Source organism: Mesocricetus auratus, unplaced genomic scaffold, assembly GCF_017639785.1.
Source record: "Mesocricetus auratus isolate SY011 unplaced genomic scaffold, BCM_Maur_2.0 Super-Scaffold_100018, whole genome shotgun sequence".
In the NCBI taxonomy this organism is placed as follows: Eukaryota; Metazoa; Chordata; class Mammalia; order Rodentia; family Cricetidae; genus Mesocricetus; species Mesocricetus auratus.
In genome coordinates, this window is record NW_024429199.1 from 9,020,724 (window position 1) to 9,092,812 (window position 72,089).

Here is a 72,089-nt window from a genome sequence, read left to right on the forward strand (position 1 = left end):
AAGAAAGCATCTTCAACAAATGGTGCTGGCATAATTGGAGACTGGCATGTAGAAAAATGCGGATCGATCCATGTTTATCGCCATGCACAAAACTTAAGTCCAAATGGATCAAAGACCTCAACATAAATCCAGCCACACTGAACCTCTTAGAAGAGAAAGTGGGTGGTACCCTTGAACGAATTGGTACAGGAGACAGCTTCCTGAACATAACACCAGTAGCACAGACAGTGAGATCAACAATTAATAAATGGGACCTACTGAAACTGAGAAGCTTCTGTAAGGCAAAGGACACAGTCAGCAAGACAAAAAGGCAGCCCACAGAATGGGAAAAAATATTCACTAATCCCACATCTGACAGAGGGTTGATCTCCAAAATTTACAAAGAACTCAAGAAGCAAGTTTCCAAAACAGCAAAGGACCCAATTAAGAAGTGGGCTGCAGAACTAAATAGAGAGTTTTCAATAGAGGAGTCTAAAATGGCTGAGAGGCACTTGAGAAAGTGCTCAACATCCTTAGCCATCCGGGAAATGCAAATCAAAGCAACTCTGAGATACCATCTCACTCCTGTCAGAATGGCTAAAATCAAAAACACCAATGACAATTTATGCTGGAGAGGATGTGGTGAAAGGGGGACACTCCTCCATTGCTGGTGGGAGTGCCAACTGGTTCAGCCACTTTGGAAAGCAGTATGGAGATTCCTCAGAAAAATGGGAATAAACCTACCACAAGACCCAGCAACTGCACTCTTAGGCATATATCCAAAAGATGCCCATTCATATAACAAAGATGTCTGTTCCACTATGTTCATAGCAGCTTTATTTGTAATAGCCAGAACTTGGAAGCAACCTAGATGTCCCTCACCCGAAGAATGGATAGAGAAAATGTGGTACATCTACACAATGGAGTACTATTCAGCAGAAAAAAATAATGGAATCATGAGATTCGCAGGCAAATGGATGACACTAGAAGAAACCATCCTGAGTGAGGTAACCCAGTCACAAAAGAGAAACATGGCATGTACTCTCTCATATATGGATTTTAGACATAGATCTGGGGAGTGCCAGCCTACAATCCTATTGCCAGAGAGTCTGGGAAACAGAAACTTCATTTACTGGCTGGTTAAGTACTGAGCTGAACTCAAGAAAGCCAGTATCAGAGAGGGAGGACTGATGATCAAAGGGATTAAGACTGGGCTGGTTGAACCCCCAGAAACAGCTGACCAGACAAAGGTTAACTCTTGAATCCCAGGCATCAGCCTGGGAATCCAGCATGGGACTGATCAAGACCCCCTGAATCTGGGTGTCAGTGAGGAGGCCTAGGTAATCTATTGAGCCTTGGACAGCAGATCAGTACCCATCCCAAGTATACACACGGTCTCTGGACTCCCATAGAACAATGTGAGGTGCACTCTCACCCTGAACTCTTGGGGAAGGGTCTAGGCCCTGCCCTATATGAAATGACAGACTATGGACACCCCCATGGAGGGCCTCACCCTCCCTGGGGGAATGAGGGGATAACGGGGGGGGATGGGGGAGGGCACGGGAGGAGGGGAGGGAAAGGGAGAGGGACCTCGTACTGACTTGTGAAGCAACCTTGTTTCTTATCTAAATTTAAAATGGAAAATAAAAAATATTAATAAAAAAATGTATTAAAAAAAAGACAGAAGAAAAATCTAGGGACTGTCATCTGTTTATACTTTTCTAAAAGTCTGATTTCCCTCATACTTATCATCTTCCTTACTGTTGCCTTTCCTAGTATGCATACACATAGAAGTTTAAATTTCTTTGTTGACATTAACATTTCAGTTCTCCACTTGAGAACAAGAAATTTCCTAGCAGCAATCTTCAAACACCTTGGAAAGAAAATGGGTCCCCACTTCATCGACTCCATCTGATCTAACTTGATGCATCTGAACTGACAAGTGCCATTTGGAAAGCGGTTTGGGACTACACAACTCCAGACTAATTAACTGATATGATGTACTTTCTACAATCTGGCCAGAGCCTCAGACAAAAGCTTCAATCAACATTAGAACCTCAGTCAAAAAAAAAAAAAAGAAAAAAAAGAACTTCAGTCAAGAACTTCAATCAATCATCTCCCGCCAAAAGAGACTGAATGCAAATGAGACTTTCGTTACACTAACATTTTCTTCCTACAGGTTCCCATGAGGTTGTCATCATCCTATTTTAGCAGGAATTAATTTTGAGAATACTATGCCCTGTAAAGTGAAGGCTTTTCCTTGCCAGCCACTTTGGTTTTTCCCCACCAGTTGCCTGGGCTCTGCCATGCTGTAGTCCCCAAATAACACACAAGATGCTGTATTAATTATGAAGCTGTTGGCCTTGCTTGTTTCTTATTGGCTAGCTCTGACTTAAGTATTTACTCTATAATTGTTAATCTAAGTATTTCTCTTACCGGAGAAAAGGGTCTGGACTTCTTACCCCTATGGCAGCTACATGGTGACTCCCTGTGTTTCTCCTTCCCAGAGTCCTCCTGGACTCCTAGTCCTACCTATCTTGCTTCCCCATTGGCCAACAGTGCTTTATTGACATATACACAGGTCTTCCCCATCAATGCCCCCTTCCCCTACTGTTGATATTGCAGGATAGTTTACACCTGATAAGTTAGTTTTCAATTATTTAGGGTTGGGATTGGAAGGAGGTGTTCAGACTCGGGCATCTCCTTCAGATAACTTTAGGCTTTAGATGGGATAGATATATTTAGGATATAAGTAGTTTATAATTTGTTTATCATCTTCTAGGTTTATATGCTGTATATATGTTTGCATTTTGTATCAAGTCTAAGTCCTTTCTTTAGACTAAAAGGAGAATTGTAGGGAGAGACTGCATACCTGTAGTGCTGACTATGTCCCTTGGGGTGCAGTCACAGCTATGTGGGAGATTCAGGGGTAAGAGATGGTAGAGGAGGGGGTGCTCTCTCTGTTGAGCCAGCTGAGGTCCAGAGACCACAGAGCCCTGACCCAGTTCTCAGCTTTCATGTAAGTTACTTCTATCTGACTACCTCCCTCCCATCATTAGTGTGACTCGCTTTCCCGTTACAATTTACTTCTATCTTTATAACTTGTACTTATATATCTTGAATCATCTGCGTTCATTTAGTGAAAAGTTACACCTGAAATCTGTTTATCCTTATTATGAAGCCTATGAACAAAGCAAACCTATCTGGATTTTTAGCAAGAAACTTAATTAATGAACTAATGAACTACTGCAGTGATCATAGCCTTGGGGGGCTAGGGCAAGAGCTGTTAAACTGGTGAGACTATCAGTAGCCTAGTCATCAAACACCATTAGATCTGAGAAGGACAAATTTCACCTGAGTAAGCAGAAGTGCAGACCAAGCAGCTTCCAAATCTATCAAAATTGACAGGGACTCACTGGCTACCCAGACACCTACCCCGGGTTCCTCCACAATCACTGAGGACAGAGGTCCCAAGGCAGAATCAGTCTTCAGTTGCCAGGCTCAGAAGATATGACAGAGTTTCCTGTGGGGTAGGAAACTGGGGGGACTGGCCTACCTGTCTTAGCAAAGTGGAGTAATCAATTATCTAGGGTCCCACTTGTCCACAGTCTGGATGGGGTCTTGGCAGAAGCTGAGGTGAAGGGCAGTTTTTTCCTGCTCCCTGGGTGGATTTGCTACATTTAAGGGAAGCTCCTGGTGGGAGTTCCTCTGTGCCCATCCATCCTCCTTGGAGAAGATGGGGTGCTGCCACACCACTATCACAAAAAGCTTTTTTATCAAACATTTTAAATGCCATATTCTCAGATCTCTGAAGCATTTGAGGGTCATCACCTGTTGAGTATATCTAAAGTAGGCAAATGTTTGTTTCTAGCTCCTTGGTTTAGGCTTAATTCTGGAAATATATCTGAGAAACTAAATCTGAACATACCCAAGAAGTTGATCCTTTATGAGGTGACTGGTGATTGAGATTAGGGTTTTATATCACTATCCTTGTTAAACCATTTTTGCTTATTCCAATAAAAACATATTACAGGTATGCCACACAATCCTACAGGGCAAGCAGTTATAGAAAGAACAATTAGAACTCTGAAGGATAATGCTAAATAAACAGAAATGCTAGATACCCCCAAAATATATTGCATAATGCTTTATTGACTTTGAATTTTCTGAATGCTACTGAGGAAAGAATAGCACCTGCAGAGAGACCTTGGATAACAGAAAAAACCTATGGAATTAAATCAGCCAGTGTTCTTTAAAGATGTGCTGATCTCCCACATGTACCCCCTGAAAAATAAATGTAAAAATCTAGGAGGAAGCTTGCTGGTGAGGGAGCCAACCCTCAGCAGGTCAGAAACAGGAAAGGAGGTGTGGCGTCTACCAAACTGTACACACACAGGAGACTTCTCTGACAGTCAAAGCTTACTTCTTCCTTTTTTCCCTCTCTGCTGCTTGTTCCTACTCCCTTCCTTTTCTGTCCGGTCCCTCTACCCTGTTTTTTCCTTCCACATCTTCCCTGGTGTTTTCCTTGTGCCCGTCTTGTCCCTTTTATACCTCCTAATGCAAAGCTTTCTATGCAAAAAGACAAATTAAAGCCATCAAGCCATGAGGTCCATGGATATTTTCACTTGCGTATCCATGTTGGATTATTTTTAGGAAGGTCTGACTTGCAACACTGGACACATGTGTTTGTTTCACTGATCTTTACAGGTGTTTTCAGATTTTTCTTCCTAGTTTTATTCATCAAGAAAATTATTGTCATTTGTACTGATATTAATTTATTTATTTATTTTCACTTACACTGAATATTCAATGATGTTATAAGATAATTTACCTATGATTTGAAGTAATATATTTTACTTACTTGAACAATGTTCCCAATAACAGACACTGTGCATTTTTTTTATATTTCAGAGATGCAGAGCAAACCCCAAGCCCTTTACAGGCAAATCAAATGTTATGCCACTGAGCATAACACACAGTTCTTCTGACTTCCTGAGAGTTCAGAAGCAAAAGAGATCCTGTAGACACTACACTGTGGATTTAAAACCTGGATCTGTTCCCAGTTGAGTTATATGGTATATGGAGTACACTCTGTTGGGAGGCCAGAAAGCAACAGGAAGTCACAGTCCAGTTGGCCAGGAAACGGGAAGGGAAAGCCCAGAGCTCCACAGTACTCCCTGCAGCTGAGAACAGCTGCTCAATGTTCATTGTCTGCTAGGATACTTTACATTTTCTGAGTTTATTAGACCTCAGCCCTATCACAGGTGGAGGAGTCCATACTAGCTTTCAGTTCTACTCTCATTTCTTGCCCCCTTTCCTACACAATATAATCTCCAAAAGCAGAGAAAGATGTCGCAAGTCCTGCTTTGTTACCCATAGCCTTCTTCATTTAAGACAGGCTCTCACATGTAACCTGAAGCTCATTGGTTTGTGTCTTTCAGCTGGACTGGTAGCCAGCAAGTCGCAGTAACTCTCCTGTCTCTGTTCCCCATAGCTCAGTCACGCCTGTTTTTGTTTTTTACATAATGCTGAGGCTGCCAAACTTAAACCCTTATGCTTGTGCAGTAAGTTCCATTACCCACTGAGTCCTCCCCTAACCCTGTTATACATTCCTTGGTAGACTGAGGGGAAAATGGCCTGTGTATATAAAAGCATTATAACAAAAAGTGCTACAATCAATATGGACTAGCAGGAGAATAAAAAGAGGAACAGGTAGAAATGAAAGCCAGTCTAGACTGTCCTTAATGTATGAGATGACTGAGTCACAGTGGCCTGTAGTTACTCTTAAATGTCCTAGGCTGACAGTACATCTGACACACCCACTTTCCTGGACAGCAGAACTCAGTGATACGGTGCACTGTGAAGTTCTAGGGTTTGCTATGATTGTGTTTTATTGTGGATACTGGGAGCCCAAAGAGTTGTATGTTGGGACTTAGAAATACAGCTCAGTTGGACAGCATGTTCCATATATGCATGAGCCTGGGTTTGGTTCACTATCTCTACAACAGGCATCATGGTGCAGAGAGTAGGAGATCACAGAACACCCAGCCTTAAATGGAGAATATATACTGCCTATCCTCCTCCAAATGCTCAGGGATCATTGTAGAAGAGGGGGCAGGAAGTGTGTCAGAGCCAAAGGCAGTGGATGACAACAAGAAATGGTGTCCTCTGGAAATAGCTGTGTATATGAACTCACATTGGTTGTGACACCATGCACAAGACCTGTGCAAGCCTAAAGCAGATTGGATCCCAACATGGAGGCAGTGGATAGGAAGCCCCATCTTTCACCATGGAGCAATTTGCATCTGTGAGCTGCTAGGAGAGGAAGGGTCAGCTTTCTCTAAAAGTGTAGGCACTGGTACATCAATTATACTCCAGGGGAAGACCACACATCCAAGAAAATTTGGGCAAGTATACATTGGCCTTGATTGGTAAAAGAAATAAAAAGAAAAAAAGATACAGAGTTGGGTAGAAGGGGAGTGGATGAAGATAGTCAAAATACATTATATGAAATTCTACATAATGAAAGTTAAATAAAATTGGAAAAAGGAATAAACTGCATTTGAGCCATGGTAAAATAGGGACCATTTTGCATATTGGTAAATACGGTTTTTTTTCAAATTCCAGGGCTACTATTCATAAACTTGTTGCATAGTCAGTGTGGGTGCAAGTAGAGTGATTCACATATCATGAATAAAACTAATTCCTGACAAATGACATATCCAAAATTGAATAAAATGGGTTACAGAAGTCATCAGTACTGTTGCATAATATTCCTGTAATAGACCTTTCTAAGCAAGACAATCAAATTGGATATCTTAGATTAAAACATGGATATGATGACCTAATTTTTGTGAAATATTTTAAGTTATATCTAAGGTTATGGCCAAAATAGAAAGTTTAGTGTATATCTTAACACCCTATTCAGGTTTATTTTTGCATTGTTACTTATTCAGGATTTTAGTTCTTTATTCGATTGTTCATTTTTCTTACTAATTTAAAGAAGTCATATACAATAAATCAGAATCATTGACAGGTATGCTTTTATTGGATTGTATAAAACTGCTTTTGTTTTTTGAGACAGGGTCTCACTATGTAGACTTAATTGACTGAGAACTTGTTATGTAGGTCAGGCTGGCCTAGAACCTATAAAGGTTCACCTGCCTCTGCCTCTTAAGTGATGGCCTTAAAGATATACACTGCCATGCTTAGTATGCTAAACTCTCTTATCTTTACTTTTAAACTTCAGTAAAAGTCATTTGAGTGGAAAAATTGTGTTCACATCAACAGCTGTTTGTATTTCATTCTAATTGCATCCCCCCCACCGTGAGTGTGTGTGTGTGTGTGTGTGTGTGTGGGTGGGTGGGTGGGTGGGTGTGGGTGTGTGGGGGGTGTGTGTGTGTGGGTGTGTGTGTCTGTTTCTTTCTGTATATATAAGATCCAAATATCTCGTAGGACCACTCAGCTCAGTGACCATTAGTGTCACACAGTCAGAAATGCTTAGCTAGGCTGTTCCTTTGAGTAACTCATCAACTACACTGATTTCCACATTCGGTACTGTGTACTGCCCTAACGAAATGGAACGTTTTGCAAACATTGCTTTAGTTTGCAACACTGAGCACTCAGGAACAGTTTTGCTGTTTAGAAGATTAAATTGCCCTCAGATTGTTTCCTCATCAGGAAAAATCTGCAGATTAAACAGATTAAGAATCTTCTGGGGTCAAACTCTGTGTTTTGTGGGGACCTGAGAATCATCATTACCTAAGAGCAGCTTATGTGGGAAACAGAAGACAGAAGAATGGAGCCAGAGATGACAGAAGGCGGTAGGACAGAACGGGGACAAAAGCCTGTTATCGTAGAGAACAAGAGTCAGGTTATATCTACTAATAAGAAAACAAACAAGATTGGAAAAACAATCCAAAGACAGGGCACTTTGAGCATTTGAAAGTGAATTCTTTACTCCGTTATAAAAACCACTGAGCCCCCTGTTGTTACAAACTGCTTTTGTAATGGAAGAGACAGACTCTCAATGTACATCAGGACAGGGGAGTGGGATAGTGAAGACACAACCTTGAGGAATGGAACCAGTCCCAGAACCCCAAACAGGCTTAAACTGGTTCCTTTTACATGATCATCAAAACCATTTTAGCTGCTGATTTCGAATACATTATGTTTGCTTAGTAATTTCAGTGACTGAGTCAATACGAACTTTGTTTTCCTACAGTTCTTTGTTGTTCCCATAATAAGATGGTAGGGTTTTTTTGTTTTGTTTTTTTTTTTACAAAAGTCAACATTTACCCAGCTTAACTGCCAGTGCCTTCCCTAACTCACTACTCACCTGCCAAAACAAACTCTGCTGGGCTATTTCTACCTCAGCAACCCTTCAGTTCCTGCCATTCTTAACATTTTAGCTGGCTTTTTATTTCCTCAGATGTTCTGCAACCGTGAGTACTTAAAGGTAAATATTGGGCATCTTGCAAGTCTCATTTTCTCCTCTGCATGGCTCATTTATTCTTTTCTTTTGAATTTCCTGTCTTTCTCCTTTCTTTGGACTTAAAAAATAATAAGGAAATACAGACCAACTCACAGCAGTAGTAAAAAGGCAGGCTACTCCAATGACCAAACATGACAGAAAATAAAGAATGACCACTTCTTTGTTTTTAGAGGCAGTCTAACACAGTGCTCATCAACCAGACCTTAGGAAATCCCGATGTAGAGAGTGGGTGGGTAACTTGGTGGGAAATATTTGGTGTCAATGTTGACATATTGCTTCACCATCTTGAAACCATTATTGATTAACAGTCCCCAATATTCTGCCCCCATTACTCACCAGTCAGGCTGCCTGGACTTCACCTCACAGAAAGATTATCACTAGCGTCTTAAGACCCAAATTCTACATTTCATTGTACTCAGTTGACAACTTCCAAAGGTTTCACACAGGTCACTCCAGGTAAAAGATTTTCTAATTCCTCTTCTCATTAATCTAAACCCTGACTTGTACTGACCAGGTGACTTAGATGGTTAAAAGAAATTAAATGCTGGCAAGCAATTCAGACAGAGCCGTCTTTTCAGACATTTATTCTTTTAATGTACATAAAATGTCTTTTGGAATACACCATTGAAACATGCAGTTCTAATGTTATTGGAACCTATGAAATCCTCTTACCTACTTAAGCACGAAGTAGAGCTTTATCTGACAGATCCTCTACAAACACTTGTCTGCACTGAATTTTGCAAGCTCTCTCCTCTCTCTCTCTGAATGAAAGTAAATTTATTGAGTTAGCATAGCTATTCTTATTTTAACTATTGCTTTCTTGAGATTAATTTCAGATAAAAACAAATACTTAAGTAAAAAAATCTAATATTGAAAACATTTTGTTATCTGAGAGTATGTTAATTGAAATTATGCTAGCAGCTATTAATAGGTGAATTTTGTCTATTTTAGTCTACCAAATAATATGTTTACATATTTTAAGTTAATCTTTTATATTCATTGTATTTCTTCCAAGTGTATACCTACTCATAGGCCTGATGGCAATACATACTTCACATAACTGAGATGTTAGTGTTGTGCCCAACTGACTGTTGTTTTTAAGCATCAGTATAACTGCTATCCGTTAGGTCAATTTTGTGTTAAAGGCACATCTTCATTGCACCAGGTTTCATCAAGACAGTATCATTCAGACATTAATTTATCATGCACTTTGAACATATCTACCTCCATGCCCTCTTTATTTCCCTTTCTCTACCCCTATAGACAATCCCCTTCCCTCCCCAGACCCTCATTTATATGTGGGTTTTATGTATCAGAAAATCTAGGATCCAGAAATGAGATAAAACATGAATATTACTATATTACTATTTCATTTCATTAGTCTATTTCTAGATTGGGCTTTTGCTTTTCTGTATTTGTGGGGGTTTTAGTTCTTTATAAATTCTAGATATCAGTGTTCTGTCACAGGTATAGTTGGCAACCACTGTCATTCTCTAAACTGTATGATCATTGAATTAATTGATTCCTTTGGTGTGTGGAAACTTTTTAACTTCCATCTGTTACTTCTTTATAACACCTGAATGTCCAGCACTACCTGTCTAGGCCCATATTATATCAACATGTGTGCCATGTTGTCTAGACATAAACACCCCGATGAGCCTCTGGTTCCTCCAGATCTCTCACATGGGCACAACTCCCAGGCCTGGCACTCTATAGCCCACCACAAGCTACAGCTCAGGCCAGATATCCATATCACAGAACATTACTGCTGTACTCTGACTCAAAATTTCCCCCCTAGCTAGAAATATCCTATACACTAGATGAAAATTACAGTTTCATGCACTTCCTCTAAACTCCTAGAATAAGCTGTTCAGGGAAGGATGTTTGCCTTTGGAATGGCCTAACTTCCAACTCAACAAGATTCTTACTAGAATGGCTTTTTGTCAGTCCTCTGTACCATTTCTTAGCACGATCCCACTCCCTGCCATAACCATGCCTGCCCTATGGGGTTTTTCCCCTCTGTCTTTCTCTGTCTGTCTGTCTCCTGTCTGTGTCTCACTCTGACTCTCTTTGTCTCTGTCTTTGTGTGTATGTCCCCTCTACCTTTCCTGTAGGAGAAAGCTCACATTCCCAAGATACTGTCCACGCTCCCTTTGGGAATGTGAGCTTTCCCCTATACTCTCCTTAAAATGTACTGCTGTTAAAAGCACAGTACCAATATTCCGAGGCTTTCTCTGTTTTGAACTGTGGGTCCAGCCCGCAGCAGTAACACTCATACTGGAAGGAGGGAATCCTTCATCGAAGCCAAACCCCCTGGAACAGACTCTCGAGTCTCCTTCTGCTCTGGTTACTGAAATGTCTGCTTATTCCTTCTCTACTGAAACCAATGTTTTTCTTTTTTTAATTTTATATTTAAATTTAAATTGGAAACAAGGCTGCTTCATATGTCAATCCCAGCTCCTTCTCTCTCTCCTTCCCCTTCTCCCACAAACCCACCACCCCCTCCCCCAATCCCCAATCCTACCCCCAGGGAGGGTGAGGCCCATAGATTGCCTAGGCCTCTTCACTGACACCCACATTCAGGGGGTCTGAATCAGTCCCATGCTGGATTCCCAGCCATCAGACCATAGTTCAAGAGCTCCCCCTTGTTCAGGTCAGCTGTTTCTGTGGGTTAAAGAAGCCCAGTCTTGACCTCTTAGCTCATCAGTCCTCCCTCTCTCACTGGGTTCCTTGTGTTCACCTCAGTGTGTAGCTGTGGTTGTCTGCCTCTGCTTCCATCAGTCATTGGTTGAAGATTCTGTTTCCCAGACTCTCTGGCAGTGGAATTTTAGACTGGCACTCCCCTGATCCATTTCTAAAATCCATATATGAGTGAGTACATACCACATTTGCCTTTTTGTGACTGGGTTACCTCACTCAGGATGGTTTCTTCTAGTGCTGTCCATTTGCCTGCAAATTTCAAGATTCCATTGTTTTTTTCCACTGAGTAGTACTCCATTGTGTAAATGTACCACTTTTCAGTTGAGGGGCATCTAGGTTGCTTCCAGGTTCTGGCTATTACAAATAATGCTGCTATGAATATAGCAGATGTCCTTGATGTATGATTTTGCATCTTTTGGGTATATGCCTAAGAATGGAATTGCTGGATCTTGTGGTAGATTGAATCCCATTTTCCTGAGGAATCTCCATACTGATTTCCAAAGTGGCTGTATGAGTTGGCACTCCCACCAGCAGTAGAGGAGTGTTCCCCTTTCTCCACATACTCTCCAGCATAAACTGTCATTGGTGTTTTTGATTTTAGCCATTCTGACAGGAGTAAGATGATATCTCAGAGCTGTTTTGATTTTCATTTCCCAGATGGCTAGGGATATTAAGCATTTTCTTAAGTGCCTCTCAGCCACTTTAGACTCCTCTATTGAGACTTCTCTATTTAGTTCTGTAGCCCAATTTTTAATTGGATCCTTTGGTGTTTTGGAGATTTGCTTCTTGAGTTCTTTGTAAATTTTGGAGATCAGCCCTCAGTCAGATGTGGGGTTAGGGAATATCTTTTCCCACAGAGACAGCAGGTTACCCATATTCTAGGAAAAGAAGGCTAGAGGCATAGTCCTTAAGGAATCTCTTATTTTTATAACAAAAAATATAATGTACAAAGAACCTCTTCAGTTACAAATAAAGGCTGTGCCCAAATTGTGTGTTGTCAAATTTCTGTAAGTTGACCAGTTGGACAACACTGAATAACTTTGTTGTATTCTCTATGCCCTAGTTCCTCATCTTTTTGCTTAGAATTTTTGTTTTTACGAGACAGAGTTTCTCTGTATTGCTTTGGAGGCTGTCCTGGAACACGTTCTTTAGACCAGGATGGCCTTGAACTAACAGAGATCTGCCTGCTTCTGCCTCCCAAATGCTGGGATTAAAGGCTTGCGTCACCAACGCACAGCCTTTTTGCTTAGAATTAAGACCACTTTTCCCTTTTATAATTATAGAGAAATATTTCTAACTTCCTGATATGTTTTTCTTCATATTTTATATAATGATAATAAAAATATAGTAACATAAAATTATTGTAAATTGAAATACCCTAGCCTATGAATATGTTTATTATAACTAATATGTTAGAGGCATTTCTGTGGTGCTTGGCACATGCAGACCACTCAATAAGCTTTACTCACTGTTGGAAAATACTATGATTGTGAAGAAAATTTATGATTTTTACTCCTAGGTGAATCGTTATGGACAATAAACCTGCATTTTTACTTAACTTCAAAGGCTATAATTTTGAAAGATCTTTAGTTAAAATGGACATAGTGGAAAATATGGACAATCATGAAATTAGAGATGATGATGTCTTCCTAGTCACATATCCCAAATCTGGTGAGTGGCATGAGTAAGCCATGCAGCGTTCGTGTTGTTTTGGTTTGATAATAAGTGCATAAACGATCTCCTTTCCACACACCATCAACTCAACTGTATTAGTTTCTTTTCTCACTGCTGCAACAGAATAACTCATCATGTTGGAGAAGTCACAATAGCTTAAGGCAACTTGTCAACTTACATCTGCAGTCAGGAAGCCCAACTCCATAAACCTAATCTAGATAACCCCTCATATACACACCCAATTTGTCTCCATAAATATCATAAATCCCACCAGACAACCAATATCAGCTAACACAGCGACCTACAGCTTAGAACAATGTATGGCCAAAAGGGATTACATGAAACTGAAGCCTCTATGCATAAGAGCCTTTGCTATGCATGTATTGTAATTTATTGTGGAAAAAAATGGTGGGGGCAGGCATGGATCAAATATAGAGTTAACAGCATCTAGTTGATAAACGATGAGGCGTTGCCTTAGGCTGTTGAACAGGTCTGAGGTAATCAAAAACCTTTTCTGCAAAAGGTACATGCTTTATTATGTAGAGGCTTTATCTCAGACAATGATTACATTTCCAATACATTTAATTTTGTTGACAAGATTTCCAAGACAACTATAATCTACTTAAAATTCTCAAAAACAGAAAAAAATTCCTTGAGCTGTGAAGTTTCTGTATAGGTAGAAGCCCCCCTGATCTCACTCCTCCCCTTACAGACCCCCTCAGGGGAATGTCCGGTCAGTTCCTCCCCTGAGATGCTCAAGACCACGCCCACAAGCTATTTAAGACTCAGTCCCCATGCAGTTACTCCCATCCCCTTTCTTCTCCCTCCTGGTTTCTCCTCTTGCCCTGGGACCACCCGGGAATGTGTTGCTCAGTTTAAAACCTGGACTTTAATTCGGTCTGATTTGACTTATTGCATTGGTGGAGAGACTTAATATCGGGGTACAGAAACTTATTAGTTTCCCAAAAGGATTACTCCTGAGGCGAGCAAGCACAAGTGCTCCTGTTTCACTGCGAAGTCCTAATGGATATGAAGACAGACTGAAGTTCCCTTTGGAAAGGTAACTTCTACCTCAGCAGGAGAAACTTGGAAGTCTCGGTTTAAGTTTTTGCAGTGGTTAACACGGACTAAATAGTAACAGCATAGGTTTCACATGCATCCCCCACCCCGGCCCCCACTTAGTTTTGCTGTCTCTGCAGCATAACACCAAAATTTTATGTCCATCTTTGACAATTTAAGCAAATAAAGACACTTTGCAAAAATACTTCTTTGTTCATATCAAATCCTACTTTGCTTTCCGTTTTTTCGATGTAGTACAGAACTTGACGGACTCCGTGAGGCCTTCACTCTGTTTCACTGTACATATTGACTAGATAACTCAGCCACTAAACAGCCTCTGGGTGCTTCTGAAGGTCCCTGGAAAATCTGAAACGGGCACAAGTGTTTATATTGTGCCACACAGGATACCAAAACTATTCATTGTTGTAAGTTCCGAGGCTGGGATGTCTTGTCATGATCAGTTCTTTCAAAAAATTAGGCTCTGCTTCACACGATGCCTGTCACTCCTCACTAGGAATAGTGATTGAGTAATCAAAACTACACTGCCACCAATGAATTATCTAGAATAGCCATTAATAAATAAGGCTAAACCTCAGCACTATGGCATTTGGTATTTGATCACTTCTAGGTCCATTCTTAAAGGGAATAGAATTGTGCATTGGAATCGTGCATGTATTTCCCAATACTTCCCCTATATAACCTAGTCTAATAGTCCAGAGACCAAATGTCAGTAACACTGAAATATTTGGTTATAATCAAACACTTAGAATATGCCAGAGAAGTCTTTGAGAATGCAAAGCAAGGTAACAGTGGAAACTGCAAGTATTTAATTCTATTAGTTTTTCTACAGTTCTAAAAGGCAATCAAATAATGAAGTAATTTCAGAAATGAGTCAGAATTGCCCATAAACAGCAATAAAGTAGCATTCAATAACCTGCTACATATCTTATGAAAATTAAGAAATAAGGTAGTGCCAGGCGTTGGTGGTGCACACCTTTAGTCCCAGCACTCGGGAGGCAGAGGCAGGCAGATTTCTGTGAGTTTGAGCAAGTTCCAGGACAGCCTCCAAAACAATACAGAGAATCCCTGTCTCAAAAAACAAAAACAAAACAAACAAAAAGAAAGAAAGAAAGAAAGAAAGAAAGAAAGAAAGAAAGAAAGAAAGAAAGAAAGGAAGGAAGAAAGAAAGAAAGAAGGTAGAAAGCTCCAAACAGGAAAAATTAAAAAAAAACCTTGTAGCAAGACAGAGTGCTGCTGTCTCTGGCGTGATCTGACCACACTGTATGTACCTATATGTAGTGATACTGCACTTTACCTGTTAGTATCTGCAAACGTTGTATGTCAATAGCAGTTAAATGTTACCGAAAGGACCCCATAGGAAGCATAGAATACACAGACACTACAAGAATAACCTGGATCATCACTACCAAATCACCACATCTGTTTAAGTGAAAAAGGAACAAAGAGTTGCTAATTTCAGCATTACCAACTTGAGCGACAAATACAGACAACAGGGAATGAAAAGTGGGCACATCCAAGCCTGCTTGGAGTGTTAAAGGAAAAGGAGCTCCGAAACATTTTTAAGATGGATGGCATTGCTGTTGGTATTCAATATTAAATCCTACTTCAGGATTGAAAACAGGATTGTTATCTATTTTTACAGGTACTGTCTGGACTCAGCAGATCCTCAGCTTGATTTATTTTGACGGCCACCGAAATGGCACTGAAAATATATCAACAATAGACAGAGCGCCATTCTTTGAGTACAACAATCACAATTTGGACTTTGACAAAATGCCATCACCTCGCATCTTTGCTTCCCACCTCCCATATTATTTAACACCAAAAGGACTCAAGAAGAAAAAAGCCAAAGTATGTCGTAGAGCTTAGTGACTTATTGTGTCCATGAGATGCCTTCCCTAAGTACTGAATAATTAATTATTTCAATGTTTTGCTAATACAATGCAGCTGCTAAGAACACTCGAGTATGTCTCCTGAGCACTCTCCCACCAACTTCCCTAGAATCCACACCCATAAATAGAACTGCAGAGCCACAGTTCACAGGGCACTCCACTCACAGAGGTGGGGCAGTATTTCTGAGGAAAGAGGATTTATCATTTCTTGCTGAGATGCGCAGTAGATGACTTCTTAGTTTTTGTCTAGTAACTTGACATGTCAGGCTTTTAGATGTTTATCAGCATGGCAGCTGCCAAAAGGTGTCTCACATTTATCTTAATTTGCATACTCTTCTCATAATGACAGTTAATTTTCTTTGATGTTCCTTGGTCATAATTATTTTTGATTCTGTTGCAAAGCTCTACAGTTAGCCCAACATTTTATTACATTCTTCATTTCAATTTGCTTTATATCACTTTTAGATATGAATCTATTCTCGATTATCCACATTGCTTTCCAATGTATGTTTTGATTAGTAAAATTCTTAATTTTAGTTTTATCAAACTGGTTGATTTTTCTTTTAAATAAATTTGCATTTTAGACATTTTTCCTTGCTTTAAGCCTAGAGATATGTTCTTTGGGTTTTGGTTTTATTTCTTATTCTTTTCCTTCCTCCCTTCTTTTATTTCCTTTTTTTTCTTGTGAAAGTCTTGCATGTAGCCAAATCTGGCATGAGTTCCTCCTGACCTAAACTCCCAGGTGCCAATACTGTGGGCATACACCCACAGATTATTATTGCTGTGTGAATTTTTATATGATTTTTTCCTCTTAAATCATGTTTATGTTACTTTTCTGAAAGATATGAAAGAAAAACTCATTTTTCTTTGAAGATTTTAGGTGGATTACTAGTTATATCAATATAACTGTTAGTTTTCTGTTGTTACACTTACCTTCTCTGCTACTTAGTTATACATCTAATATCACTTAATACCCATCAATTGACCCTTGTAGCTACTAATGTTTTTTTCCTTTTAAATATTTAATTAAAAATTTTATACATATATTTTGATCACATAAGGGAATCAGTATTAATGAGTAATTACAAACAATACTGCTTTTTGAGAATTGAGCTACATTCTTATACTTGTATGAAATCCCATAGTAAAAGGTTATTTATTACAGTACTTTCGATAATACCAAAAAAAAGCAATAATTGCTCAAAGACTAGAAGAAATAATTATACTTATTGTCTGTAACATGAAAAATAAAAGACTGATATTGGGGTTCAAGCTTCAAGCTGAAGATCAGAAAAGCAAAGCAGCCAAGCCAGTAGATCTTACTTCTACCAAACTGAAATGGCAATCCTGGCCCCCACACATTCTCAAAGGCAAAAGGCGATCCTGTCTCCTCCTCCTTATATTCCTTTCACCGCCCAGTCATATCATTCCTGTCTCTACCTCCTAGTGCTGGAATTAAAGGCTGTGATCCCAGATACTGAGGTCACCTTTGTGTGGCTGTTTCTTTTGGGACTGGATCAATTTCATGTAGTCAGTGTGGCCTTGAACTAACAGAGATCCGTCTACCTCTTAATCCTGAGTCCTGTGATTGAAGGTGTGTGCCTGGCTTCCATGGCTAACTAGTATGGCTGTTTTGCTATTTTGATCTCTAGTGACTTTAATAAATCATAAACAATATATCACCATAATTGTCATAATCAAATATTATAATATTGTTTTTTAAAACTTGTAAGTATAACAAAGATTTATTTAAAGAAATAATTTAATGATTTTGTCTGCAGATCCTTTATATCTATAGAAACCCTAAAGATGTGTTGACTTCTTATTTTCATTTTACAAATTTGATGACTTATCTTCAAGCTGCAGATAATATAGAAGTTTTTATGCAGAGCTTTCTAGATGGGCAAGGTAAGTGCTAATGCATCTACCCAGACAGAAACGATTACACAAAAGCTGCCAGCTAGCCAAATTCTCAGACTTAGAGAGCACAATTTAAAAAAGAGGAGCAGGGCAGTGAAATGCTCTGTTCTTCTGAACAAGAAAAACAATACCAGACAAACAAAAAAACAAAACCCAAACAACTCATCTCTAGTGACAATCGTATGTCAACTCTATGTGCCATCACCTGGCTTTTCTATCTTTGTGCCCCATTTGAGGATCGTCAGGGTTGCAAAGGCATGTCACGTAGGACTATTTTGTTTTATAGACACCTTATCAATTCCTTTCAACTAGTGACAAAGTTAGAGTAATCCATTCTGACAGAGCAAATGCTGAGGGTAAGTGTGTGTTTTGAATGGGCCTGTATAAGGTCTTATACTGCAACTGTGGAACTGTTCATTCCACTGCTTACAGGAATTAATACAAGAGGCTCACAGCATGTAGAGTCGGAATCTCGCTTATTTGTAAGATGATATTCAGATTCTGTGCACTATAGACAGTGAACACTGTTGCCCAGACATTTGAGAAAACAAGAGAGGAAATAGAAACATGTGCCCTCTGTGGTTGCGTAGGAAAATGAAGCAGTGTGCCTTCAAGTCACCTTCAGCCTTGGTCCCTCAGTTTCTGTGTTACTTCCTTCCTATTCCTGTTGTAACTTTATAGAGATGGGTTTCTATGAATGGCAGGTACTTGTTCCCCCAAACCTACTAAAAATTTTAAATAGTGATACAGATATCCATGGCTGGGACTCTGTTTTATTTCTGAAAATTCCAAGCCAGAAAAAGAATAGAGTTTGCCGTTCGCTACATGCACACACAGCGTGGCATTCTTACCCCTCACCTCTTCTCAGTGGTAGGAAGCCGTTGGTTTGACCACATAAAAGGCTGGTATGAACACAGACATGACTTCAACATTATGTTCCTGAGCTACGAAGATATGAAGAAGGTAAGATGAGAAACCTGTATTTGTAAATGATTTCTTTTGCACTGTTCTGCTCTTGGTTGGAAGCACATTCTCCCAGTTATCCTCATACTATAGTTCTTCCTTGGGCTTTTTGTTGGAAGTGATTCCTAATGTCTGGCCTCTGCCGCATTCGCTGGACTTCCCCAGTACTCTCTCCTCCCTGGACAGTCATCTTTCGTTATACCTTCTTATGCAGCCACCAGTGTCAAAGGCAACCTCGAAAATTCACAGCAGCAACGACTTTCACAATTAAGAACTTTATTGTCGCACATTCACTGTGTCCATTAATAGACTTGGCGTGAACTTCCTGCTTTCCTCTTGTCACTCTTCTTGCACTGTACTCCCTTCCTTCCCGCTAAGACCCTCCCCAGTCACTGGTAAACACAATTCTGTTTTAGGGTCGACTTTTACGTTTCCACGTATGAGAGAACACAACACATTCGTCTCATTGTCCAGATTAGTTCACTTAACCTGATGTACTTTGCATCATACATTTTACTGTAGGTGAAAGAATTTCATTTCATTTTTAAGTCTGAGTAATAAAACTGTTTATGTGTTATATATGACGCATCTCACAAATTCTTTTCTCTCTGATCTGTTGATGGACACTGGGGCTGAGTCCATTATTGCAGTTTAAAATGTACAGCAAGAACACTGCAAAGCTCACATGCACACAGACACACACACACACAGAACACTGCAAAGCTCACATGCACACAGACACACACACCGATTTTTTAAATTTTAGAGATTTTAGACTAGTAAGTGTAGTTAATAAAGAAATGCCAAATATGATGTCAGTATTCATACAAAGGTTTCTGGTATAATTGAAGATAACGGCTTTTCTGGGCAGGAGAAGTAACATGGGATTCACAAGCTAACGTATGAATTAACAAAAAGAAAATGGGTAAAAGCAAAACACAAGATAGAATTTTATCTGAATCAATACAGTATTTAGAACCAAATCAGAAAAGGACTTGAACATTAAATTAATATGTGACACAGGGGCATACCGTGCATGTCTGTGGATCATGCTAATGATGGATCGCATGTCTGTGGATCATGCTAATGATGGATCGCTATCTCTGTAACCCTAAAGTAGTGAAGAGACGTTAAGAGTTATAAAATACCACAGCAATGGGACAGAATTAACATCTTTGGAATGAGTTTAAAAGAGAAAATGTTACGTGTAAGTAGATCCACTAAAGATGAGTATTTATTTACCCATGGAATACACTCACACATCATACCATAATTATAGATGAAATTAAGCTTATTTTAAAGAGAAAGTTCCCAACATTCTCTAACAATATATTTCTACCAAAATTAAGACAATCCTACATGCTTGTGTTTACACTTTGAGCTGTAACTCATACCTCCATTATAAGTCAGTGATTTCCCAACCCATGACTTTTTCAGGACCTTAGAAGCTCGGTGCTTAAAATCTGCAGTTTTCTGGAGAAAGAGCTGAGTGAAGACAATGTGGATGCTGTGGTGAGACAATCTACATTTCAGAACATGAAACGTGACCCACGAGCAAATTATGAAGATGTAAAAGTTGAAATTGGGACAAGAAATGATGAGGGAGGATTCCTCCGAAAAGGTGATGTTTAGTGGTCTGTAGTAGATGTGTGTGTGTGTGTATATATATATATATGTATATATATATATATATGTATATATATATATATATTATATGAGAGAGTGTTCCTTGGAGTGCCTACAAGAAATAATCTGTGTTTCCAATGTATATCTCCAGGTGATAATGACATTTGGGAGCACCAGCCATTTTAACTGACAGAGAACCTGAAGGTTTTCTAGTAGTGTTTTAGTGCAAAATCTGGCAATTTCACTTACTAAGTAAATATGACTTTCCTTCCGTTAAGGCCACACGACTCAGCCTTTTAAAGTATGGCAATAGATATGTTAGAAGTGGAAATTCTTGGTCATGTTGTGCTATTGTTTTCTTTTGTTGGGTGTGTTTGTGAGAGAGAGAGGGGTGGGGGGAAGGGAGGGAGACAGAAACAGAGACAGAGACAGAGAATTCATGTGTTTCACAGTGTAGCCCAAGCAACCAAGGTTGATTAAATTCATAATCTTCCTGTCTCTGACACACACTCCTCCCTGGGTGCTAGGATTACAGATGTGAAACACCATGTTCTGCCTAGACAAGAACAGTTTTATTTGCTATTTTTTCTATGATATTGTACAAGTAAACTTACTGTATGTTTATATTAAAGATTGAAAATAAAGTTTAAAATGCTGTTTCTTTGTGTGTGAGATTTTTTTCATCATAAAAATTAGAGTTAAAGGCTGGAGTTCAGCTGTTAAAGGCTAAGCTCACAACCAAAAAATAAAAATATTAGAGTGATGTCTTACTGCTTTATCTTGTATAAATCCAATTAAGAAACAGCCAATAAACTTGTTATGATCTCATATTATGCCAGGAGATGTGGTGAAGAATGAACATTTCCCTCTTGATACTCTTTTAACTTATCATTATTATGATCATTAGCTTATATTTTAATATCTCTGGATTTTTATATTTTTCAAACTCTTTTGTCTCTTCTGCTACTTAACATCAATCTTCACATCTCATTCCTCAATGTCCTACCCATGGTAACTTGCCATCTGTTTTAAATGCAAACAATGATATTGTTGTCTAGGGCAACTGAGCATCCCAACTGGCTATTTTCATTTTAACTGTGATCATTTCAAATTCTTATCCAGTAAAATCATAACATTTTCTGTTCCAATACTCTGTATCACCTTGACTTGACTTGCTGAAAACCTCTAAGTCTAATTTTTTTCTGTTTAAAAATGAAAGCGTGTGTGTGCATGCATGTGTGCATGTGCACACACACACACACATACACACACACACACTCAGAAGGTTGTGTTTGAAATATATTGTGTTTGAAGTATAAGTGTTTCTTAGCCTAATGATTGGTACAGAGTAAAATGCACTTTTAAAATTCTAATTTATTTTTTAACTTTTAAAGGGTTTTTCTTTGTAAAAATCTATTGTAATCTAGTGATACCTATTTACTACGCTGCTACTCTGAAGCCCCTTCTACTGAACTTTCTTCTGAGATAAGAGGAGAGGGTAGCCTGCAGAGAGTCCTGCAGAGAACTCAATGGTAGAGAGTAGAGTGGGTGGGGTGGACTTCGCCTTGGTAGCTCTACTTGCCTAAGTGCTATCCCTGTGCTTCTCTCATCAGGTACCATAGGAGACTGGAAACATCACTTGACTGTGGAGCAGAATGAAAGATTTGACATGATATTCGAGAGGAACATGAAGAACTTTCCCTTAAAGTTCATCTGGGATATAAATGAGGAGTAGAATTTTAATTACTGTGCAAATTAATAATATAAAAATGTACTAACCAGAGGAGGCCATACTTTAATATTAATATCAATTTATTCCTCTCACTTAATTATTAATTATAAAGGAAAATTCATGAACAAAGCAATTAACCTATGCTTAGATTGCTTGCCATAACATTAATTTTAAAGGTAGCTACTAGCATTATTAGTCTTCACAAAAATGATGTAACAGAAAGCATAAAAGATGGCTTATAGATGTCTTCAGAGACTAGTCTACAGTTCACATTTTCTTTACCTCCAATTAATGTAGGATCGAATAAACATTAAAAATCCATTTATTCTTATAGTTAACCTTTAATCATTGCCTTCAAAATCAATGGAACTGTTAAAATGTGCTGTGTGGAATAGAGATGTCATAATCAAACATATATGCCTTTTAAAAATAATGTAACAGATCTCAGTGTGCAGTAAAGACATACAAATCAAAGACTAAACATGCTGGTTTAAGTGTGGATGCTTGGGATCTGGGCCCCCACCCGGGGTCATGTGGGGCTTCAAGGGACATGCTGCTGTTGGGTCCATGCTGATGTAAATGACAAGCACTGCCTACCAGGACCGTGGTGACATCTGAGCCCTGGCTGCTGCCAAGGACCATACCTGGGTCTATGGTCCAATGACAGTTGGAGTCTGTGTTGATGGGTGGGAGGCAAGGAGCAAAGGGGGTATCATTCCAGTGGCCACACAACCTTGTGACAGACTGTGGGGCTAGCTCTCCCACGCTTCAGGTCTGCTCACCCGCACCCCCACCAGCAGGGACAGCTCTGCTGTGCTGCCCGGAGGAGGTACAGGGTTGCTCTCCACATTGGTGTAGCCAGTGAGGGGCAAGAAAAACTCTGTGCAGCCCTATCTATCCTCACTGCTTTTGGTGGGAAAATGAGCCATGGACATCAGCACAGATGGCAGCTGTGGCAGGGCCATGAACCCAGACATGGCCCCTGGCAGCAGTCTAGGCCCAGAGGACACCATGGCCCTGGGGGACAGCACAGGCTACTCAGATCTACATGGCTCCAGCAAAGACTCAACCCTTGGACATTAATCTGGCTCTACGTGGCATCCCAGGCCCCTGATGTCTATGTGACCCTTAGTGGCTTTACAAGCTACTCACGTAGCAGAGCAGGCCCAGCACCTCATCTGGGCAGATCACTAGAGCTCACTCTGTTGACAGGGGTAGGTGAGCCTGGCCTGTGAGCAGGATACATGTACCCCTCACTCCCATGCCATGGGATGGCAAGGGTAAAGGAAATCTGCCCTTATCCCCCATCCCTGGCCACCCGCAACAGGCAGGAGATCCAACCTCCAGGGCGTGAGAATCAATCGAATAGCTGACCCTACCCTCACCAGGCAGAAGGGAGGGGATGGGGAGGTGGATGAGTGCAAGGTGTGAAGTCCTCAGAGAAGCAATAAAAAGTTAAACACACACACACATATACACACACACACATACACACACACACACACACACACACACACACACACACACTGGTTTAATAACAAGGTATTACAGCGAACATATTACTCAGCCTCTGGCTATTAGTAGAGGGACCTTATATATGTAAGTCATTCCTAGCTTTAATAGTATTTAGCTGCATGACACTGAAGTCAAATAGAGCCAATATTCTATTTCTGAGCTATGTGACAGGAAAGATGATGTGCATTATGAAATCTATGCAAACGAATATAAGCTCTTAATTTCTATATCAAGTGCAAATGGTTACAAAATGCAAACAATTACAAAGAAAATTCTCCCCAGTAGTTTTGTATTAGTAAACTTAAGAGAAAAAGTGGGTTTGTATGAAGCAAACAATTCTAGACTCTCTAAGGATATACTGGGAAACCTGGAGTTTATATTTACTTCAAATAATGAGGTAATATGAAGCATAAAGGAATACTGTTGGAAAATAGAACTCGATGTTTGGATTTAAAAATTCTTTTCCAGATGAGGTTAGGCTGATCTAAGTGTGACAAATGAATTGCATGCATACACTGCTAAGACATCATATTTTGGGGAAAAGCAGGCCTAGGGGGACAGAAAAGGGTGCACCGGCTAATAAGGAATCATGAAGAAGCTGTTGCTTGGATTCACGAAATCAAGGAGTTGGGAGAGAACTCAGATGCCCTCACTTAAACAGAAGCCTCACTGTTCTACCCTGATTCTGCTTGCTGCCCCTCTGAAGGGAGCAGACTCTCTTCAGTTCATCTCCCACCTCTCAGCTTTCCAGAAAACTGTCTAGAAAACAAGCCAAAGCGTGGGTCTGGATTGTCTTGAATCTCAGAAAGGTACATACAGAGCCCTGGGTGCATTTCACTCACTATTCATGACCTGCTGTAGCTGCTACTACCGGCATTGCGCAGAGTGCGTTAGTCCCCTGTACAGGACCATGACCAAGGTCTCACCCTGAAGAAGGGGTTGCACCAGGATGGATTCCCAACCTCTCAACTTCTCCTGCTCATCCACTGGACGCTTTGGCTGGTCAAATCAAATACATGTGTTGTTTGTTAGACAAATAGAAGAGGCCAGAGAGAAGGTGGAACTCTGGGGAAGTGCCCGAGCAAAGTGTAGCTGATGTAAGCTCATCGATTCAATCTAATAATTTCAATTATAACAGAATGAGGATGTTTATTAGAGCTGGCCTAAATCCCAACAAAAACACAGTTCAAACCATACCGCCCATCAACATCATCTTAGTTTTGGAGATTTAAAAACCCATTCGATGAGACAAAAAGCGACAGCTTCTCAGAAGCAGTTAGTCTGGTGGAGGCAGACGGGACACAGACACAGAGGAAACTGCCGCGCGTGCCTCTACGGGCAACCGTCAGGTCTTCCTGGATACCCCTGCACTGTGCGTGGCAGCCAGGTGAAGTTCATCCACTCTAGCGGTGCTAGTACCCACTTGTACCAACATAGCACTGGGATCCCCGGGAGCTAAGTAAGCGTTGGAGGCTCTTCCGCACTGACCCAAAACACTGCAATCTGGAGAAGGGCTCTGAGCTGCAAGTTCACATTGTGATCCCTGGAGCAAAGTAAACATTGCTCTTCTTCTGCGCTGACCTGGACACTGCAACCTTGGAAAGGGTTCTGAGCGGCAAGTTCATGTTGCGATCACCGAGCCAAAGTAAACACTGGAAGCTCTTCAGTGCTGACTCAAGAGACTGTATAACTAACCTTCAGGGTGGATCTGAGCTGCCGACTCTAAATCATCAAAGAGGTCCCAGTGACATGAGACCTCACTTCTTCAACAAAAATCCTGCGAAGATTCCTCACAAGACCATCATCTGTGCCACCTTGCAGTTTTTGATTGGCACCACTCTCGTCGTGACGGGCTGCCTTCTGCTGGCCGGCTACATCAGTCACGTGGGGACCAGCCGGGCCATCGCCGTCCTGATTGTGGGCATCTTGGTGTTTGTGCCAGGGTGTTACCATCTGGTCATCATCTACAGATCCTGCAGAGGCTGCCAGAACTACTCCTACAGTGACCTTCCGGACTGTGAGGACTAGCCAACAGCAGGGAAGGGGTGGTCACCGGTGGGACTGAACAAAACTGCAAGGCATTGGCAGGTGAAAAATTACACCTGGAATTTTAAAATTCTGCAACTTTATTAACGATAAATAAAATTATGACCATATTTTACAAGTACATTCCAAAAAGTAACTTGAACTTACAGCTAACCAAAGATCAAACTAGGTCTACTTTTAATCCCCTGACCCTCCTGAAAATACCAGTTAAAATTTCCAAATGAATATCTATAGTCAGAGAACAGCATGAAAACCTAAATCTGTGTGGCAGTGTTGGGCCACCACAACTCTATGTAGAACTGAAGATAAATTTAATATTTCTGGTGGACAATTTTACTATGTGGCAACTGGAAAAGGCTAGTACCAATTTTGTGATATTATTTTTACGTTTACCATCCTCCACTTATCTCTAACTTTACAGTCTATGTATGATTTAGTAAAAAGCAAATATCACTGGAGAAAAATAATGCTATTGTTTTGCTGTGCAGGGGTCTTGTGGCTTTTAAAGCCCAACTTACTTAAATTAAAGACACGAGCTGTCTTAGCCTTGGAAAGATTACCCTAGCGCAGTGAGACAGTTTGGGGCATAGTTCCTACTGTGTGAGATCCCAGGAAGCAAAGTATTTTAGATCAGTGGCATGAGACAGGAATAGTCAGAGACTATAAGCTGCTTTCCCCCTCTCCCCTTGCCACCTGTGTCAGATGAGAGAGCTGGCCTGGGGGTATTGTGACTGGGAGAGCTGGCCCCGCCCCTCACAAGCTGCAGCACATCGGAGAATGGGTCCTGCACCTCACCTGGGCAAAGCGGTAGAACCATCCCTGGTGGTGTGGATGCAGATGAGCTGGCCCTAAAGGCATAAGAGCGGAACTGCCTCTGCCCCCTGCTGTCTGATGATTGGGCGAGCTAGCCAGGGCAGTGCTGCAGAACTCACCTTGGTGGTGACAATGAGGAAAAGCTGGCTCGCTGACCAACCCAGCGACCACCCTGGCCCAGAAGCAGGGTTGAGTGGGCCCACCCCAACATTCACCTCATCTATGAACTGCTGGAGCATGTGAAGGGCCAGACCTGCAGATCCAAAACTACAGGACCTCCACGACACAAGGCACCGATAGGATGTCCAAGAAGAGTCCCAGTTCGTTGTGTGATGTTTCATTTGTGTCCTAACAAATAAATCATGTCTGGTGATCAGAGGGTGGAACTAGCCACTATTTAACCATAGAAGCTGGGTAGTAGTGGCACACACACACCTTTAATCCCAGCACTCGGAAATGGTAAAATGAGGTATAGACAGGCTCTCAGCTTTTTGGACTGAGGAATGAGAGGGGAAAGAAGCAATTGGTGACTGCTCCTGGTTCTCTGATCTTCTAGGTTTTACCCTGATATCTGACTCCTGGTTTTATTGATACGATTAATTAGGATCACTCTTTACCAGTGAGGGCCTAGTATTCAGGGTATAGCAGAAGCTGGGGCCTTAAACCAGACCAATGACTCATTGCAATGAACATTTACAAGTAAAGATGTATGGACTAAAGAATGTACTAGGTGACTCACTGTGTCACACACAGTTTAATAAGAAGGAAGAGGCTCTGGTGTTTGTTCCATTTCTGGTAATTGAAGCAAAGCTTCCTGTCCTGGGAGTTCTCATTAAGTGCGGGAGATTATAAATAAAGGAGAAAGTGATAAATATTGTTTGAGAACAATCAGGTTTTGCTAAATTAACAAAGATAATACCATGTGTAATCTGTGCTTTCAAGGTAATGATAATCCCCTCTTAGAAACCACAGAAGATACAGAAGTCTATGGGAAAAGAGAGCATTAAAAAGACCAACATGACTTCATCATGAATCGCTAAGATTATAAGGGGCTTGGGTATGTAAAGATAGTGTCTTTTGGATATAAAAGACTATTAAATTTATGGAGCTTTAATGGAATATACCTTACATAAACAGACAAGGACAGAAATTATATGGTTACCTCACTAGATTTAGAAAAAGCTACTTAAAAAGTCCAGCTTCCCTTCACAAAGAAACTGGAAATAGAGGGAAGGTTAAACACAGCAAGCCCGAAGCCAGTAACATGCTAAATGGTAAATAACTGAAATACTTCACTACAGACAGGAGCAAGACAAGGTATTCATTTTCTCCACTCTGACTCACATGGCGCTTGAACCTTTAGCTAGACCAGGAAGAGAGGGAATGGAAATAAAGGGGATCCAGATAGGAACAAAACCATCAAAATACCCTTTCAAGAGATGATGCCCTTTTGATTTCAATCACAAGCATACTGAGAAAGAAATTAGAAAAACAATTCCATTCAAAATTTCATCAAGGAAAAATGAAAAAAATCAAGGACTAGGAATAAACCTAACCAACTGTTAGGTTTTGCCTTCTGTTTATGTCTGAGCAAAATGACTAGTAGCTCCTTATGAGAGCATACACTTGCAAGTCACAGTCCACCATTGAGGGAGGGCAGGGCAGGAAGTCATTAGGAACTGAAGCAGAAACCATGGAGAAACTTCAGTTCCTGATACACTCTCTGTCTCATGCTCACCTAATTTTCGGATACCTGTTTAGAGATGGTGTCACACCAGTGAACCGGGCCCTCCCGCATCAACCGTTCGTCAGGACAGTTTCTGGTAGATGTGGCCGCAGTCGTCTGATGGACACAACCCTTCAGTTGAGTTTCTCTCTTCCAGGTGGCTCTAGGTCCTGTGGAACTGGTAATGAAAACCAACCAGTTGCCTTAGTTAGGATTTCTACGGCTGTGACCAAAAGCAACGTTGGGAAGATAGGGTTTAGCTTTCATCAACTTACACTTCCAGATCAAAGTCATTACTAAGGGAAGTCAGAGCAGTGACCTTGATCCAGGAGCTGGTGCAGAGTCATTGATGTATGCTGCTTACTGGCTTGCTTTTCATGGTTTGCTTAAACTACTTTGTTAGAACACCCAGGACCACCAGCCCAAGGTGGGATACCACCTATGAATAATAAGTCAAGAAAAATCTACCACAGACTTGTCTACAAGCCAATCTGGTAGGGGCATTTTCTCAACTGAGAGTCCCTCTTCCAAAATGACTCTAGCTTGTGTTCAGTTGATATAAAAATTAGCCAGCTCATCAAGACACCAAAGAAGTGAGAGACCCTTACAATAAAAACTTCAGAACGCTAAAGAAGTTGAAGATATGAAAGGATGGAAAGCTATACCTCCCATGCTCATATATATGAAGAATTAATGTTTTAAAAATGGCTATACTACCAAAAGCAACCCACAGATTCAATGCAGTATCCTGTCAGAACCTCAGAGTCATTCTTCACAAAATATTTTAACTCTCATAAACTTTACCTGTATCAGAAAAACTGCAGGAAATTAATGTTTGAGGGGGGAGAGGGAGAAGGAAAGAATATCAATTTTCTCCAGAGATAAACTCCCTGATAGGCTAGCCAATCCTAAGGGGTCAGCCCTAAACACATATATTCAATACTAGATAATTTCATTGGGTAGTGTTATTAAGCCTAAATATGTGTATGAGAGAGAGATAATCATAATAAAAGCCATACATTTAAGGTTTGGAGAGACACTGGAAAATTAAAGGGAGAAGAGTGAGGGGAAGAATGATGTGCAGTACATGAATTTATAAACAAAACAAAATTTCAAAACATCTTAAAACTCACATGACAGCACAAAGGACGCTAGACAGCAAAAGCAACTCTGAGAAAAACCTGGAATTATCACCATATCTAATTTCAAGTTACACAACAGAGCCATAGCAATAAAGGTATCTGAGGCTGTAGATACAGCTCAGCAGTTAAGAACACTTATTGAGACCCAGAGCTCATTTCCCAGCACTCATGTCAAGCAGTTCACAACTGCTTGGAACTCCAGCTCCAGGGGATTCAATACCTCTTCTGGCCTCCTCAGGCACCGACACCCATGTTCATATGCACACATACAGACACACATACAAACACAACAAATAAATAAATAAGATCTTTAAAAACAAAAAAAACAATGGTGCTGGCATAATTGGAGACTGGCATGTAGAAGAATGCAGATCGATCCATGTCTATCGCCATGCACAAAACTTAAGTCCAAATGGATCAAAGACCTCAACATAAATCCAGCCACACTGAACCTCTTAGAAGAGAAAGTGGGTGGTACCCTTGAACGAATTGGTACAGGAGACAGCTTCCTGAACATAACACCAGTAGCACAGGCAGTAAGATCAACAATTAATAAATGGGACCTACTGAAACTGAGAAGCTTCTGTAAGGCAAAGGACACAGTCAGCAAGACAAAAAGGCAGCCCACAGAATGGGAAAAAATATTCACTAATCCCACATCTGACAGAGGGTTGATCTCCAAAATTTACAAAGAACTCAAGAAGCAAGTCTCCAAAAAACCAAAGGACCCTATTAAAAAGTGGGCTGCAGAACTAAATAGAGAGTTTTCAATAGAGGAGTCTAAAATGGCTGAGAGGCACTTGAGAAAGTGCTCAACATCCTTAGCCATCCGGGAAATGCAAATCAAAACAACTCTCAGATACCATCTCACCCCTGTCAGAATGGCTAAAATCAAAAACACCAATGACAATTTATGCTGGAGAGGATGTGGTGAAAGGGGGACACTCCTCCATTGCTGGTGGGAGTGCCAACTGGTTCAGCCACTTTGGAAATCAGTGTGGAGATTCCTCAGAAAAATGGGAATAAACCTACCACAAGACCCAGCAACTCCACTCTTAGGCATATATCCAAAAGATGCCCATTCATACAACAAAGAGGTCTGTTCCACTATGTTCATAGCAGCTTTATTTGTAATTGCCAGAACGTGGAAGCAACCTAGATGTCCCTCACCTGAAGAGTGGATAGAGAAAATGTGGTACATCTACACAATGGAGTACTATTCAGCAGAAAAAAATAATGGAATCATGAGATTCGCAGGCAAATGGATGACACTAGAAGAAACCATCCTGAGTGAGGTAACCCAGTCACAAAAAGAGAAACATGGCATGTACTCTCTCATATATGGATTTTAGACATAGATCTGGGGAGTGCCAGCCTACAATCCTATGGCCAGAGAGTCTGGGAAACAGAAACTTTATTTAGTGGCTGATCGAAGAAGAGGCAGACTCCCTTGGTTAAGTACTGAGCTGAACTCAAGAAAGCCAGTAACAGAGAGGGAGGACTGATGATCAAAGGGATTAAGACTGGGCTGGTTTAACCCCAGAAACAGCTGACCAGACAAAGGTTAACTCTTGAATCCCAGGCATTAGCCTGGGAAGCCAGCATGGGACTGATCAAGACCCCCTGAATCTGGGTGTCAGTGAAGAGGCCTAGGGAATCTATTGAGCCTTGGGCAGCAGATCAGTACCCATCCCAAGTATACACACGGACTTTGGACTCCAATAGAACAATGTGAGGTGCACTCTCACCCAGAACTCTTGGGAAAGGGTCTAGGCCCTGCCCTATATGAAATGACACACTATGGACACCCCCATGGAGGGCCTCACCCTCCCTGGAGAAATGAGAGGATAACGGGGGGGGGGGGAGGGGAGGGCACGGGAGGAAGGGAGGGAATGGGAGAGGGACCTGGAACTGACTTGTGAAGCAACCTTGATTCTTATCTAAATTTAAACTGGAAAATAAAATTTAAAAAAATTAAATTAAATTAAAAAAACAAAAAAACAAGAAGCGAGCAGCATGATACTGGTATAAAAACAGACACACAATCATTGGAATGGAATACAAGGACCAGAAATGAATTCAAGCAGTTATGGCCTCCAGACTTTTGAAAATGATTACAAAAATACACATTAGAGAAAAGGCAATCTCTTCAACAAATATTGCTATCCAAACTGAATATTCACATATATATATTTATATGTATATATATACACACGAATGAAACTAGATCTCTATATCTCACCCGATCTTAAAATTAATTCCCAATGTACCAAAGGTCTTAATGTAAAACCTGAAATTCTAAAATTGATGTGGGAAAAAAGTAAGGAAAATACTTCAAGATATTGGCATAAGCAAATACTTTCTGGATAGGACCTCAGCTGCGCAGGAAGCAGCACCTGTAACAGATGGGACCTCATGAAACTTAAAAGTTTCCTTACAGCAAAGGAAACAACTAAGTGAAGGGACAGCCTACAGAATAGGACAAAGTCTTTGCGAGGCTTACACCAAACAGAGGATTCATTTCTAGATTAATCTAAGATCTCAATAACAAGAAAGTGAGAAACACGATCAATACACAGGGTCAATGAAATGAGCAAAACATTCTTAAAAGTTCAAGGACAGAAGGCAGGAGAGATGGACTGGTGGTTAAGAGCACTTCCTTTGGGTCAGTAGTTAAGAGCACTTCCTGTTCTAACAGAGGACATAGAATCAGTTCCTAGCACCCATGTGGGGCAACTTACAATCATCCATCAATCCAACTCCAGGAAATCTGATACCTTCTATCGTCTATCAACACTTACACACATATGACGCATGCGCACACACACACACACAGATACACACATATACACAATAATAGATATAAAATAAAAATAAAATTTAAAATATGACACACAACTGGCCAATGGAATTTTTTAAAAACGTTCAGTCTCTTTGGCCATGAGAAAATTGCAAATTAAAAGTATATTGAGAGCCCACCTTTCTCTGTTCAGAATGGCAGTCGCCAGAAAAATAAATAACAAATACTGGTGAGAACATGGACAAACGGGAACCCTTATATACTAACTTGGGTATTCAAAATAACCAGACCACCATGGATATCAGTATTATGGTTTCAGAGAGAGGGAAAAGAAAGAAAGAAAGAGAGGGAGAGAGGGAGAGAGGGGGGAGGGAGGGAGCGAGGGAGGGAGGGAGGGAGGGAGGGAGGGAGGGAGGGAGGGAGGAAGAAAGGAAGAAAACCTGAAAATGATCTATCAAATGACCCAGCTGTACTACTTGCTTATTTGTTTGTTTTTGTTTTTTGTAGTGACACACACCTTTAATTCCAGCACTTAGGAGGCAAAAGCTAGTAGATCCCTGTGAGTTGAAGACCAGCATGGTCTATAGAGTGAGTTCCAGGACAGCCAGGGCTACACGGAGAGACTCTGTCTCAAAAAAATTTAATTTATTGAAAATATCTATCCTGAAACTGATAATCATTTCTGGGTGGCAGACAAAAATGAGACAACTTCTTTTTGCTATTTTTGTACATGACAAAGCTGTTTAAGCTGAATGGAAATTAAAATAGAGATACTAAATAGTACAAGAAACAAACATCACCATTTTTCACTGTCTCTTACCCCCAAAACTTCAGCACGTGATCCTGAGAGAGGCTGGCAATATTGTCTACTGTCTTTTATCATGCTCCAAAAAGCAGTAATTATCTCGGAAGAGTTTCAAAGGCAATTAAGAAAATCCCTTATATCAAGTTACATTTCAGACAGGACAAATAGATGTATGGGGAAATGTTCTGATAAAGTGCTCAAGAAATAATGAATCTACACAATTCGTAATTGCTCCTGCAAAAAACCCTCACAACATAAAAGGGCCTGTTAACCTGCAACTGGAAACTCAGTCATGGATCTTTTTCTCTTTCATTACAAATGCAAATGTCTCATGAAATGGAGCCCAGAGCATTTCTTAAATGTCTGAAATGTAATTCAACAGTGTTTATTACAGTTCTGGCCTCTTCATGGCATCACAAGCTGCCTTGTAAATGGTAAATGTTCAGCCAGTAGGTCTGCTGTGAAAAATGCCTGATTTGGCTGGTGAAGGCAGAGCATGTCCGGAAGAGCTGCTCTAGGCCAGAATGCAGGGTCAGGGTTAACACAAAAAGATGGCAAGGAATGGCAATTCAAGAGGCATTTTATTCGTTAGGTGTCCCTGAGATGGCTGTACTGGATTCTCTCCTTTATGCATTAAAGATAGACATGTGTTCTTCAGTCTGTATGACCCTATTTTGGTAACATCAGAGCAATAAAGGCTCCATGGATTGTGGATGAGCCCATAGGGGCAGGAATTGGAGGCTGGGGTTGCTTCTGAAGAGCTGTCATCTCTAATGAGTGTGTTGATCACAATGCTGGGACATTCAAAAGTGATATCCTTCCCTTACACGATGCTATTTTTCTTGTGAGTAAAATGCTAACAATTCTTCCAGACGACTTGGAGTTTAAGTTGATTTTTTGACTTTTGAAACAGGTATTGTGTCACTATTCACAATCACTGCTGTGGAACCATGTGGTGATATATTGCTGATGATTTATTAAAGCCACTGAGGATCAAAACAGCAAAGCAGCCATACTAGCTAGCCATAGAAACCAGGCAGGGATAGCACACATCTTTATTCCCAGGACTCAGGAGACAAAGGCAGATGGATCTCTCTGAGTTTAAGGCCACCCAGAGTTCAAGGATTCACAAGATTGAATCAGAGTTCATGTCTTTAATGCCAGGATTTGAGAGGTATAAAAGGTTGAGACATTCAGTCTGAGAATTAGTCTTTAGCCACACTGAGGAGAGCACAGCAGTCTGAGTGAATCTGAGGAGGAGTGAAGTCAGGAGAAATCTGAGGATCATCCCTTTGCTCTGAGCTGAGGTAGAAGTAAGAGCTAATGGCTGCTTTGCTTCTCTGATCTTCAGCTTGAAGCTTGAACCCCAATATCAGCCTCTGGGTCTTTTATTTATCCTGTTCCAGAACCAACTTAGATTTCAAACAACAAAGACTTGAAACAAAGAATTTTTTCATCTTTAAAAAAAGAGTAAAGCCATGCCACCATCAGGAAAACTTAATAATATATTAAACTAATCAAGTCAGTGCAGAGCGAAGGGGTGGAGGAGGAGGCCAGTGGGCATGGGTATAATATACTTAATGTATATTGAAAGCCTATATGTCAATGACTTCATGTAACACTGTATAATAAAATATATAGACATAAAAAGGAATGTCTTCCCGGTACCATTGGCCATAATGTCATAATTTTCTCTAGATGTTTTCTTTCACTATTTTATCCTTCTACACTAAACCAAAGATACTCCAAAGAAAAAATGATATTCTTTTAGAAAATTTGAGGATTGTATATGAATTCAAGACCAAAATGAGCTAGGGAAATATCCAAGGAGATAAAATCCAGAGGAAAATTTTAAAAATAAAATGAAGAGCACTGCATAAGATATTTCAAAACAATAATATTGGGTTAAGCAGATTAATTATATGGATGATTTCAGAATGAAAGACAGATGACCTCCATTACTTTTGATAATAAGGTTATTATCTTATTTACTTCTGTTGCTTCTGTGGAAAAAAGATACCCCAGCAAAAGCAACTTAAGGGAGAAAGGGTTCGTTTGCCTCCCAATTTCAGATTACCATCCATAAAACTGTGGAGTTAGTCTCAGACCTCAAGTTGCTGGTCACACAAGTAGCTGCAGCCAAGAAGCAGAGACTGTGAAGGCTTCTGCTCAGTGTATTCTTTTCTCCTTGTACAGTCCAGGATCATAGCAGAGGGAATGGTGCCCCCCACAGTGACCAGTCTTCCCACCTCTAAAAGAGGGACATAAAAGTCAATTATGGTAGTATTATGCCTAGTGTGAGGAACCCCAAAAATTGACCACTGAGGAAGCAACACACCGAATGTAAAAACAAAGGTGCCTTTTTATTCCAAGCTGCACCTCAGATTCTGCCCATTCCCTTCCTCTATTGTTTTAAGTGAGATGCTTACCTCATCTACTATAAACTTTGACCCTTTTAAAAATGAATCATTTTAAGGCTATGGATATTCTCTGAGCACTTGTATCCACAAGTTTGACAAATATTTTTCTGAAGTACTTTTATTCTCGGTGCTTTCTGAGTCCCCTTCTGATCTTTCTGTGTTATTAAAATTCTGGGTTTTGAGAATCTGTCTTTGGAAACAATGCCTAATATTAGGTTTCCTTCACAGTTCTCCTAGCTGAGAGGCCCTAAGAGCATGGCAGCAACATCCTGGCAAAGGGCCTCTGGTCGTACTATAACATAAATTCTAATGGGTGAAGGAAAGAAGGAAGATTGCCCAGAGATCACATGACTTTAGGGATGCTACAGTGGTAAGCTCTGTTCTTTGTTTACCATTCTACATATTCAAGCCCATTCATAAAAAGTCTGCACTCAAAAATCTAAAGGCCAGGATACTAAGATCAGTGATGACCTGTCAACAGAATATTTACATATTTATCCCAGATGAATACAATGTAAGAAACTATACTTTGCTTCCTTAACCCTTGATGTCATTAATGAGTGGCAGGCTGTTTACCAATTCCTGTACTACATGGGCACAAGCAGAGATATCATCTCTTTCTTCCTCCCACTGACATCTGCATTTTCAGAGACAGGTCAGTAGCATCTTGTCAACCATTCTCATCCTACATTAATAAGAGCGTGCGGGGCTGTAATTCCAGCTCTCGGGAAGCTGAGGCAGAAGGATAAATAGCAGTAGGAGTAGTAGTAGTTGTTGTTGTTGTAGGAAGAAGACGAATAACAACAACAACACTGAAATCGTACCTCTTTCCTGTATCCATTGCAATGAGAAAAATGAGACTTTATCAACTATGGCCTTCCAGCATTGAGGGAACAGTGACAACCCCCTACCAGTTTTGGAATGGGGTTAAGAGTGTGGAGGATCAAAATAGGATCCTCCTATCTATCAAAGTAGGACCCTTCCTAACCAGCTCAGAATAAACAAAATGGACTACTAGCCAAACCAAGGGAGGTTCAGAGTCCTGAAAGAATTCATCAACAGTCCACTGAGGAAATAACAGCAGATGGCCTGGATTCAGTGGGTTCACACAGACGCCTGGCTTCCTCTCAGGTCACTCAACCAATGAAAACCCGGTCGACATCCCAAATTGTGGTGCCGTAATTGATGATGCAAAAGCCGCTATCTCATCCTAAGGGGTCAGAGTTATTTTGGGTGACTGTGGCCTAGGAACACAGATTTAGGTTACCCAAAATTCCACGGTGCACTGTGGAAGCAGTTTCATCAAGTTTTTATCGATTGATGAACAAAGGAAGTCATAGATCAAGGCAGCTTTAAAATCCATTGGTGGGTACTTCAGAGAGGCAGGTGCAATATGTGGGGAGTTACTCTCGTCCTCTAAGGTGCTGTCTGGTGGCATTTGGCAGAAGTTAGTGGTCTGCTAAGCTAATAAGTCCCCAAAAGGTTTTTATCTATTGACACAAGATGCTAATTGGAACACAGTGGGGCAAGGAATGACTGTCCTGGAGGGCCAGAACTTGGCCCAAGATAAGGAAATTAGCGTTTGAACTTGTAACATTCTAATCTCTCCACGATCCTGAAATTCTAACCTGTCAGTCCGTCTCTGTAGTCACAGATCACGTTCAGGAGTTTTCCCACGTGGATAGACGCAGCTTCCTTTCACAAGTTCTTGTTCGCAGAAGGTTGGTTCAGTGAGATGCTTATGCACCCTAAGTCTGCTTTTGGGGTTTTCCTGGTGCCTGAAACAGTGTGTTTCTCCGTGTCCTGGTCAGCTAATCTACAAGGTTATCTTGGCGCTCTCAACACTACCACCTGTGTCTTTATCTGTCTCTCACAACGTGGGAGATACACAGAGAATAATCGTCTTTCCATTAGCTCAGAGCTCATACTTCGCATCATTGCTAGAACAAGCTGTCACACACACGCTTAAAGACCGCTTAAAGACCTCCAGCACCGGGCCACAGTTCCTCCCAGTCTATGCTTTAGGCAGAGGATTTGCAGGTCCCGGGTTTCTAAAACAAAACCGAAAGGGTCGAGTTCGGATTGACTGAGCTAGGCAGAAGGACAGAAACTTCACCAAATCACAAAGTTACAGCTTTTTGTCTTAGTCTCCTCCCTAGAACCCTAGTGACAGGGCTGCTTGATTTTTTTTTCCCCATAGAGAAGGCCAGCCTGGGGTTGCTATGGAGACAGGACGCTGCAACCTGAGCTGCTTGTAGGGCCCAGAAGTTGATCGCTTAGATCTCAGTAAAGCCACATATTGCTTCCTTCCATAACTCAACTCTCCTTTTAGCTAGAGCTTTTTTATTTCTTGCCGCCTATGGAAAACTCTACTCTGAACCAAGAAAGAGAAAACCAAGAGCCAGAAGAAACAGAGACGCCATGGGAAGGAGCGCCAGCAGCTTCTCCCCAGGATCCTGGTCTCCCTGCTCCTGAGTGCGGGGAAGAGGAACAAAGATCAGACAATGAACCTCATAGCAGAATGAGTCCCTCTTGGGGCCGCCAGTCTAGAGCCAGCGTCTCTCTGGGAGACCTCACCGGACCAGGGGCGCCATCCTCCCCTCCTCTGCTCCCTCCTGAATTTCCTTCCACTCCTCCCCTGATTGCATTTCCGCAGGACCGTGTGGCTTCACCACCGGCAGAGAGGGTCCCTAGTGGGATTCCTGATGCTGCTGTGACAACTCATTCTGATCCCTGGGACCCATCTGCTGCTGCTGCAAGACAATTAACTTCTCACTACACGAGCCAATCAGAGGAAAACGCCCTCCCCCGGTCTCAGCCACCCCAGGCTGACCTGCGTGGGCCAGAGAATGCCAGTCGTGACAAGCCCAAGCCCAAAGGGCTGAGATTCGACCTTTTACAGGAGGAAGACTCAGGCAGTAACTGTGATCCAGACCAGCCTGAGTTTGGGGCCAATGAAGCCACCCCCAGTATGCTTGAGGTGGCCATTCAGAATGCAAAGGCATACCTGCTGAGTACCAGCAGCCAGTCTGGTTTAAACCTGTAAGTATCACTGGGGGGGTGGAAGAAAGGACAGGTTGACAAAGCAGGGCAGGGGCAGAGTGAGGGGAGTGTCTCTGTAAAAATGTGTTGGAGACCAAAGGAGATAGAATCGGAAAGGCTTTCATTTGGAAAAAGAAAAGTTATGGATGTGGTGGCATAGGCCTTCAATCTCAGGACCTGGGTGGGAAGGCAGAGGCAGACAGATCTCCGGTTTACACAGCCTGGTCTACACAGAAAGTGTCAGGTCAGCCAGGGCAACACAGTGGGACCCTGTCTCAAAAACAAACAAAAGAGAAGAAATACAAGGAAAGTGAATTAGTGAGATAACTGTACCAAACACTTAAATCCAGGTCACTGCTGACTATTCTTTTAGGTCTTGAAGACCCTAGTCACATAGTTCAGGTATTTTTTGTTTGGTTTGGGTCTTGTTGCTGTTTGGTTTGTTTATCCTTGACTTACAAGTAGTGATAAAGTCATGAAATCCAAGCATCTACCCAGGATGCTTGTGAAATGTATTTGCCTACATTGACAGTGTCTCCTCTTGTAACCATTCCAGGATTTGTGTAACTTGACTTTATGTTCAGTGCCAGGCCAGTGCTGGGGTGGCCACCCATCCTGGTTTTCTTAGAGGTGTCCTATGATGTGAGCACCGAAAGTTGTATGCCCTCTAATCTACAGGAAACCGGAAAATCTGGCTACTTTAAAAACATTCTAGTCTCTCTTTAAACAAGTGATAACTAACTGCCCCGGTATGTTCTTCACATGTCATTGCAGCTTTAATATGAGAACTCATAGTAGGGTAGGTTTCTAGACATTTTTGCTTCAAGGATTACATAACCATCAATGAATTTTATGTCTAGAAGCAAGGTTCAAAAATATCAAATGGGGACTGAAGAGATGGTCAGTGACAAAGAGTACTGGCTAATCGTTTAGAAAACCCGGGTTCAATTCATAATTCATACCTGTCTGTAAGTCTAGTTTCAAGAGTTCTGAAGCCCTCTTCCGGCCTCCCTGGCATCAAGCACACACCAGTTGCAGACTTACTTGCAGGCAAAACACCCATATATTTTTTAATGTTAATAAATTATTTTTTAAAAAAGAAAGCATCAAATCAAATCATTCTTTTTTAATATGAAGGACCTGACTCAAAAACCCATGGATAACTAAATTTGCTTGATTCTCATTACTCATTGTTTCATTTCTCATTGCTCTTCTCCGGTCACAAGAAATAGTCAGTTCCCATGATCCCTCTGCTGCAAAGACTCTGTCCCTTAGTCTTTGCCTAGTTAGCTCCTGACCCTTTGGAACTCAACTGCCATGGAACTCTCTTGAAGGAGTGTGTTCTTGTATTTCATGGCACTTTGTGACATTTATAATTTTATAAATGTTTATGAACGTATATTTTAATGCCTGGTCCTCCCACTAGGGATCTTCAGGCTCCAAAATATGAGTAAATAGCACCAAGAACTAGAGGCTATTTCTTCCAGATACAGTGTGGGTGCATGTGAGTCCTGGAAACCCAACTCCAGTCCTCCCAAAGGGCAGCAAGTACTCTTAATCACTACATCACTCCAGGTCATAACAAAGATCTTTTTTTAAATTATGCACCTATGTGTGTGTGTGTGCTTATGAATATGGGTGCCCTTGGATCTCATGGAGCTGGTGTTTATTTTCCTCATTTCTTATTCAGCTGTCACTCAGTGTTTACTAACAAAATAGGAGGCAATGCAGTAGATTTTGATGACATTGGAAATAGATTCTCAGGCGGCATAGGCTAGAGGCCTTGCCCTATTTCCCCATCTATCCATCCATCCATCCATCTATCCATCCATCCATCCATCCATCTATCCTTATTCTGTGAATCAGTATTGTGCCAGGAGATTAAGTATACAGTAGTGTGCAAATCCTATGTGGTCCCTATAAAATCTGATGCTTGAAAACTATAGACTGTGAGTTATGAACAAATTATGATTAATTAATGGCAGGGTAAATGCAGCTATGCTAACTTAATTGTGAAATGCAGTGACACAGAATGTTATAGTCATCGCTCCAGAGGAAGGCCACACATCTAAGAATATCTGGGTAGCATGAATTGGCCTTGATGGAATAAACAAAACAGGACACAAAGTTGGGTGGGTGGATCTGGATCTGGGAAGAACTGGGAGAGGGAAGGTAAATATAGTCAAAACACATAAAATTCTCCAAGAACTAACAAAAACAGCCTAAAACAAAGGGAAGAAGCAAATAAGCCGATGGCTTGTTTTTTAACTGTATGTGGGTGGATGACAATATGAAATGCTTTCTTTAGGAGCCTAGAAACATTGAAGCAAATTGTTTCTTAAATTTTAAAATGTGATGTAGGGGCTGGAGAGAGGGCTTAGTGGTTAAGCACACCAGTTGAATATGTTTTCTTTTCTCCATTTTATATTTTAGCTTCTTTGTCAAAAATTAATCTTAATAAAATTAATAAAGAATTAATAGGATTTGGATATCAGATTATATTATATTGGTGAAGGCAAGGATGGGGAACAGAAAATAATTAAGGTAAAAGTGAAAATGCTCATCACTGTTAGTATATAGCTAAGAGATTTCAATTTCAGAAATGAAAAGTGAAATAGCTGATGTGTATTATATATCTACTAACTTAAATATCCACATCATATTAGAAGATTTACTAAAGAAAATTCTGGAGTAGATTCTATCTGGGGTGGCAGAAATTAGCTTATCTTCAAAATCTCTTAAGATTTCAAATTTTTAACTTCCCTAAAACCCAACTGAATTTGCATGAAAGAAAAACTTAAGTGTTCATGATGTTCTCTGTTTGAATAGATATGATCATCTTTCCAATGTGTTGACCGTGATATTAGATGAACGTCCTGCAGATGCTGTTGACATCATTGAAAATATAAGCAAAGATGTGAAAATGGCAAATTTTAATAAAAAATTAGATACACTCCACAATGAAAATGAGATGCTTCCAGCATATGAAATAGCAGAGAAGCAAAAGGCTCTTTTTCTCCAGGGACAGTTGGAAGGCGCTGATCCAGAACTGGAGGAGGAAATTGTAAGTGATCGCCAACTATCTCAACACCGTTAATGAGCATTGGAGTCTCAGGGAAGGGTGGGGTTTTTATGAACATACATCTTATAGCTCTGTAAATAGTAGTAAGTGATTACCACAGATCGTGATGCTACTGATGAACCCTGGAATCTCAGGAATGAAGACGTTTGCTTATGCATGCCAACTCCTCTTATAGCAGTTGTAAATAGTATTTGAATCAGACTTTTATTACATGCCTTCAGGCCTTTTCTAATCAATGCATTCCACTATGATCATATGGTCAGTTCCATGTCAGTAGCTGGTATGAAATTTTTCATCCTTTTATAGGACATTTGTCATACATGATGTCTGTCATTTTCTAGAAAGTCACTATTTGGTGCATAATTAAAGATGGCATTCCAGTCTCAGTGGATGGATCCATTCTTAGTCACCGTTCTATTGCTGTGAAGAGACACCATGAACAACTCATAAAGAAACCCATTTAGTTATGGTCTTGCTTACAGTTTCAGAGGTTTAGTCCATTATCATCATGACAGAAACCATGGCAGCACACACGGTGCTAGAGCAGTAGATCAGAACTACAACCTGATCCACCGGCCAAGAGAGAGCTTAGATCTGACATGGGCTTTGACATCTCAAAACCCACTCTCAGTGACACACTTCCTCAGACAAAGTCACACCTACTCCTTTCAAAGAGTTCCACTCCCTGATGAATAAGCATTCAAATATACTAGTCAATGGAGAACATTCTTAATCACACCATCATAGACTCATTATTCGGTGAATACTTAAAAAGCAGCCATAAATCCATATCTATTCCAGGACATTTCAACAACAAGAAATATGAAGAAATCATTTTCTCTGATACAAAGAACCTTAGTCCTGAAAAACATTAGAAAATCTAACCCCAGTAAAATGTGAAAATATGAGAAACTCCTAGAGAAGGTAGTGTTGTGAAATGAGGTACAAAAGACTATGTTACGCTTTTGTGGTGATGGTTCCGTGAGCAAACCTGCCGCGGTGAGAAAGCCTTATTTAAAAGCAAACACAGTCTGGATATTGTAGAGAATGCTTTTAATCCTAGCATTTGGCAGGATCAGGGCAGACAGATGTGTTTGAGTTCAAGGCTAGTCTGGTCTACTAAGTGAACTCCAGGTCATCAATGTAGTCATAAAGAGATTCTTTCTTAAAAGATGGGGTAGGAGGCTGGAGAAAGGGCTCAGTGGTTATGGGCACTGGCTACTCTTCCAGAGGACCTGAATTTGATTCCAAGCATGCCTACATGAAGGTTCACAACCACACCTCCATTCCAGGGAGATCTAACACATGCATGAGATACACAACCATGCAAGCAAAAATACCAATACACATAAAGATTAAAATGATTTTAAGGTAAGTACGCTGTTATATATACTGAGTGTTTAGGAGGATATATCACATAGGCTTAAAGAAGCTCATTCCATGATATTTGCAGACTAACTTGCTGAATGAAATTCCTTCAAAAGTGTCACCATAAAGGGATATGTGCCTATAATTAAAAGCTTTAAATCAAGTTGCATATTTTCTTTTAAATTAAGTTCAAAACTTAAAAGCACTTCTATTGTCACTTCTTACGTGTGTGTGTGTGTGTGTGTGTGTGTGTGTGTGTGTGTGTGTGTTTACAGTAAGCATCATTTGCCTTGATATTTTACATAGCTTAACCACGGTTCAAAGTACAATTGGTTAGGAATAAAATTCTTTAGAAATTCTTGATAGTCAAGTTGGTGAAAATATTTGGAGAAAGAATTGGTAACAGAAGGCAGGAGTTAAATAGTATTGAGTAAAAGCCTCACAAAAATTTGAACTTCAAATATTTCTAAATAACATCCTTTTTCCTAAGAGTCCATATACTTAACAATTCTGGCCTCCCATGTTCTATTAACAACACCCATTTAAAACATATTTCAAATGAATCATTTTCAAAATAGAATCCTGCAGGGAAAGGCAATAAAGACAAGGGCTTGGCCGCACCCTCAAATACACCTTGGTGCAGCAGAAATGCTGCCTGTTGCAACGAGACCCAGAGTCCTTGGATGGAAGGAACCTGTGATAGGAGTAAGGAGCTGATACCAGGCTGCTTCACAGAGTGGCATGGTTCAGATACATCCATGAGAACTGTGGAAACATTCAGTATGTGGGGACAAAGCAGATGGCAGACAGTCTCAGGGATAGCTTCATAAAGAAATGTCAGTATTACATATAGGGACGGGGCTCCCAGCTGTCTAAAGCAGCTTCACTAGGTCAGGTTCTACATCCCGATATAGGAGGTGAGTGAGAAGACACCCAGCTGTTTTGGGTCTGGAGCCCAACCGCTCTTGACCAAGCATCTTCTTATGAAGGTTCAGGCCAGCAACCATGGAATGCAGGGGCTGAGTTACGGGATGAAGAGCACAACTTCCCATCTGGGTCCAGAAAGAGAGTAAGGGCTCCTGCTGTCAGGCCTAAAGGCCTGGCTGGGTTCAGTCCTGGAACCTACATGCTTAAGGACAGTACCAACTCCAGTAAATTATCCTTCCACCTCCACAGCTGTGCTTCTGACCCCATGACGATGTAGATAAGTGGGCAGGACCAAGAGCAAGTGACACTCTACAGGGAAAGAATTTTGCAATCTTGTGACACTGGTGAGGATTTTAAAAGATATTATAGTAGCCAGGCCAGGTGGCTTTTAATCCCATCTCTTGGATGCAAAGGCAGATAGATCTCTGTGAGTTCAAGGCCAGCCTGGACTACAGAGTGAGGTCTAGGCCAGCCAGGGCTATGCACTAAGACCTGTCTCAAACAACCGAACAAGCAAACAAACAAAAAACCCAAAATGTCTTTATATTTATCTTTGTTTCTCTTCCTTTTTTAAATTAAAGTGAGAAACAAGTTTGTTTCACATGTCACTCCCAGACCCCTCTCCCTCCCCTCCTCCCTCCCCCTCCCCTCCTCCTTATCCCTCCCCACCAGGCCTCCCAGTCCCTCACCCAATCTCCACTCTGATCCCCAGGGAGGGTGAGGTCCTCCATGGTGGATCTCCAGAGTCTGTCGTGTCATCCAGGGTAGGGTCTAGGCCCTCCTTCAAGAGTCCAGGCTGAGAGAGCATCCCTCATTGTGGCATGGGCACTCAAAGTCTATTTGCATGCCAGGGATAAATACTACCCAAGGCCCCATAGATTACCCAGGCCTCCTCACTGACACCCACATTCAAGGGGTCAGGTCAGTCCCATGCTTTCCACACAGGCATCAATCTGGGGTCCAAGAGCTCCCCCTTGTTCAGGTCAACTGTTATTGTGGGTTAAACCAGCCCAGTCTTAACTCCTTTGCCCATCAGTTCTCCATTTCTGACACTGGATTCCAAGAGTTTAGTTCAGAATTTATCTGTGGGTATCTGCCTCTGCTTTCATTAGTCGCTGGATGAAGGTTCTGTTTCCCACATTCTCGGGCAATGGGATTGTATGCTGGCACTCCCCTGATTCATGTCTAAAATTCATAAATGAGTGAGTACATACCATGCTTCTCTTTTTGTGACTGGGTTGCCTCACTCAGGATGGTTTCTTCTAGTGCCAGCCATTTACCTGAAAATTTCAAGATTCCATTGTTTTTTTCTGCTGAATAGTACTCCATTGTGTAAATGTACCACATTTTCTCTATCCATTCTTCAGTTGAGGGGCATATAGGTTGCTTCCAGGATCTAGCTATTACAAATAATATATGAATATAGTTAAACAGACATCCTTGTTGTATGAATGTGCATCTTTTGGGTATATGCCTAAGAGTGGAATTGCTGGGTCTTGTGGCAGACTGAGTCCCATTTTCCTGAGGAATCTCCATACTGATTTCCAAAGTGGCTGTACAAGTCGGCACTCCCACCAGCAGTGGAGGAGTGTTCCCCTTTCTCCACATCCTCTCCAGCATAAACTGTCATTGGAGTTTTTTATTTTAGCCATTCTGACAGGAGTAAGACGGTTATCTCAGAGTTGTTTTAATTTGCATTTCCTGGATGGCTAGGGATGTTGAGCACTTTCTTAAGGGTCTCTCAGCCATTTTAGACTCCTCTACTGAGAATTCTCTATTTAGTTCTGTACCCCATATTTTGATTGGATCCTTTGTTGTTTTGGAGACTTGCTTCTTGAGTTCTTTGTAAATTTTGGAGATCAGCCCTCTATCAGATGTGGGGTTAGTGAATATCTTTTCCCAATCTGTGGGTTGCATTTTTGTCTTGCTGACTGTGTCCTTTGCCTTACAGAAGCTTCTCAGTGTCAGGAGGTCACATTTATTAATCGTCAATCTTAGTGTCTGTACTACTGGAGTTATGATCAGGAAGCAGTCTCCTGTAACAATTCATTCAAGGGTGCCTCCCACTTTCTCTTCTAACAGGTTCAGTATGGTTGGATTTATGTTGAGGTCTTTGATCTATTTGGACTTAAGTTTTGTGCATGGCGATAGGCATGGATCTATGCACATTCTTCTACATGCCAGCATCCAGTTATGCCAGCACCATTTGCTGAAGATGCTTTCTTTTTTCCATTATATATTTTTAGCTTCTTTGTCAAAAATCAGATGTTCACACATGTATGGGTTAATATCAGGGTGTTCAATTCGATTCCATTGGTCTATCTGTCTATTTTTGAGCCAATACCAAGCTGTTTTCAGGCCTATAACTCTGTAATACAGCTTAAAGTCAGGGATGGTGATGCCTCCGGATGTTGCCTTGTTGAACAGGGTTGTTTTGGCTATCCTGGATGTCTTGTTTTTCCATATAAAGTTGAGAATTGTTCTTTCAAGGTCTGTGAAGAATTGTGCTGGTATTTTAATGGGGATTACATTGAATCTGCAGATTGCTTTTGGTAGGATTGCCATTTCTACTATGTTGATCCTACCTATCCAAGAGCATGGGAGATCTTTCCATTTTCTGGTGTCTTCTATAATTTCTTTCTTTAAAGACTAAAAGTTCTTGCGATACAGATCTTTCACTTGTTTGGTTAGCGTTACGCCAAGGTATTTTGTGTTGTTTGTGGCTATTGTAAAGGGTGATATTTCTCTGATTTCTTTCTTAGTTGATTTTCTTGAGTTGATCTTGTATCCTGCCACTTTGATGAAGGTATTCATCAGCTGTAGGAGGTCCCTGGTAAAGTTTTTTGGATCACTTATGCAAGCTATCATATCATCTGCAAATAGCGAAAGTTTGACCTCTTCCTTTCCAATTTGTATCCCCTTGATCTCCTTTTGTTGTTGTATTTCTCTAGCTAACACTTCAAGGACAGTATTGGAAAGGTTGGAGAAAATCAGTAGCTCTACTATATACAGATGATAAAAGGGCTGAGAAAGAAATCAGAGAACCATCGCCCTTTACAATAGCCCTTGACACCACAAAGGAAAATAAAAATAACAGCTAGTCATTCGTAAGAATGATGAGTGCTTGTAGTTGCTCTCTCCAGCCTGTGAGTCAAGACTGTCTGAGAAGCATCTCACTTCAGTTAAGGATCCTTGGTACTTCCCTTTGGTCTTTGTAAATGCTATTCTATTGTCTACTTAGCACCCCGTGTTTATTTCCCTATATTTCTTTTATGGAATTATGTTTGTTTTCATTATTTCGAGTGTTGTTATTTACTATATCCTGTCAAGTACTGACATTTGTATTTAAAGTGTCGATCATACCAAGCACTTCAAAAAAGTTTTCCTTTTTTATCCTTTCCATTATTTCGCATATATTACTATACAGATTGTTATATACCCAACTTACATGTAAAACTATTAATTTAATACATATTTGAAATAACAACACAGATGTATATAAATATGTGTCTATAAGGTAAACTATATCTTATTTTAGCATTATTCCCTTTTTTTGAATGAAAAATGATGTTGAAGCTTATTTTTTCAAATAGAGCCTTCATATATATATATATATATCCCTCACTATACAACTATACAGGCTAGGTTGACCTCAAACTCAAACAGATCTACCTTCTAAGTACTGGGATTACATGTGTGAACCATTATGCCCGGTTTGAATTTTTATCATTAGTAATTATTAAGTTCCTTCTAAGAGTCATATAACACAAAATAGCTATCATATCAGTGAGTATGGTAAATAATCGATGTAAGAAGCTTTTCATATAAGGGGAGAACTGAAGTTTAGGAATTAACATGTTGATGCATGTCTTCATACACAAAGAGTAGAGGAGAAAGTAGAGCTAGTATCAAGACAACAGAAAAGAGGCAAGCATTCCTCTTATGAATAAACTTTTAATCATGGATATTTGTTTTCCTAGGTAGAAAGCTCTCTGCCCAATGTGATGGAATCAGCTTATTATTTTGAACAAGCTGGAGTTGGTTTGGGGACAGATGAGACTTATCGGGTGTTTCTTGCCCTCAAACAACTCACGGACACCCACCCAATCCAAAGATGCCGCTTCTGGGGCAAGATCCTGGGTCTGGAAATGAACTATATTGTTGCTGAAGTGGAATTTCGTGATGGTGAGGAGGAGGAGGAGGAGGAGGAGGTGGAAGAGGAAGGGGTAGCAGAGGAGAGGGAGGATGGAGAACGTGAAGCCAGTGAAGGTGAGGAGGATGAATTACCCAAGTCCTTGTATAAGGCCCCACAGGCTATACCTAAGGAAGAAGACAGAACAGGTACCAACAAGTATGTCTATTTTGTTTGCAATGAACCTGGAAGGCCATGGACGAAGTTACCATCAGTTACACCTGCACAAATTGTTACTGCAAGAAAAATCAAGAAATTTTTCACTGGGCGACTAGATGCGGCCATCATAAGCTACCCACCCTTCCCAGGAAATGAAAGCAATTACTTAAGAGCACAAATTGCCCGCATTTCAGCAGGGACCCACGTCAGTCCTCTAGGGTTTTATCAGTTTGGTGAAGAGGAAGGAGAAGAAGAAGAAGAAGAGGTGGAAGGTGGTCGAAACAGCTATGAGGAAAACCCCGATTTTGAAGGCATCCAAGTGACTGACCTGGTGGAATCTCTATCCAATTGGGTCCATCACGTACAGTACATTCTTCCTCAGGTAGGAGAGTATTCGGGTAGCACATAGATTTAGATTTACACGTGTTCTCAAATGATCTGTTACAGTTTACATATTGATGTGCATTAATTTGTCAACATTACTTTTATTGTACATGAAGCTTTTACATCAAGAACACTAAAAGATTACTACAGAAATGAAAACTACTTTTGAACAGTGGTTATATAGAGGCTCTGTGTCAAATGCACTAAATATAATCAATTATGGATGTAAGTACCTGTGATTCGATCGATCCTCACCACAACCCCATGAAGGTTGCAGGATTACATTTATTTTACAGTGAGGGATTGAGGCAGACAGGGTGGGAGAAATGGTAAAACAACCTTAGCTAATTCATTACAGAGTGAGGTGGGCGACAAAGGACCCAGAGCCCTTCCCCCGAAACACACTCTTGCATCTTGAGTAGAAAATCTTCACTTCCATAGAGATAAGTACTCCTGAGTACTCTAGATAACCTGAGCAATTAGGATCCCAGTCTCATCACATTTAAAAATTTGTTATTATTAATAATTAGCATTGGAAGTGGATACAAAAGAAGCCAATGGGTGCTAAATATATTATATACTTGAACATAAACCTCATAATAAAACATTATTTTGTCAGTTACTAGATGATAATAAAAATTAATACTAAAAAAAGTACAATAGCCAGGTGATGGTGACACACACCTTTAATCCCAGCACTCAGGAGACAAAGGCAGGTGGATTTCTGTTAATTTGAGGTCGGCCTGTTCTACAAAGTGAGTTCCAGGACAGTTAGGACTACACAGAGAAACCCTGTCACAAAAAAACAAAAACAAAAACAAACAAGCAAAAAGTACTGTGAAGGCCAGATATGTACCATTATAAACTATTTCACCAGGACTGTTGTGGCATTGTCTTACAGTGTCTCTATTTTAGGAATGTTCCATAAATAAGAAAGTATAGGAACAGGACATGAGTGCTTGCTGTTCTTCCAGAAGACACAGGTTCGGTTCCAGTACCCTTGACAGGCGGCTCACAATGGCCTGCAACTCCAGCTCTAGGATATATGATGTCTTCTTCTGACTTCCATGGACACCTGCATACAGACACATACACCTTTTAAAAAGATGTATGTGTGTGCGTGTGTGCGTGTGGGTGTGTGTGCAGAGTCTGATTATGCATTCCTGACTAGCCTATGTAGAACAGGCTAGCCTTGAACTCACAGAGATCTGCCTGCTTCTGCCTCCTGAATACTTGAATTAAATGTGTGTGCTACCATGCCTGGCTTTAATGATTGAATTTTAAAATGTTAAGTGATCTTAAAACCTTTCTGATGATTTCTAACCCAAAATAACATATCAATAAAATCAATCAGAACACTTCAAAAGAAATGAAAAAGTGTTTTTAGAAAAATATCACCATTTATTTCATTTATATAAAGTATTGCAAACTAGTAAAATGCATTACTGCCATTTCCATTACAATTCTGCCCATTTTAAAGCATGCATAGACCTTCAAGTTCTTTAACTCCGAGAAATGGAAAATTATTGAAATAGCTAATATAGTGACCCAGATGGAAGTCATACTTGGTAAAAGTATACAGAATGAATAAGCTCAGTGTGGGAGCATGTGTTGGCAAGCCTAGCACTGTGAAAACTGAGGCAGGGGAATCATAGAAAGTGACCCTATATCAGAATAGTTGGCCAATTCCCGACACAGAGGGACTCATCTTGATAACCAATATGACCAACCAATATGAATATTCTGACATTTGTAAGGTTGTCATTCATCCATTATACCTTGCAATGCTCATCTCCAGGGTCGCTGTACTTGGTTCAACCCTATACAAAAAAACGAGGAGGAGGAAGAGGAAGAAGATGAAGACAAAGAAGAAAAGGGAGAAGAGCCTGACTACATAGAACAGGAAGTGGGGCCTCCTCTTTTGACACCGATCTCTGAAGATTTAGGTAACTTTAAACAACTGCCAATGAGGACGCATGAACTATGTATTACGCACATTGTGTGGTAAACATTCAACCTTGGGAACCCTAAAAGTAGGGCAGAGAGCTAGGTCCCATCCCTTCTCTCCTTCCTGGTTCTGTAAGGGTGGGAATCAAGAATGCTTTTGGCTATACTAACATCCTTTAAGAAAAAAAAAAAAAGAGGCCGAAGGAGTTGCACACAGAGGAAACATGGACAGGCTGCAAATAACTGAAAAAGTTGATATCATTCATGTCTTACACAAATACATGGCATAACTACAGTAAAATGTTACATGTTCTAGATTTGTCTTCTTTTCTTTCTCAATATATTTTTTATTTAAATTAGAAACAAGCTTGCTTCATATGTCCATCCCAGCTCCCTCTCCCTCCCCTCCTCCCTTGCCCCTCTACCAATCCACCAACCCCCCACCCAAACCCCACGCCATTCCCAGGGAGGGTGAGGCCCTCCGTGGGGGAATCTCCATAGTTTAGACCCTCCCCCATGTGTCCAGGCTGAGAGAGGTTCCCTCCATATGGAATGGGCTCCCAAAGTTCATTCATATGCCATGGTAAACACTGATCTACTATCCAAGGCCCCAGAGATTGCTGAGGCCTCCTCACTGACACCACATTCAGGGCGGTCTGGATCAGTCACATGCTGGCCTCTCAACCATCAGTCTGGGGTCCAAGAACTCTAATCTACACTTGTCTCCGTATTGTTTCTTTGCTACTCTGTTTTGCTTGCAACTTTTCCATAGTAATGAACTGCCCTTCCTTTGGTTATCAAAACTATTCCCTCTGGTTACACAAACTTCTCCTTTAGCAAAGGCTCTGTTGCAAAAGTGTTTATACATATGTTTGTTATATATTTACATGTGATATAAATGTATATATATGTGTGTGTACTATGCATATATATGCTTAAAATTATATTGGTCAAGAACACTAGTAAAATATTCTTAATTTTTACAGCAAATGATGATTATTCTACATTTATAAAAATCACTTCAGTTACCAGTAGATTCTTGTCTATTTTAGACCTAAGCTTGTAACTTTCTCATTGGGTTTCAGATATTCAAAATATACCCTCTTGGACAACACGACTGTCCTCAGTTCTCATTCCACAGTATGCTATTGCTGTCCTTCGATCTAATCTTTGGCCTGGAGCATATGCCTTTTCCAATGGCAAGTAAGTATCTGGCCACTTACAAAGCTATATGAAACCAAACCAAACTCAACAGCTTATAGTTTGGTGAGTGCAAAATCGAAGCAACCATCAGGACATAAAGCTGGGAAAGGATTTATTTACTCAGGGCAGGTGAACAGAACATAGAAATCCATTTCAAACCACCTTCCTGGAAAAGGATGGAAAAATGATGACTTTGTTCAGGGAGCCCATATATTTATCCAAGGCTGAGTCACTCCTGAGTTTACTGGGTTGTAAGCACTGCATTTCCAAGCACATTCAATCTAAAATCACAATTCAGGAAGGAAGACAGATACGTTTTGAGACATGTTTAGCTGAAGGTCATAAATAACAGGGTTTGGGATTTAAATCCTAGATAGGAATGACTCTGTGTATGCTCAGTTTGCATCAGAAACTTTAGACAGAAACAAAGGATACATTGAAAGCACATTAACATAAGCATTTGGCTTTCAAAGTGCTAGCCTTGCTTAGTGTCTATATTGGACATGGTTTTACATCACTCACTAAGTGAGTGGAGAGTTTAAGATGCAATTGAATTAGACATTATTTTGATGAGCATTTTGCTAGAAGATATTTAAAATGTTTTATTAGGTAATCACTTTCAAGGGAATTAGATCAAGAAGACTGCTGCAGCATTTTAAATGTCTTGTTTTTAAAAAAACATGGTTCCAAGATATAGTAACAATACACTATTACTATAAATGGGTCAACTTTTCTTAAGAGATATGGCTTTATTTTCTTTTCACTTACAGGAAGTTTGAAAATTTCTACATAGGTTGGGGTCATAAGTATAGTGTGGAGAATTACACACCCCCAGGCCTGCCACCAGTCTATCAAGAATATCCCAGTGGACCAGAAATTACAGAAATGGATGATCCCAGTGTGGATGAGGAACAGGCTTTCAGGACTACACAAGAGGCTAGTGTACTTTCAGCTGAGGAGAATGAAGAAACTGAAGATGAAGATGAAGATGAAGACAATGATGACTAACACAAAAGTAGCCCAGTCTTATGGGGCACGAACACACACAAATCTTTTATGGGGGACTGATTTTATATATACACACATATATACTGGAAACATATATATACATGTTGGAAATGATGGTGCAAAATATCAGTCCTTTAAAGTTATCAAATGAGGACGGTGTGGAGAAATGGCTCAGTGGTTAAGAAAAACTTTGCTCTTGATGAGGACAGGAGTTCAGTTCCCAGCACTTAAATTAGGTGCTCGAGTCTAGGAAATCCAATGTCCTCTTGTACTCTCCAAAGGCACTACACATATGCATGCATGCATGATCACACACATAAAAATAAGTCTTTAAAAATATGTTAAAAGCTACTAGTGGTGAAACACACCTTTAATCCCAGCACTTGGAAGGCAAAGTACGGAAGATCTCTTTGAATCCAAGGCCAACCTGGTCTATTGAGTTCCAGGACAGCAAGGGCTACATAGGAAGACCATGTCTTGAAAAATCACAAACCTTTTAAAAATGTCAAATTGGAGACTTCATATATAGAACTGCTGGTAGTTACAAAAGTTGCCCACTGGATGTCCCAAAAATTCATGTGATCACATCACCACTGTAAAAATACCTACAATTAAGGTAATTAACACTTAAGTAATCCTGATTTGAAAAGAGATCAGTAATTTTTTTCCTCTCTTTGACAGGATTTCACTATGTAGCTCTTGCTGTCCTGGAGCTCACTATTGTAGGCCAGGCTGTTCTCGGACTCACAGAAATCTACTTGCCCCTGCCTCCCAAGTGCTGGGGTTACAGGTGTGAACCACAATGCTCAAATTTAATTTCTAATATGTCAAGTATTAAAAGTTATAGTTCACGATGCTTCTTGGAAATGTCTAGATTTTGAGTGCCAAGGGATATGGAGCTTAAAACATTGATAACCAGGGGCTGGAGAGATGGCTCAGTGGTTAAGAGCACCTGTTGCTGTTGCAGAGGATCTGGGTTCAGTTCCCAGCATCCACATGGTAGCTTAAAACCATCAGTTCCAATGCCTTCTTCTGACCTCCATGGGTACCACACACTCGCAGGCGTGTGCACGTGCGTGTGCGCACACACAACCCCCCCACACACACACAGAGAATGTGTATGCAAATATGTATGCATGTGTATCCATTCTTTTTCCTGGAGGAACACTCACAAATCCAAAATGGAATAAAAGTTGTAAGGGTATTCAAAGTTTAGAGTTTCTGTTTTCCACAACCTTTCCATTAAACTTCCTGCTCACCTAAACTAGTTGGTGGAAAAATAATTACACAGAGACGGGACAGACTGACATTCTCTACCACTCTAAAACATTCTCATTAAAGTCATTTTAAATTTTATTTTGTTATGAGTGTTTTGTTTACATGTATGTAAATACAGGCCTGATGCCTACCAAGGTCAGAAGAGGGTGTTGGATGGCCTGGAACTGGCATCACAACAAATGGTTGTGAGCCACCATGTGATTACTGGGAATTGAACATGGGTCCTCTTACAAGAGCAGGAAATGCTCTTAACCAGTCAACTCTTCATCCCCCTGGCATTTTAAAATCTAAATGTGCTAGACAGACATCATGAAATTATGAATAAAGCCTTGGCACTATTCCTGAATATTGCTTTTATTGAGGGGGATTATAAAAAGGAAAATATAAAATTGATACAAGTGTGGGATCCCACAGATTAGTGCTTCTCAGACTCTATAGTAAAGGACCAATTAAAAATAATTCTTTGGGGTGGAGAACTGTCTGAGGCTAAGAGCACTTTTTGCTCTTGCAAAGGACCAGAGTTCAGTTCCCAGAAATCACGCCAGGCAGCTAACAACTATCTGTAACTCCAGTTCTGGCAGATTCAATACCTCTTCTAGCTTCCACAGGTGCATACTCACCCACAAATAAAAATAAATCTTTAAGAAATTATGACTCAGCTGTGTTACTTTCAGAAAGCTATCAGCAATTCACACTTTTCCACCTCTGTTGTCACAGAGTGGGACTACACTTTTGGGTAACACTGTGGTAAATCAGAAGGTGTGTCTACTCCATACTTAAGCAGATCTGAAGTTAAGAGCCACTGAGTAGACTGCTACAGTTGAAGGCTCCCAGCAGTAGGGGCAGCATTTTGGCAAGGGATTTAAAGCTGAATATAATTTCCAGTGAAAGGAGTGTGTGTGTTTGGGGAGGGGGGGGTGTCGAACCTGCAGAGGTAAGTTGAGGCTGGATAGTGTAGGAAGGACGGTGCCAAGGCTCCAAGGATTGATCTGATAGAGGGGAGGGAACTAAGACAAGCACACAGACACACAGGAAAGCTGGGCTCTCTGATGGAGAAACCTCAGCAACCTGAAATCTCAGTGTCTTTGTTGTACACAGTTGAACAGGGAGGCAGGGTTTTTGCACACAGGTAGAGAAGGATGGGATATTAAATACATCTGAACAAGGAGGTAGGTTGGTAAGCACAGAAGTCTCTGTAGGGTATCAGTCTTCAGACCATAAGCACGGGGGCGGGAGTGAGAAAACTAGGTACCTTCTGCACTCACTATAATAGTAACACTCAGACCCTAGGAAGGCTTTGCCGCCCCTCTGAGCTTCATTCCAGTGAGGCTGAGGCACTGGTCCATGAAATGGCCATGACCATGTCAACAATACACATTCACTCAGGACTTCACTGGCTTACAACATTTTGGCTTCAGCATTAAAGACAAACTATAGAGAATTCAGACAGGAAGACTCATTGGAAAACATTCAAATAGATTTTGAAACTCATTTATTTATTTATTTATTTTAGAAGTTTTTAAAAATTGCTTAGTATCCATTCCTTCTGAGGACTTCTGTTCCACACCATTCAGCTGTGCTCTGTTTGCAACATGAAATTTGAGTGTTCTAAAACTTCTAACTTGATTGTTCCTGCTATACTAATTGACACCAAATTGTAGCCTCTAATTGATTCGGTTCCAAGTCACTTCTCTAAATTATCCACAGATTCTGTGAATTTCTAAGTTTGAATAACTCCCTTGTTTATTGGGCAGAGTAAGAAGATTCTCGTGTATACACATGCAAGGGATGTCAGGCTAGAACTAGCACTTCCCCTACAGGACACATTAAACCAGAAGGCATTCAGCAGAGATGGAGGGACAGTGGAAACATTTAACAAGAGAGTTCTTGATTTTAGAGTTTGCTACATACTAAGGCTGTTGTGCCCAGAGTCAGAACCCCAAAGACCATGAAGAGACCATATGTGATGCAAAAGCAAAGGGTCTTCTTTTTTTATTATTCCAGCACTCTGGGGCTGACCATCCTACTAAAAGGCAAGACGGCTATACCCTGAGGAGGAAGTGGGGGCTTCTTTTAAGCCTTATGGAGGGGAGTGTCTACGGAAGTTAGGTCATTTTAGATATGTTTGGCTTAAGCAAGGGCAATCATAGTAGCACGTTCTTGTCTGGGGCTAATCAGGGGCTGGTCAGGGCTACAGTTTTCCATTTTGGGGCAGGCTTGGACAAGTCCCAAACCCTGTCCTTGAGCTGCTGTGGAGGCTGGCTCAGGCCTCCTCCTTGCTGTTAGGGGTGTTGGAGACTGACTGTCCTTTATTCCTGGCTTTACCTCAGAAACTGCTTGGTCAGTCTCAGGACACCGAAATAGAGGACTGATCTCTGAGAGAAGACCGAGCAGCCTGTTATAGATCTGCTCAGTCCTTTCAAGACGACTACTACAATTTAAGGAGGGACTCTCATTATATGATAACAGAAGTTGTTGTTGCCCCCCCCCCCCAAACAGCTAATTTGTTCAAAGTTTGGACCCAACTGGTAGATCCAGTCATTGAGTTGAAAGGACCAGACAAGCGGGTACCACTCTAGCCAGCCATTGGTGGATTCTCTGATGTCGCTACTGGAGAACTAGAGGAAGCAGGTCAGTGTGGCTGTGTGCCTGAGGGTATGTCTTGTTCCTAGTCTCTCCCTGCTTTCTGGTCACAGTGAGTCAGTGGCTCCGCCCCAGCACCACCAGTCTACAGCCATGGTGCCCTGTCTCACCACAGAGGGGGCCTACAAGTACTGAAGCCTTGAAGCAAAAGAAACCTCCCTCCTTTAAATGGGCACATCATGTGCTTGTCACAGAGAAAAAGCCCGGTTAACACAGCAGTGGAAAATAGGGTGAGACGGATGTGTGCTCCTGCTTGTTATGCTCTCGGGCTAATCACTAATCTCAGCGATTCAGCTTCTTCATGGGGCTAATAGCGCTTGCCTCAAATAACTTTTAAAATTAAACATATCAATAGACGTTAAGTACTAAGAGTAACTCATACAAGTAATGGGCCAATTAATATTAACTTGTAACTATAAAGCAAGTTTCTGAGACATGGATGGTCAAGAAATGAAACAATACAAACAAGGTATTTTATTCAGCTAATTACTAGACAATGAAGTACTAAGAAGTATAACTTAACAGGCATTTATAACTTAAATATTATATCAAGGACTTAAGTGAAATCAAATTCTTCAACTGTATCAGAGTTCAATATCAGAAAAAAGGATAAGTACAAAAACACCAAAGTATTTCATTCAAGGAATCTTCTCTGCTGTGAACACTTGAGACGCTTGCTTTCTGGCCTGGAAAAAGAATTGAGAAGAAAACAAGATATGAATTACAATCTAGAAATTATATATGCTGCTATTTTTTTTTTAAATTAGCTACATTTATTGCTTTATTTATGCATGTGTGTGTGTTTGTGTGTACACATGCACAGAGCTCAGAGCATAACTATGAAGTCAGTTCTCTTTATAATAGGTGGATCCTGTCAGGCTTGACAGCAAGCACCTCTTACTGCCGAGACATCTTGTCAACCCTGTATCTTCTTTTTACTATTACTAGTTTATACAAATAAAGTTAGCGATCACTTTAATTCTTCTTAAGGGTACCAATGTTTGCTTATCGGTCACAGTAACATTTAAGAGTATAGTGGTGATCAGGAATTGTCATGGGCTCCAAGTGAACAACATGTTAATTGGCTTTTCCATTTTCAGTTTTGGAAAGTGGGTCACTGTTGCTCTTAGAATACTGAACACGTCTTTTCTTTTCCTTACTTTTGACTTTATTCCTTTGGTGTTAGGGGACTGTTAGATTGTAGCTGTGCCTTTAAGAATTATAACTGTCCTAAGCACTTTATGTATGTCAATGTACATGGATGTCATCACTGTAAGGTAAATGGTTATTATTTCCATGTTATGAATATGGACACTTACAATGAGTGGTAAAGTTAGACCTGCAGTTCATCCAGCGCTTGGGCCTGTGGAGCCTCTGGAAGGAATCTAGCCACCTCTCCAGCCCAAGATCTGGTACTTTTAAATAAGTTTTACTGAATTCTTTTCTTTTCTTTTCACTATTTCATGCATATATACAATGCGTTCTGATTATTCTCACCACCTCTACCCTTTTCTGCTTCCCCCCCAGCCCTACCAACCCACTCTCAGTTCTGACTTTTCTTTTGAAATCGGGGATTAAAGACATTGCAAAGAAATCTTTTAAAGCATCATTAAACTGAGTAACCTAGTAAGAAGTCCTTGTCTTTCTCTTTGCAGGTAAGAAGCTGAGGTTGGTCAGCTCCTGCTTCAAACATTCCTCCTTGATCCTGTTCTTTCATGTCCCTCTCGAATTCTGTCTCATCTTTAGAGGGAAGCAAATGTGAGATACTCAAATAAGCACTCTTTTTAATTTCCTCATAAAATTTCCAGACCTTAGGCTGGAAACTGCTCAACAGTCCACAGTGCCCACCCCAGCTAGGTTAAGCAAGATATTTAGGTGTCATCTACATTTAAAAATGGCAATTCTAGAAACTCAGTGATAGCAAAGTCAAATGGGTTTGCCATTTCATGGAACAGAATGAGCTGTGGGGAGATAAAAAGAGAGAATGCTGATTTTAACTAAAAAATGTAAACTACTTCCCCCAATACTGAGATACTTACAACTTTCTCCTCTGGTGAAAGAACTCCCTCTACTGCTACTATCTGGTATTGCTTATGTTTTAGATTTCCCACAGACTTCCGTAGCTGCCTGAGACTACCAGCCTCTACGTCTTGCCTTAACAGTTTCTGCATTTCTCGGGACGGACATCCAGGATCAAATATTAGTAAACATAATGTTCGGTTTTTTTTCTCTTCAATTCCAACAATTGTTCGACTGTGACCTAGTCAAAGTATAAATAACAGTTAATATCGTCGCATCTATACACAGTTATTACTATATATACCTTTGTAGCTTCTGTATGGGCTTGTTTAGTGCATGCGTGCGAGCGCGTGCACGCACATGTGCGCATGCACACACACACACACACACACACACACACACACACACACTTGCACTTTAGTAAGTACAGTCTAGAAAGCCTTAATGTAGTGACAAGTAAGTGAAGACTGGACGGAGGCATGGGATGAATGGCGACAGCAGTGAACCAGAAAAAGACCAGAAGAAGCGCAAGGTTCCAAGATGCTGTGTCACCCACGAACACACCAGAATGACAATTGGCTCTGCCGATTAGTCACAGTAGGCCCCCACCCCATCACCTCTACTACTACTATCTTCACCTGTCCTTAAGCAATAGTCAATCTACTATCTTAAAAATGCCAGTTTCGTGTGTGATCTACTAACCCTGATGCTGGAGATAGACAGGAGGTTTAGATGTACACACAACCTTTGAATTCCCTTCCCTCTCTGAAGAATAATAGTTCAATATCCATTCAAATAAGCGAGGGTGTGTACCAGAAGGACCAGTTGACTTATGGAAATCAATAATGCGGCACCTAAACAATTGACAAAGCAGATAATTTAGAGAAAAATTTTGCATAAATGTAGTTATCCCAACCAAAAAAAAAAAAACTATGGAGGAAAAAGTAAATATAAATTTTTACTCTTCATATAGAAAAACTCATTTTGTGGGGAATATACGAAAATCATGATTCACAGTAAGACTGATGAATGAGCTAAAGATTACAAAGATTTCCTAATGTAAAAAGGCTCCCTGCACAGCAAGTAAGGACCATACTGGACTTTTAAACCCCATGTGCTATAGTCTGGCACATAGTCACTTTTATTCTAATGTCTCTATCCCCGATGATCAACTAGAACCTGACTTTGGGGTGGCAAGATGGTTCAAAGGGCAAAAGTGTTTGCTATGCAAGCCTGGTGGCCTGAGTTCAAATCCCTGGCACCCACATCAAGGTGGAAAGAGACCAACTCCACATATTTGACTTATGGCCTCCATATGCACACTCCAACACATGCATAATAACACAAAATTAGGGCCTAGCTAAGTGGCTAAAAGCACACACTACTTTGCAGAAGACCCCGTTTGGTCACAACTGGCTGTTAACTCCAGCTCTAGGGGATCCAAAGGCACTTACACACATGTGCAATTATCACAAACATGCATGCATACACATAACCTAAAGACAATAAAATAAGTTTTAAGGGTTTTTTTTGCAAGAAAACTCACTTCTTGCAGGATTTTTCTACTCAGATAGTTTATAACAGTGTAAACATAGAAACAGATTAAAAAGTCAATCAGTAGGCTTTATATATCTTTATTAAAAGAAAAAAGGAATCTGAATTCTGATTTTAATCTTCAGTAGTAGTTATCTCTTTACATCAAAAGCATCCTACATACTTTCCTCTAAACATAAATAAATACAAAAATATTCTGAATACATTCAATTTTCTTCAATTTCAGTTACAGACACTATTGGTGAAGAGCACAGAAAAATGTGTGAGACTTCACTCCTCTACATCCACATATCTCCTGTTTGGCCCCAGACTATGGTGGTATACTTCCTTTAAATGGCGTCATCTTGAATAAATTAGATTGTTGAAGTCAGTTCACTTCTATGTTACTCAAAAACTTTTTATAAAGTATAACCAAAAGCATTTAATAACTTGATTATTTTAAATTCTAGTATAAACAATGCATTCTCGTCTCTCATGGCAATGAAATCTCAAAAATATTCAAAACTGTTAACAATTTCTGCCACAGTTTGAATGTGAAATGTCCCTTGGAGGCTCCCGTTAGGGTTGCTCCTCAGCTGCTATTAGAAACTCGAGGAGGTGGAGGCTTGCTGGAGGTACAGATCACTGAAGGCAAGCTCTGAGCCTTTATAGCAGGCTCCCATTTCCTCCAGATGCTTTGCTTCCTCACTGCTCACAATGTGACAGGCAGTCTATTTTCTGCCACTACACCCTCCCCGTTTCCCTACCACGATGAACTGTATCCTTTGAAACGTAAGCCAAGATAAACCTTTCTCACTTGGGGTGCTTTGGTCAGCATATTTTATCACAGCATGGGAAAAATAGTTAAGGCAGTTAACTTTACTCATACTAAATTTAGTACCAGTAATTTGCAAATGAGTACAATTATATCAACTGGAGTTTGCAGGTACATACTTCACTCTCAGTGAGGTCAGAAGTGTATAAATCTCACACGCTCCAATCCAGGCCTTTGTTCCCTGTAACTTGTTATTAAGTTGACAGGCTCCCTGAGGATCAAAACCTTCCTTCCATGCATCTTCAATCATGGACTGAATTTTTGGAATACAAGGAATTGACATACCTGAAATTATGTAAGCAAACAAGTCACAAGTCAGGTACTAATATGCTGAGCAATACTGTCACACAGTAACATATACTCTACTAAGAACCCACATGAGTTTCTAAGACACCCTCTGTATATCATAATCAAAGATGATAACAGTATGTTACCTACCTTTCAAGCAGTCACCATACACATCATTTTGTAGCAATGATGAAAGTAGCATCTGGAAATTTCTGTAACCACAACCCCAACCTTTGTCCCCAAAAGAGGAATGAAAGTGATCAACCATTGCAGAGAGCCACACGCACCTCACATCTGTGGCAGTGTTCTGGTAATATCTATGGAGGGCTTCAATAATCCCTAAAATAGAAGAGATTTAGGATACTTAGGAAGATTCGCTGTCACCATTACATACATAGCTGTTTATGACAAACATCATCATGTTCCACAGAAACACCCTACCAGCTGCACTTTTACAACCTTAGCTCATGTTCTCACTGTCCCCACGACCCAAGTTTTCTGATACTAAAGCAGTACACCCTGCACTGAACTGGAGTTGTCTGCATCTGTAAGCTCTTCAACCGCAAAGCCTGGTACACAAAAGTTCCCTAACAGAACAAATGCTATTCTTGTCTTTCCATCTCTTCCATGCGCCACAGAGCTTGCTCAGTCAATCTGCTCCCACCTAAGTGAGTATGTATCTCCTGATAGCCTGTAGCATTCGTACAATATAATTCACAGCATGCAAATAAAGCTTATGCCAGTGTCCTCCATCTGACTTCATTTTTTATCCTTCTTGACATAATTTTGTTTGTGACCCCACAATGAAATATTCTGCCTATTGGTTTTTAATTTAACTTCAGCATTGTACTTTGTACATATAACAGGAGAGGAAATTCTAAGCAAAGAAAGATAAAAATGACAATATTCCTAGAAATAATGGCCCTAGATTATGGTGCTAGAATTTGGTTAAGCAAAATATTCAGACACATTTACATCTGATTCTTCCTTTTAGAATATTCTTCTTCCATTTAGAATCCTAAAAGCCTTGTAAGTTACTTTTTTCTGTCTTTAAAAACAATCGGCGCATTTATTTCTATCATGACCCCTACTTATCTAGTCATACTTTGTCACAGCAGAACATTACAGTTCTTCGTGTATATTTTGCCTTCTTTAAAAACTCTGAAGCTAATGGGCAATGATATCTTTTGTGTAGTTCACGCTTTCTCGTGATATGTGGCACAAAGAAAGAAAAGTCATTATATGTATTTTATTTGAATGAAATACATGGAAACATGTCTTTGGGGAGACAAATTAAAAAAAATAAATCAAAACAATCATTTAACCAACAGCTGTAGATATGCCCACTATAACAAAGAACAGAAATTAGTTATAATTTTTTTAAAATAAACCCACATTCAAGAAGAAGAACAATGAACATGACCTGTTGCTGAGAACTAACTTTATACAAGGAGGAAAATAATGATGTGGCATGTAACAGTTTATACATGGGAAAGGCACTCCAGGAACAGAAAGACAAATGTTGACTCAGATGAGTTCAAGATTTAAGACAGTCAAGAATGAAAAGGGAAAACTTATAAGAACAAACTAATATGTATTTGAGTATACTATGGCATGCTTGTCACATGTAAAACAGAAATACCTCATTTCCTGGTAACCTTTGTCTTAGCAATGACATCATACAACCACAATAAAGAAATATTTTTTCTTAACAAGTACTTTGTATTCCTAAATTTCCATACATGTTTTTCCAAAAAAAGCTACCCTTTGCTAAACCATGTTAACAATAACAAGGCTGTAAATATATAAAGGGGTATTAAATAATGACTGCTCTAATAGACACTTGTATAACTAACAACCAATAATTTAAGCTAAAGGTTCAGTGACATAACTGCTTTGGGGTAGCCAAGCACTTTCTGACTGGATTACAGGTGTATCTACAGGAGGGATGTCCAGTCTGGAACTATAAACACTGTCAAAATCCCCCTGGGTAGGTAGCTCATGGTCCCAAGTAGGAAAGCTACTCCAGTTTTGCCAAATTGACACGATATGTCTATCAAACTGTCTTGTAAATGTTTATATTTACATCCGTATATTAGTGTTTGATAATGGGTGTAACTAGTCAAAGAACTGAATGAGAATAGATGAGTATTTAGTCCTAAATGGGATATCTACATCAACCCCTCCAAGGCTCAGGAACATCAAGGGAGAGGGGGCTAAAAACAGAAGAGCTGTCTTCCAGGCATGGCAGGGATGCTGGCTTTCAAACAAGCAGCAGTGACTATCTGAACAGTACTGAGCTTGCCAACACTCTCTCACAGAGGAAAGAGGTGTTCACAAGCACCCACCCTTCTCTGAGGGTTTACAGACATGGAACCTCTTCTAGATGGGAGCTCATAAGGCCCCTCCCCTCCCTTAGGTCTATAGGAAGTTAATGGTAGCTGGGGGTCGGGGAGTGGTGAAACACATCTTTTTCTGGCCCATGCTCTTGTGTAAATGACCCCTCATCTACGTTCCTATAAGTAAACCTTAAACAAAACTAAACAGACATAAACACATAAACAAAAAAGCACACGGAAGAAGATGTGGGAGGGGCCAACGGGTAGTGTAGACTGGCTGAGAGAGGAAAAGAGGGAGCAATAGGAGTTGCAGGACAAAGAGGGTAACGGGGTGGCAGAGGCGGATATGACCAAAATATATTCATACCTGTATGAAAATACCATAACGGAACAATATTATATATAATTGACATGCTAATAAAAGAGTAAAAGAAACCTAAAAACTCATTTCCATTGCTGTTAGTTAATGCAATAGAAAATTATTTTAAGTGAATTAAAAGTAGAAGTTTCATTTTAAAATTTATGTAAAGACTATGTGAACACAATCTCACCTCAAACTATATAAACTGTTAACTGAAATTTCAGCACATTCATGTGATTTTTATTACTCCAGTGGTATATGCAATATTAAAACTGCCATGTGGATGTTTAAGCACTCACCAGAAGTCTTTGTTTTTCCATCATCAATGCCAATGGCTATTGATTCCATCATGTCAGCTTTTCTGCTGTGAAACTCAGAGGGGTGCATCCTTCCCCTGTTTACTTCCTTCTCCATATGCCGTAGCTGCTGCTGTTTGTAGCCTCCAGAATTATCTAAACCATACTGCCGCTAGTGGACACAAACATAAAGAACTTATTTTTATGCCCCTGTACTTCAACCAAATGGAAACTTTTCACTTTTAGTTTTTGGAAATGTATATTGACATAGTCTGGTGTATGTATTTTCACACAAGCAAAGATTTTTATGGAAATTAAACCATATATCCATAACTTAATTAGATCTTTCTCTGTAAGCTTGTGTAGCTCTTATAAATAATTGGTTAATTTCCTTGTAGGATAGAAATAAAAGAATCATCTTTCTGCTAAAGGTACTGTGAAAGGCAAAATTCTAAAGCTACTGCTGGTTATGGGAACTTGCTATTTTGTCCCAACACTAATTCACAAAGGCCTACTTAGTCTACATATCATTCAATCATGCTACAGAGAAAATTAGCTGTTTTTGCAAAACGGACTGAGAGACTCACATGAATAAACTACATTTATGGATGTAAACAACTTACAAGTTACATCTTTGTCATGGTTAATCTTGATTGCTAGGGTTGAAGTGACTTAGGGTATGTCTGTGAAGTAGTCTAGATTGAGCTAACAGAGATAGGAAACCATCCTAAATATGACACCATCACACAGGGTTATTCACAGACTGAACAAAAAAGATAAAGCTGTTCATCTGTGCCTGCAGGGTGAGATAGCTCGGTTGGTGAAGACATTTGCTCCTGAAACCTGATTACCTGATTTCAAACCCTGAGACCCACATGTTGGAAGGAGAGAACCAACTCTTAGAAGTTTTCCTCTAACTTCCACAGGCTTGCCATGGCATGTGTACTCACAACCACAAACAATTTTTATTTCCTAAAGCAGCAATTGTGTGGTGATTTGATTCAATATAGTCTCTATAGGCTCTATGTTGGAAGTCTTGGTCTCCAGTTAGTGGAACTGTTTGGGAAGGATGGGGTATAGTCTTGTTGGAGTAGGCATGGCTTTGTTGAAGGAAGGGTGTCACTTGGGATACACTTTGAGGTTTCAAAAGTCTATGCCAGGCCTAGGCTCTTTCCCCCCTCCTGCTGATCAAGGCGAATTCCCAGCTCCCATCTTAGCACAATGTCTTCCTCCCTGCTGCCATGGCCCCCACCATGATAATGGACTAACCCTCTGAAACTGTAAACAAGGCCCCAAATTAGATGCTTTTTTTTATAAGAGTTACCTTGGTGTGGTGTCCCTTCACAGCAATAGACCAGTGACTAAGATAACTGTTAAAGAGATCAGCACAAAGGAGAGAAATGTGCCCTGCAACATCAGAAAAGGAGCCTTGATTTTGTCCACTAAAGGCTTGATCTAATGAATGAGGTAATTCATTTGAAAGGAGGGGGCCTAAGCTGAGAATGCCACTGACTGGTTCCATGGTAAAAAACTATTGAGTTGGAAAGTGTTTTGCCATGGTTGTCACACAACGTCAAAGGTAACTACGCTCCAAAGGGCAAGGCTCCATTGCAAGAAACTAACAGAATTTGATTTTGTCAAAGTGGTACTAACTTTGCAGGCATGAACCATGTAAGACTCATTGGGTCTAGAGAGCCATTGAGGCCATGAATGTGTGGCAGGGTCCTTGCACAGCAGAGTCCCCAAGAGGTCAGTAACTAAAGCTGTGACGGTAAAGCATAAGTTGTAATAGTGATCCTAGGATGCTGGAGATGACAGAACCATGGGACATCTACACTATAGACACAGAGTGAAATGGCCCAAAAGAAAGACTATTTGTGTTACAGGCAGCAGAGCTGGAGAGGCAAGACTACCCAAGCCCTCTGGAATCCAGTGATTCCATCACAAATCCCAGATGCCAAGCACAGAGCTGAAGGATTTAGTGTTTGGTCTGCTGGGTTGCATTTTGCTTTGATTTGAAACTTCTTTTGCTATTCTTCCTTTTTGGAATCAGAATATCCATTCTATCATCATATGGTAGAAGCATTAAACTTGTTTTGTAATATTAGAGGCTTACAATAAAAACACTGCATGAGCATCACAAAACACTCTGCCCTTACAAACTTTGAACAGAGACTATGAGATCTCTGGAAGTCAAAGAGAATGTTTTGTACATGGTAAGAAAGCATGATTTTTTTTTTAATGTTATAGGAATTTACAGTTAAGAGAGTGCCTGGGTAACCTAAGAGACTCCATAATCATACTTTCTAACAGTGCTGACATTAAAAACTATGGGGACTTTTTTTTTTTGTTGTTTGTTTGTTTTTTTGGTTTTTATGAGACAGGGTTTCTCTGTGTTGTTTTGGAGGCTGTCAGTCCAGCCTGGCCTCAAACTCACAGAGTTCCGCCTGCCTCTGCCTCCCGAGTGCTGGGATTAAAGGCATGCGCCACCACTGCCCGGCTAACTATGGGGACTTTTGAGGTTAAACTGAATGCTTTTGTCCATGATGGATAGTCACAAGAGACAAGCAGTGGAAAATTACGATTTAAAAGCGGTATGTTTAAGTATCAGGTTGACTAATGTCAGAGTTGCAATGGTTTATTTTGACTGTCAACTTGATGAGATTTACAGTCAGTGTGGAGAGCTGGGGGAATGGCTATTTGGGTAAAAGTGTTTGCCATGCAAGGCTGATGACCTGAATTAGACCTCTGAAACCCTTAGTGGAGGAGAGCTGATTCCCCAAAGTTGTTCTTTCTATGGCACTGCGCACAGGAACAAACACAGATACCCATAGAGACAGACACACACGTGCACAACACAGACACACATGTGCATATACACAGACACACACACCCACACACAAATGAATGAATGAATAAATAAATAGAAGCAAAAATCAGCATGAAAACAAACCCTGGGGACTGAATGTGAGAGCTTATTTATAGGTTTGGTTAATTGAAGTGGGAGACCCATTTTGAATGTGTACCACACCATCCCACAGGTTGGGGTTCCAGACTGAAAGAAAAGGACAAAGTGAACTGAGACCTGTAGCCACTGTGTTGTCTCCTTAACTGTGGATGCAGTGTAGCCAGCTACCTCCCATTCCCCCTGCCATGTCTTCCCTGTAAAAGACTACATCTCCTCATACCTTAACTGTGGATGCAGTGTAGCCAGCTACCTCCCATTCCCCCTGCCATGTCTTCCCTGTAAAAGACTACATCTCCTCATTCTTTAAGGCAAACAAACACTTCCTCCTTCATGTTGCTTCTTGTCAGGTGTCTGGCCACAGCAACCGGTAACTAACACAGTGACAAACCTCTTTAAATGTCAGGGACTTTCTTATCGTTGATATTCCAAAGTATTCCAAAGACATTGGGCCTTTTCATAGTGTCATATTTTAAACACAAAACAACAGGCCATGTTTTGAATACCTGTGTCCCAGACCAAGGTGCTATTTGGGGAGGTTGTGGACGTGTGGGAAGTTGTGCTTCCCTGGCAAAAAGAGGCCACCAAGGAGCAGGCTGGATTCCTGTTATCCCATCAGCTTCCTGGTCCACTGTATGGGAATGGCCTTTCCATGAGTGGACTGGAACTGTGAGTCCAAATAAGTCATCCCTCACTTAAACTGTTTCTGCAGACGACTTTGGCGGTAGTGCTGTAGAACTAGAATATATGGCAAAACAGACAGAAAAAAACTTCCAACTAGTCTGAATTCTGATATGAAAGTAAGACGAGGAAACAGGATCACCTGGAGCTGAATTACAATTTTGCGAATAAATGAATAACTAGTGAAATTGTGAGGTGGTAAGAATCCTAAGTTAGACCTTCCAAAACATATTTCAAGGAAAAATAGTCATGTGTAAGATGTCTGAGAAAAAAAGGTGGCTGTCAGATGTATGTAAATCTGGGACTATTTTCAGATCTATTCACTCATAAATTCTTTATACTATTCTGTTAACACATACAAATGGCATTTAAAAACTCTACAAGCATTTTCAGTACAGATAACCATACACAGCTAAAAAATTAGAAATAAAAAAGGAGAAACATGTATTAAAATTTTTAATGCATTAAAAACCCTCAGATGCTCCAAGTTTAATCCAATAGACACTACATTCACATAAGGAAATAGGCCCTAAAACATCATGAAACACCAACCTCTGAATGTTCATTAAGTAAAAATGTCTGAAATTGTGAGCTGCCATACTAAACCTGGGTCCTCTAGAATAGTAGCCACTGCTCTTAACCTCTGAGCTGTCTCTCCAGTCCACAGTCAGGCAGTGGTGATGCATGCCTTTAATCCCAGCACTTGGGAGGCAGAGACAGGTGGATCTTTGTGAATTCGAGGCCAGCCTTGCCTAAAAGGTGAGTTCCAGGACAGCCAGAGCTCAACAGTGAAACCCTGTCTCAAAAAACAAAAATAACAAAACCCCAAAAAACAAAAACACAAAAAACAAGGAGAGATACACAATAATTTTAAGTAAACAGACAGGCAGATTCTCAGCATAGTTTTACAATCTGCTTGTCATTTGCATAATTTTACATGCCTGCTTTTTTCTATCTAACAGTTGTCTAAGCCAGGGCAAATCACAAACACTTTATTTTCATTCTGCATTTAAACATAGGAAACAAAAAAAGAAAGCTACAAAACCCTGTGTGTTTCCTGTGGAAATTTTTCACATATTTTATCTGAAATGATTATTCCTGTATTTGAACAGATTGCTACATTGTTTTGTTTTTTGTTTGTTTGTTTATGGGTCCCAGGTTGGCCTCAAACTCAAAAGATTCATTCACCTTCCTCTGTCTCCCTAATGCTGGGACTAAAGGCATGTGCCACATGCAGTCAAGAATGGCTACTTGCGTGCGTGCATGCGTGTGTGCATGTGTTCTTGTGCGTGTGTGACTGTGAAAGTAAGACGAGGAAACAGGATCACCTGGAGCTGAAATTACAAGCGGTTCTGAAATAGGGGCTGGGAAATGAGCTCAAGTCATCTGCTGGAGCAGCAAGCACTCCTAACACCTAAGCCACATCTCCAGCTTTGGAGAATAGCTACTTTTAAGTGTTTTTGTCCATCCCCACCCCCCCAACACATTACAAAGTACACAGATAAAAATATTTTTACCTGACATTGGCAGGCTAGATAGGAATCTTTTTGGCTGTGAACCTTAACCTTTAATGGCAGAGTCGTATCTCCAGACACAGGTTAACATTTCAAAAGCATATCTGGGAAATAAGAACTCTACTCAATAAAACTGTTACTAATTTCTGTACCTGCAACTTCTGGAACTCTTCCCTTTCTTGCCTTGATTCTTCAGATTTCCTCTTCCTGTCTTCTTCTTGCTGAAGCCGCTCAGCTAACTCTCGATCACCAGAACACTGGACTCTGTCCATGCCTATTAGAGAATAACAAGCAATAGTCACTCAGTGCTTAGGCTGCCACAAGCTCTCCTCATTAACTAACAGATTTGATCTTCCTGACAACTTTATGAAGTATTATCTGTTGAGGGAAAAAATATGAAAGGTTAAGTGACACTTTTCATTGATGCCTCTGAATACAACTAATGGAGATTTCTTTTTGAAAGAAATAAGAAGAAAATAATAAAGACTATAAAGTATACCTTCACTACCTCCAACTATTTCATTATAGTTTTACCTTACAGCATAATGACTTGTTCACCTCTCCCAGTGAAACTCAGATTCTTTTAACAGTGGTATCTATATGATTTCTTGTTTCTTAGATTCCTTTATTCTTCAAGGTTCTCCAGTAAGGGCAAGACAGAAACGCACAGAGCAAGAGTCACAGCGAGACACACACACACACAGAGAGAGAAAGGGAGAGAGAGAGAGACACCATACAACACAGACACAGATACACACACACACACACACACACACACACACACACACACACACAGAGCCAGAGTGAGACAAAGAGAGACCATCATTAAATATCATGAGTCTCGAGGGGATTGGGTCACATAATGATAAGAGTGAAAAGTTTCTGATAGCCAGAGAGACAGAGAAACTAGTAGTAAAATTCAGACCAAGAAGTTGGAAATGCCAACACCAGTTTGTGAAGGACAGAGGTCCCGGTCTAAGGTCAAAGGCTCAAGATTTCTACTTAAGATGCTCACAATAGTCCCAGAGTCCAAAGGCCAAATACTCCAGAGTCTAAAGGCAAAGAGCAGTAGCAGGAAAAACAAGTCCCAATCCCGAAGGAAGAGCCAAAGTGAGTTTGCCCCTTCTTCACTATCCTGGTCCATCTAGAATCCTAGCTGAATTGAATGCTACCTGTCCACATTGAATATAGATCTTCACTCACATACACATAGTTTTCCTTGGGAACACCCACAGGGACACCCCAGAATATCTGAGGAGTCTTCTAGGTATTCCTCAATCCACAGACATTACAATCCACAAACCTGATGATTTAATTCCAAAACTAAATATTCTTTCTTCCAAGCCTCCTAGTTGTTGTTACACCTTCCTATTTAATTCTCCCTTGTGTTCTTGTGTATGTAACTCATAACTGATGTTTAGCATGCCCTGAGACTCTCTGCATTGGTTCACAGAATATATGCACCAATACAAAGTCTACCCATAAAGTAAGAATTAGCAGACATCCGGCTTTTCAAGAGCTACCTTTCCGCAGCATTCCCTTACCACCTTCCGCAAAGGAAGACAGCTGTGTAGCTAGTTTCATGTCAACTTGACACAAGCTACAGTCATTTGGAAAGAGGGACTCTCAATTGAGAAAATATCTCCATAAAACTGACCTGTACACCAAGCATAGGGATGCGTGCCTTTAAATCCAGCACCTGGGAGACAGAGGCAAGTGGAGCTCTGTTGAGCTCTAGCCTGATCTTACACATAGTGAGTTATAGAACAGCCAGAGCTACCCAGTGAGACCCTGTCATTTCTGCTCTTTAAGTATCTCCTCACCCATAGTCCTGTAAGTAGCCCCAATAAAACTCATTGACTCACCAAACTGAACTTAGGTCATAGGTCGTATCAGTACTTCGGTCTGTCACAGGTTCCCTATCTGGGGTAAGCAGACATGTGTGCTGCTTCTCCCCCCGGAAAAGCTTTATCACATAATAGTTACAAGAGTCACATAAGTTCACCTAGTTTATTAAAGTGGCAGCTTCTTAGTTGGAAACTCTTGCTGGCTAAATGCTAACTTCATTACTTCAAACCAATGAAGGAATGGCCCCAACTTGTCCAGAGAAGCTTTCAAATGGCAAACACTTTAGAAAAAGCACTGTCTTAAGTGGTGTGGCCTCCACATGTCAAGCAAAACCCACGGTGTCTAACCTTGGTTTGGATGCTGTCTCCACAGTTTATCCTTGACAACTTCTCTGTAAGACTTCCAGGAAAGCAGTGAAGCTACTAGGGGGTCACTTAAAGAACAGGTTCACCTTTAAACAATGTGACTTTTTTCGTCGTATCCTTAACCTAAAAGAAATGTGTATTCTAGAAGTAGGAAAGAAAACACTTTAGGCATAAACATACCTTGCTGAAAGCTGCTCTCATCTAAATGCAAGTCCACATGTTCCTGGAGAATATGGTAATTTGTACAGATGAGCCCACATATGGGACAGTCATAGAGTGGTTGATGACAGTCTGTATTAGAGACATAGAAAGGCTTGTTTTATTTGTAGAACTTTTAAATTTCTCACTCCATGCCAAGGACTGTGTACAATCTAACAGCTTTATGAGTAAAATGGTTTTGTAGTTAAGCATTACACATGCCACCAGGCATAGGGGTGCACACTTTTAATCATGGCACTCAGGAGGCAGAGGCAATCAGATTTCTG

The 72,089-nt window shown here is 40.5% G+C and overlaps 3 protein-coding genes across 6 annotated transcripts in view; 2 read left to right on the top strand and 1 right to left on the bottom strand.

The window, feature by feature from the left end:
- Window positions 1–2,824: 2,824 nt before the first annotated feature.
- LOC101840810 (amine sulfotransferase) lies at window positions 2,825–22,541 on the top strand. 2 transcript variants are annotated; one of them, XM_040728337.1, is made up of 7 exons: window positions 2,825–2,998; window positions 12,693–12,844; window positions 15,570–15,778; window positions 17,601–17,727; window positions 18,608–18,702; window positions 20,140–20,323; window positions 21,942–22,541. In XM_040728337.1, exons 2-7 carry the CDS (start codon window positions 12,703–12,705, stop codon window positions 22,061–22,063), a joined length of 879 nt encoding a protein of 292 aa, XP_040584271.1. In that variant the 5' UTR covers window positions 2,825–2,998; window positions 12,693–12,702; the 3' UTR covers window positions 22,064–22,541. The 2 variants fall into 2 exon arrangements, with proteins under 2 accessions (XP_040584271.1, XP_005073336.1); XM_005073279.3 differs by lacking the exon at window positions 2,825–2,998 and adding an exon at window positions 8,340–8,437.
- Window positions 22,542–37,564: 15,023 nt separating this feature from the next.
- On the top strand, window positions 37,565–53,995 carry Rsph4a (radial spoke head component 4A). Of its 2 annotated transcripts, XM_005073280.4 has the most exons (6): window positions 37,565–38,369; window positions 41,199–41,433; window positions 47,727–48,479; window positions 50,280–50,427; window positions 51,514–51,631; window positions 52,402–53,995. In XM_005073280.4, the coding sequence occupies exons 1-6, from the start codon at window positions 37,687–37,689 to the stop codon at window positions 52,637–52,639; spliced, it is 2,175 nt and encodes a 724-aa protein (XP_005073337.1). In that variant the 5' UTR covers window positions 37,565–37,686; the 3' UTR covers window positions 52,640–53,995. The 2 variants fall into 2 exon arrangements, with proteins under 2 accessions (XP_005073337.1, XP_012971195.1); XM_013115741.3 differs by lacking the exon at window positions 50,280–50,427 and having other exon boundaries at window positions 52,402–52,566.
- A 3,016-nt stretch (window positions 53,996–57,011) lies between these two features.
- Zup1 (zinc finger containing ubiquitin peptidase 1) overlaps window positions 57,012–72,089 on the bottom strand; it is an 18,564-nt gene continuing 3,486 nt past the window's right edge. Inside the window, exons 3-10 of one of the 2 annotated variants that reach the window (XM_005073281.4) lie at window positions 71,785–71,895; window positions 69,544–69,665; window positions 64,235–64,403; window positions 61,386–61,574; window positions 61,067–61,232; window positions 59,282–59,433; window positions 58,600–58,820; window positions 57,012–57,246 (exon numbers count right to left, since the gene is read on the bottom strand). In XM_005073281.4, the coding sequence (XP_005073338.1) occupies window positions 57,199–57,246; window positions 58,600–58,820; window positions 59,282–59,433; window positions 61,067–61,232; window positions 61,386–61,574; window positions 64,235–64,403; window positions 69,544–69,665; window positions 71,785–71,895 (1,178 nt within the window). In that variant the 3' untranslated portion in view covers window positions 57,012–57,198. The remainder of the gene's footprint in view (window positions 57,247–58,599; window positions 58,821–59,281; window positions 59,434–61,066; window positions 61,233–61,385; window positions 61,575–64,234; window positions 64,404–69,543; window positions 69,666–71,784; window positions 71,896–72,089) is intronic. The other variant, XM_040728165.1, reaches the window with a different exon arrangement.

What these genes read in the sequence shown, in the direction of transcription:
- LOC101840810 (XM_040728337.1), top strand. Translation starts at nt 12,703, where the DNA reads ATGGACAATAAACCTGCATTTTTACTTAACTTCAAAGGCTATAATTTT. An exon ending in AGTCACATATCCCAAATCTG is followed by an intron (nt 12,845 to 15,569) that starts GTGAGTGGCATG and finishes CTATTTTTACAG; the next exon opens with GTACTGTCTGGACTCAGCAG. An exon ending in TCAAGAAGAAAAAAGCCAAA is followed by an intron (nt 15,779 to 17,600) that starts GTATGTCGTAGA and finishes TTTTGTCTGCAG; the next exon opens with ATCCTTTATATCTATAGAAA.
- Rsph4a (XM_005073280.4), top strand. Translation starts at nt 37,687, where the DNA reads ATGGAAAACTCTACTCTGAACCAAGAAAGAGAAAACCAAGAGCCAGAA. An exon ending in CAGAACTGGAGGAGGAAATT is followed by an intron (nt 41,434 to 47,726) that starts GTAAGTGATCGC and finishes TTGTTTTCCTAG; the next exon opens with GTAGAAAGCTCTCTGCCCAA. An exon ending in ACCGATCTCTGAAGATTTAG is followed by an intron (nt 50,428 to 51,513) that starts GTAACTTTAAAC and finishes ATTGGGTTTCAG; the next exon opens with ATATTCAAAATATACCCTCT.